Source organism: Lactuca virosa, chromosome 1, assembly GCF_052849685.1.
Source record: "Lactuca virosa cultivar CGN04683 chromosome 1, Lactuca_virosa_CGN04683_v6, whole genome shotgun sequence".
NCBI lineage: Eukaryota > Viridiplantae > Streptophyta > Magnoliopsida > Asterales > Asteraceae > Lactuca > Lactuca virosa.
The window spans coordinates 111089040-111161128 of record NC_136426.1 but is presented as its reverse complement, the minus strand read 5'-3'; the positions used below and the strand labels follow the sequence as shown (position 1 = coordinate 111161128).

At 37.0% G+C, this 72089-nt stretch overlaps 1 protein-coding gene across 1 annotated transcript; it reads left to right on the top strand.

Moving 5' to 3' along the window:
- Positions 1-20716: 20716 nt before the first annotated feature.
- Positions 20717-68299, top strand: LOC145106189 (CEN-like protein 2). Its single transcript, XM_079043209.1, has 5 exons — positions 20717-21050; positions 21557-21618; positions 47407-47447; positions 68006-68057; positions 68134-68299. The coding sequence occupies exons 1-5, from the start codon at positions 20841-20843 to the stop codon at positions 68297-68299; spliced, it is 531 nt and encodes a 176-aa protein (XP_078899335.1). The 5' UTR covers positions 20717-20840.
- Positions 68300-72089: the final 3790 nt, after the last annotated feature.

Sequence of the window (72089 nt, the reverse complement as noted above, 5' to 3'; positions counted from 1 at the left end):
ATTACCAGAAAAGTTTGAAGAAATTTTGGAGCAGTTAAAGTGAAGATCAAAAGGTCAAAATCCCAAAAGTTCAAAAGTGAAGATACCCAAAAATCAAAGAAAATCAAAAAGGAAGAATTCAAAGAAATTAAAGTTCAAATTATCAAGAAAGTGAAGAATTCCAAAAAACTCCATAGTGGTATCGAAAATTGTAATTTTTAGAATATGTATGCTTGGGTTGCTCAACCAAAAACACCTTGAGACTAGGAGGTTTTCTGCGGATGGATTCGGAGGGATGCATAAAATGAGCATTGTTCAAAAGAAGTGGGCGAGTGTTTATGAGGATTGTGAGTATTTAGGATGAGGGGGTCGTTTAGGAAAAACTTAGTCACAAATGCATGCGTTGCGGTCTTGGTATAATGGTTGGGTTTGATTGGGATTGTCTTATGTGATATTAGTGTGTTAAAATATATTTTTGCTTGGGGGCAAGCAAAAGTCAAGTGTGGGGTATTTTGATATTTGCATATTTAGCCATATATTTAGTATAGATTTTTATCAATTATTAGCTAATTATTTGCATATTATGGACAAAAGGTACTTAATATTGCTCAAATTATATTTTCAGTTCAAAAAAGAAGCTCGGAAGCTAAAGGAAGCAGGAGTCATGAACGAAAGCTCGGGAATGGAAGAAAGAAGAAAAAGGCTTAAATCTGAAGCTACCCGGCGAGTAGGGTCGTCTACTCGACGAGTAGACACGAAGATTCGCGAAGAAATACGAGAAGTCCTTGCCACATACGGATTCAACAAGGGGACTCGTCGAGTCCGTTATCTACTCGACGAGTAGCCTCTGTTTTGAGAAAATTATAAATAAACTTCACAAACCCGAATTGAGGACTCTCTGGATTTTTGGAGAACTTACTTGGCGACTAAGGAACTTGCTGGAGATCAGAAGAACGTGTGAAGAACCCTAATCCTTCATTCTTAATAGATTAAGGCACTTTAGGTTTAATTTTCCACTTACCTTTGAATAGAATTATGTTAGGTTTATTTGAATTCGTTTTTAAGCTTGCCTACACTGAAATCATGAACTAATTTCGTTAGTTTCTGTTTGGGGAAGACAAATTTGCTCCTATGGTTTAATTTACTCTTTTGATTAATTGTTAGTTGGTGATATTGTTAAATTAAGCTTGTTAAAGACCCTTATGCATTAACTACAACTATTTTTTGTTAATTGCTAAGTGATTAAGCTGCATGAACATCTCTTAATTGCTTATCTCATATAATTTATGTGAACACAATACTATATGCCTAGGAATAATGAACATGAAACTAGGATTAATTAGAGAATGGGTAAATTAATGTGTGAGCTTGTATGATACACCATCAACAAGAGGTTAATTGAATCACCAAACTTAATTAGCTAGCTACAAGTCTTATTTAACCAGAATAATCAACCTAGGAAATCTATTAGTTTAATCAACTGGCCATTGTTTGAATTGGTATGTTTTCTAAGGATTAGTAATAGCGAATGCAAATCTAATCACTAGAGTCGGCAACCAATAACAATTAATCTATTATATTATCATAAAAATTAACCATAGGAGTAAATAAGTTGAACCTAAACAGAAACCCTTTTTGATCATTGAATTTAGTTTGTTTTTACGTGTTTTCAGCTTTTAATTGAGTAGTAAATTTTTAGTTAAGTTTCTAGTCTTGCAAAACTAGAGAAACCCCTATTGTCTATTACTTGTTTTTAGTTAATTCTAGTTTTTAGTTTTAATTTTCCGTTCCCTGAGTTCGATACCCTATTTATTTAACTACACCACAATTGACAGGTCCACTGCCTTTGTGTGTCAATTTTATAATTAAAAGTAGGATTAAAACCAGTTGAATTTACACACATCATTTCCTCACTGTAATTACGGGTCGAAGGCACCAATGTCGGCCTATTGGGTTATATGTGTAACATCCCAAAATACAGTCTGAAAATTTCGTTTTAAATTAGTAGTAAAACCATATTCATCAAACGTCATATAAGAATCATAAACAATGTATCTCAAAATATCATAACAACTGTCAAATATATCATAGTATAAACATCCCAGGCTAAACAAATGGTGTGTGCACTGCAATCTTCCCGAGCTCCTCTTTTGAAAACTGAGTACCTGAAACCAAAACTGAAAACCGTAAGCACGAAGCTTAGTGAGCTCCCCCAAACTACCACATACCATACAATAACATATAAAGCAACTACTGGGCCTTGCCCACTGCATCGGACCGAAGTCCGGACTAATTGGGGCCTTGCCCCCTGCATCGGACCGAAATCCGGACTAACTGGGGCCTTGCCCCCTGCATCGGACCGAAGTCCGGACTAACTGGGGCCTTGCCCCCCTGCATCGGACCGAAGTCCGGACTAACTGGGGCCTTGCCCCCTGCATCGGACCGAAGTCCGGGCTAACTGAACATAGCATAACATGATCATGGCATATAACGTAAACACATATACTGTATACTGCATCGGACCGAGGTCCGGACTAACTAACACAAAAACATGCCTGAATCACAAAGACATCAAACATACTGAACTACTGCATCGGACCAAAGTCCGGAACTACTGCTATCTAAACGGACCGGCATTGTGGCCGTAGACCCGTTCCTACTGAAAGGAGACTCGCCTCACACTGGTGAAGTCTCGTAGACATAATCCCACACTGTTGAAGTCCCGCAGACTCAACCCTAGCTGCTGGATGACAGATTCCTGAACTGTCAACACCAAAATAACACCCAATTAATAATTGGGTTCTAACACATAACTATAAATACATACTTTGGATAATTACTACATTACCCCTAGCTTGGCTTACCCAAGCCCAAGGCCCAATCCATAGGCCCAAAGTCAACTAGGGATCAAAGCCCAACACATGGCCCAACTTTCCAAATTGGGCCCAATTCTCTACATGGACTTCCCTTAAGGCCCATATGTTCAGTCCAGTCCAACATGTCTCATTCTAAGGCCCAATATTATACAATTATCTAGGCCCAAACTAAGGCCCATCTATGGCCCAATTTTCTAAATTAGGCCCAATCCTTCATATGGGCTTTACCCTAAAGCCCAACTAATTACTCTAGTCCATTTGATTATCCTTGGATGGCCCAACACAAAGCCCAAGTTAATATTAAGGTTTTCTCACTTAGCCCATTAAGGTCTTAATCCATTAAGTCCTTTACTCTACTAGATAATTGATATGGAGAAATTGGGCTTAATACACAATCCAATCTCAATGGCCCAAAAGTGGGTTCAGATAAGTCCAAGGCCCAAATACTCATAATTAGGGTTTTTCACCCAAACATGGCCCAATAGGCCCAAAACTAACCCTTAAGCCCATTAGGGTTTTGCTAAGTTCATTAGGGTTTTGCTAGTGGGGCACCACCCACTACCACCTTGGGTAGTGGTGGTAAATGGCGGCTCACGGCGGCGGCCACCACCTTATGGTGGTGGTTACTATTATTTTTTTTATTCATTGCTAATTACAGTTACAAAACTTTAATCCAAAATCACCCACACACTAACTAACACACACACACAGCCACCCTAGTGGTGGCCGGCGGTGGCTCGTGGCGGCAGTGACTCTTCCATGAACTCCGGCTAACCAAAATACCCAAACACGCATAACTAATAAAAATACAATCACACACACCTAAAACAAAACAAACACACACAACCACCTTATGGTGGCCGGAGGCAGCAGGTGGTGGCGGTGTTCGCTCTTGATTTCCGGCTAGACCAAACGACCACACTTCACTCGAACTTGAAGCAGCAACGCACTCGCAACCTTCTAAAATACAAGCAGGGTCGTCCCTTAGGACGCTAAGCAACAACCGGAGTAACATGAGGGCTGCATAGGCGGCGAAGACAAGTCGTGGCTGGAACACGACAGCCACTAGAACGGCAGCATCAGCGACTAGCAGCGGCAGGTGACGATGAGAGTCCGCCATCGACGGTAGCGGCGCAACAGCGGTAGCAGCGAACGGCGACAGAAGAGGGTCCTTTGCTCGGCTTCTATTTATGGCAACGCAACAGTCGACGCCACCGGGAAACGATGGAGGTGGCGGCACTAAACGGCAACACCGCTGCTCCTCAGCGCCATAGCGACGGACGTGGGCTGGGGCAGCCACCCAAACGCAAATAGCAACATACCCACGAACGAGTTCCTAATCCCTTGAGTCTCTTCGTCTTGCCGGCGGTGGAACTAGGTGGCTGCTCCGGTGGTTCTTTGGTGATGGCGGCTGGGAGAAGAAGAGGAAGGGGGTGGCGGCTGTAGGTGCTCCCTTCAGTTTAGGGTTTGTGTTTTTCCAACGATGGGGAAGGGGTCACCGGGTATATCCTGTGTCCTCATGAAACTTTGATCAATTTATTCAACTTCAGCCCCTCCATCCTAATTTGTTTTCAAACTAAATCCAAAACATACCAAATAGACCCTGCCCTCAGAAATTTTTACAAACTGAATCCAAAACTTACTTTTTAAACCATGATCCCATAAATTTCTTTCATAAAAGATCCCTAAATCACCAATAAACCCTTAAACCTTCAAATCTTTTCAATTTAAGTCCTGAACGTACACTTTTAACCCTCGACTTTCAAAATTCTTCACAAACTAGTCCGGGACTTACATTTATTAATTTATTTAAATAAACGGGGCGTTACAATATGTCCTGGTTTAGAGGATGTTGCTATGTTGTATTGATCTGTTAGTACCGAGTCCTAGTATATAAGATGTTGCTATGCGATATTTATCTGTATATCTGCCCGTTAGTCTGATTGACTGGTTATATGTTTATCTGTTACTGTTATATGTTATGTGTTATGTGTATGTAGACATAGTATGGTTGGTTTGAGGCGTTACGGCTTTGTACGGAAGCCAATAAACTTGGGAGCAAGCCAGACATAAGTTGTGGGCCTAAGGGGCAAGCCAAACTTATGATGTAGGCTCGGAAGTAAGCCAGACATGAGTTGTTGGCCTGAAGTCAAGCTAGACATAAGTTGTGGGCTTAAAGTCAAGCCAGAATCATGCTGTGGACTCCAGGGTAGTCCAGTCTGTTAGTTGTGGACCCAATTTGCATGCTGTTATATGTTGTGTGGTGGTACTTTAGGGGAACTCACTAAGCTTTGGCTTACAGTTTTAGTTTTATGTTTTAGATACTTCGGATGACCGTAGGAAAGCGATGGCATGATCGTGCACATCCTCTTGGGTTTGATGATTTTGATTTGGGACACTCTGATATATGATTTCTATGTTTGAGAACAATGTTTTGTAAACGTTTGGTTGATTGGGGATTTTATTTGAAAACAATGATTTCACTTGATTTAAAAATGAAAATTTTTACCTAGATTTTTAGGATGTTACACCCACATATATCGTTTTTCGTGTTAAGGCAAAAGGAACATATTACTTTGACTATATAGTCATACAACTTACATGTCAAATCACACATGGAATAACCCTTTATAACATCTACTTACGAGATGTGTTTGAGCAAACCAATGCACAACTGATCTATAAACTATGAACTATATATCTCTACTTTAAGAATAGAAGATATTATCGTCTTAGAATTACTTGTGATTAAATCCATGAAATAATCTCTAAGAGTGGGTTTATCCAATACTTAAATCCCTATTTCCAAGTACTCATGAATATTGCATCAATCCCATGCAATGTCCAATCCATATGGACAATCTTTAAATCAATTCATGAAAGTCTTAATTCACTACTTACTTCCAAAAGTTTGAAAAACTACGGAATTTTGAATAATATTTAATTTACTCATGGAATTAAAACATGCAAAGTGAAACACAATAATAAATTAACCAACTATGAAATCATACCCATTGATTATAAATAAATCCCTATTATTTAATCATCATAAAAAATACGAATATATTCATTGTATAATTTTTCAAGTAATCAACTAACCATTTGAATAAATAACATCAGTCATGCCATGTTGTGAACATGCATACTATGCCTCTCGATGGTCCTTCCTTTGTGAACAGATTGACTGGACACTACTCCAATGATGCTCATTTCACTATTCCAAATTTTTGTCCTTAATTAAGATGTAGTGGAATTTCATCTTTACATGCATTGTCTTTCTGTGATGTCGAGGTTCTAAAGTCATAGAGACTGAGCCTTCGATATAATAGAATTTTCCACTGGAACTTGTTACTTGAAACAATTCCATGGTTATGAAGTCTCAGATTTAAGGTACATTCCTTGAACACTTCTCTTGTATTAAAGTTTCCAACTCACATGTACATTCTATAAGCATCTCCCATTATGGAAACATTTCCATATTTCCATATGATCATCAATTCTGAAAAAGAATCATCTTAATCCAGAACTTCTCACTATGGTCCTTCTCAAAATAATGTCATACTTCCAACTGTACGCAAGCAACCAATCTTTGGTAAACCTCAGAATGTTCTTGAACGTTGTTTAACAACTTTAGTCACTTAAAATTCTATTCCTTTTTCTCACAATGCTCAGAGCATTTGAAAAAGTAGAATAAGCAAATATTACAGCATATGTAATCGATCGGAGGATTCGAAAGATATGGGGCGCGAGTCATTATTACAACGATCTAATTTTTGTTCAATTCCTTGCTATAATATTTCCATATATAGAATCTACAATGTTGAAACATTTCAACATGCTATTCATATATGCCTTTGAGTAAGTTATATTAAACTATACACTCTAAACCTTTCAGATTCATAATAAAGAATGTGTGTCATCCCCTTATGTCCACTATAGCGAAACAGTTCCCAATTTTTGCAACTTGCAAACTAGATACATTGTTCCCTATGAATAGTATTGTCAACATGTAATACCAACATAACAATTACGCTCCCACTAGCTTTGACATGTGCTCAGAAATCAACTGGACTTTCATAAATCAATACCCTTTGACTTTCTCATGTAAATCTAGATTCCTATTTCGTGATGCTTCGTCAAGCCCCTAATTAGGTTTCTTAAGCCTATGCACTTTGTCCGGATAGTCTATGTGTTCAAACCTTTTCAAGACGTGATAAACATATCTTTTGAAAGTTTAAATAATTCCTTGCCATTCCTCAGAATTCAAAATATGAAGAGGGATGATGTAATCATATTGTGAATTTGAGAATGAAGTTAATACAAAAAATATTTGTATTGATCTTTATCGGATCCTTAAAATCTGCTAGCGAAAGTATTTCCTCATAATATTTTCATAAGACAATGTTTGGAATAAACCAAATTTAATTTCAGTTTCCTTCATGGACTGAACTTTTCTATTATTTTAATTTCTTGCCTTTTGGCAACTCAAGGGCCCACCAGTGCATCCATGTTTTTAGTAGATCACCCATATTGATCAGTACACTTTCACTGACCAACGTGCTTTGCTTTTGCCGTTAAATGAAAAACATAGAACTCATAAGCATTGCCAACTAAACTGGAAGTGCACATAAATATGAATATGTCAATTGAAACACAACAGGTTATCAACCTTTAGTCGTGTGCTAGTGATAACTAAAAGGATATTGTGTTGGATTGGGTGTCTACACCCATACTATAAACTTGAAATGATAGTAGCATGGTCTTTTAGGTTTCCCTCAAACCTAGAAATTAAATAAGATAGCTTTTAGAGAGAGAGAGAGAGAGAGAGAAAGAGAGAGACTGATTTATTAATTTATTATATGGTTAATAAATTAATTAGAAATCAAAATAAATAACTTGTTAATATACTATGAGAATAATAGATTAATTATAAATAGTATTATTTAATTAATAATTAATCATAAATTAATTGGAATTAATTTTGGGATTAATTGGATTAATTAAAAGTAGGAGGACTAAAGGTGACAATGTTCAATAGTTGAGCATTAAGCAATTCTAGAACCTCCCTAGGCGGGGGACGAATTCTAGAAGGCTTTCTAGGGTTTCCTTGGGTATTAAGGGTGCCTTGGATGCCTTAGGGAGGAAGTTAAGGGATTAGGGTTATCTTGGAGATACCTGCCTTATCTAATACTTTTCTATCACCTATATAAACCCCTATTGGGTTTGATTTTCGTCACGGACTTCATTCCTAAGAGGAATTCCGAAATTTCCATCTCTTATCCTCTCTCTCTCTCTCTCCCTTTAAGCTCCTTGGTTGCTAGGTGGGATTTTAGTGTGAACCATTGGAAGCACGACACTTGTGGTGCTTTCTTCCAACAGTTTTCAAGAAGGAATTCAAGATTGTTTGCAATAACAATCTTCAAGGTAAGTTTCTTGTTCTTATGAGTTAGTTTTCATAGGAAAGTTTTGTAGGTTAATAGGTCATAGTATGTTGCCTATATGTGAAAGACATGGATCCTATTAGGTTTCATGTGCCCTAATAATTTGAATTGTTTAAATGTTTTTCCGCTTAGAGAATTTTAGTTGTTACCCTAATAACCCATCAGTGGTATCAGAGCCTAGGGTTTTCTTTCATGTATTTGCATATTGGTGAATCGAAAAGATACCCGGTTTTGGTTTTGTCGTTGCTCACGACGTGAGCAATGAGGCTCACGACATAAGCTTGGTCAGATCCGAGATTTTGTGCCTTATCTGCCTAATCAGCTTTTATGTGATAATTACTTGCTATACTTATCCTCCAAATCCAATTTTGGTGTATCTATGATGATAAATTAAAAGCCTAGAAGTTAGGAGATAAATATTTGACTTGATAAATTTGTTTGTTGATGAATATAGTTCATAAATAATAAGACCCTAATTAGAAATTAGGTCAATAACCTAACCCGATATTTCAAACCCTAAATCCCGACTCCCAAGGTAAAAGGCTGCTTAGTCCTTGACTTATTGGGCCTAAGCCACCAAGGCCCAAAAGATATTCCATGCCTAAAATGGGCCCAAGTCTAAAAGGCCCATCACATAAAAGCTTCCGTCCCAACAAGGTTCCAAATTCGTAAGCCCACGGTGGCCCAAAATAAAAAGCCTAAAATGTCCCTCTGGGGAATACGCTCAACGTACCATCAGTATTCCCATCGTACTTAAGACCCTCATATCGTCGGGACCTCGGGGGCGTACGCGCGGCGTACATCTAGGTACGCCTGGCGTACGCTGCAACTGGCCAATTCCTCCTTTTAAGGTCTTAATCAGTTAAGACCTAACGTCCAATTTTAGATCTACGCTTATTTAAATGTATTAAGCCATAAATTTGAAAACTTTATGCTTTTGCATGGCTTAAAAAGATCAAATCTTGGATTTTATCATACTAACTTCATGAAACAACCTTCAACCCTTGCATGGTTCAGTTTAATCCATCAAGACACCATTTTTATGCTCAATGGACATCAGAAAGACTAAGATCTATCATTATAACCTTATGGGGTGTAACATCCTTAAAATTCAAGCCAATTTAAAACTTTATAAATTATTCAAAACAAAATAATTATTACAAATTGTTTTCAAAATAGTTTCATGTCAGAGTATCTCAGAAATCAAATCATAAAACATGAGGAGGTGCACGATCACGCCTTCGCCTTCCCGCGATCGTCTGAAGTACCTGAAACAAAATCAACAACTGTAAGCCCGAAGCTTAGTGAGTTCCCCCAAAATACCCGCACAACATATAACACATATACAATAACAGCATACTATGGGCCCAATCAACCATCGGGTTGGAATGCCCCAGGCCCTCAACCATCGGGTTGGAATGCCAACATAATATGCGTCCAATCATCCTCAGGATTGTATACCCTCGGCCCACAACCATCGGGTTGGAATGCCTACATCCTAAGAGTACAATCATCCTCGGGATGGAATACTCTCGGCCCACAACCATCAGGTTGGAATGCCCGGGTCTGTTGGATCATACTCAAGTAGATGCCTCAACCACCAATCAAACATGTGCACACATATCAAATAACCACATAACAGTCTACAGACAGTCAAGCCGATCTACAGATCACTAAGAATTAGGAACATCCAATCTACCAGGATACCGATCTAACAGATCATAATCACATAGAAACATCCTATCTACTAGGATACCGATCTAACAAATCATAACAGTAACAATACAGGATAACAATCCAAAGGGCCGGCCTTGGTGCCTTAGACCCTTGAGTATAGTGAGGAAAACTCACCTCACAAGTAGCTCTAGATGATAATGTCAACTCCCCAAATATAGCTCCAACTCACACACCTACAGTTAGCATGGAACCAAATCTATAAAGCCCAAATTACCAAAATACCCTTATAAGTCAACAGGTCAACCCTTGGTCAAAGTAAAAGTCAACGATTAAGGTCAACAGTCCATGTTGACCCAACTCGTCGAGTGTAGCCCACTGACTCGTCGAGTTCCTTCAGAACTCGAGAAATCATGAAAACCCTAGTTGACTCGCCGAGTTTCCAGACAACTCGTCGAGTCCATGTGGTGTCCAAATGTCAGGAAAAACCCTTACTAACTCGTCGAGTCATCTCACTGACTCGTCGAGTCCATGCAGAAACCAAAAACGGCCAATCTTCATCCTACTCGTCGAGTTCCTTCAGTCCATTTCTCATTCAGATGCTTTTACGTGAAACCAAAGCTCCAAACTGTAGATCTAAGCTCGTAGGGTGTTGTTATCACGTAAAGTTGCTAACTTTACATGCATGCAAGGCTCTATGAAGCTAAAACACTCATAACTAGCTTTAGAAGAAGGTTTTAGACATGAAGGAGGGCCAAAGCTTCATAAAGCTTGAGGCTTTATGTTCATAAGGGCCTAGAGGAGTCCAGATCTGAAACTATGCCCTTGTGACAAGCTCAAATCCGAGAGTGACACCATTTTTGCTCTAAAATGCCCATATTCTCACTTAAGAAGAGATCTAACAAATGGAAGGCCAAGGTAAAGGCTTTTTACCTTCAAATGCAAGCCAAGACAATTTAGACATTGGATCTACAGGCTTCTTCTCATTGCAAGCTTCTAAGACTCCAAGCTTCTTCAACAAATGCACCAAAAACACACTTTAGCTTCTCACACACTCAAGAATAGGATTTAGACCGATTAGGGTTTCTTCTGGCCGTCAAAAGGTGGTAAGGGGTTGGAGGAAAGGACTTGAGGTCCTTTAAATAGGTTGCAAACCCTAAAAATTAGGGTTTCATTTTCCAGCTTCAACTCTTCGAGTTGGATCCTCCAACTCGTCGAGTAGGTCCTTTAAGTAACGGGGCCATATCCGATTCTACACGATGATTTGGGGCATCCAACTCGTCGATTAGGCCTTTGAATATGAATATAAGCTGTAAAGATTATACCTGGGAGTCGGGGTGTTACAATTCTCCCCCACTTGAACTAGACTTCGTCCTCGAAGTCTACTGTGGTGAACTACTCAGGATAATGCTCCTGAATCTCTGTCTCCGGCTCCCAAGTCCACTCGGATCCCCTCCGATGCTCCCGTTGTACCCTTACCAAAGGTACTTCCTTGTTCCGTAGAACCTTCACTTTCCTCTCCAGAATGGCCACTGGTCTATCCACGTAATTCAGGCGCTCATCGACTTGAATATCATCTAACGACACCACTGCCTCCTCATCCAGAATGCACTTCCACAATTGTAAAACATGGAAAGTGTTATGAATCTGACTAAGCTCCTCCAGGAGATCCAACCTATACGCCACTTTGCCTACCCTAACATTGATCCTGAATGTGGCCCGATGTATCGGGGACCCAACTTCCCCCTCTTCCTGAAGCGAATCACACCATTCCAGGTGAGACCTTCAGGAGTACCATGTCACTGACCTGAAATTCCAACTCAGATCGGCGTCGGTCAGCGTAACTATTTTGTCGACTCTATGCGGTCTGCAACCGCTGTCTGATCTGCTGAATCATCTCGGTAGTCTGCAAGACTACCTCGGTCCGATCCATCACCTTGTGACCAAACTCGCCCCAACAGACTGGGGTGCGGCATTTATGTCCATACAATAGCTCATAAGGTGGAGCACCAATGTTGGAGTGATAACTGTTGTTGTAGGAAAACTCTGGAAGGGGTAGGTAGGAGTCCCAGCTCCCATCGAAGTCATTGACGCAAGCCCTCAACATATCCTCGAGGGTCTGAATGGTCCGCTCGCTCTAGCCGTTTGTCTGCAGATGGTATGCGGTACTGAAATGCAGACGCGTGCCCAGTTCCTCGTGGAACTTCTGCCAAAAACAGGAGGTAAACCGAACATCGCGGTCTGAGACAATAGATCCCGGAACCCCATGGCGAGCTACAATCTCGCGTATATATACATCGGCCAACTTCTCGGCCGATGAGCTCTCCCGAATGGGCAGAAAGTGGGCACTCTTGGTCAATCGATCCACCATGACCCATATGGCATCGAAACCCTTTGCCATTCTCGGAAATTTGGTGATGAAGTCCATCGTGATCTGCTCCCATTTCGACATAGGAGTATCTAGAGGCTGCAGCTTGCCAAGCGGCCTCTGGTGCTCGGCCTTGACCATCCTGCAGGTCAAGCACCTCTCAACGTACCAAGCGATCTCTCGCTTCATACACGGCCACCGGTAACTCAAACTCAGATCCCGGTACATCTTGGTGGCCCCGGATGAATAGAGAAGCGATACTTGTGAGCCTCCTCCAGTACAATCTGTCTGACCCCACACGACATCGGAACCCAGACCCGACCGCAACGGGTCAATAACCCCCGACTGTCCTACACAAATTAGGTGATCTCGCCTCTAATCCTCTCCAACTTCCAGTTCTCCTACCGTGCACCCTCAGTCTGAGCTTCCCTGATCAAGCTCACAAGTGGAGAATCCACTGATATCCTCATACATGTCACTGGAATAGAAGATCCAGCTGTCTTGCGGCACAGAGTGTCCGCAACCACTTTCGCTTTACCCGGATGGTAAAGGATCTTGCAGTCATAATCCTTGACTACGTCTAGCCACCTACGCTGTCTCATGTTTAGGTTCGGCTGATCCATGATGTGTCTCAGACTCTTGTGGTCTGTGTAAATGGTACAGCGGACCCCGTAGAGACAATATCTCCAAATATTGAGAGCGAATACCACCGCTCCCAACTCCAAATCGTGTGTGGGGTATCTCGTCTCATGCGGCTTCAACTGTCGCGACCCGTAGGCTATCACCCATCCTGTCTGCATGAGGACCACTCCCAGTCCCGTGATGGGTGCATCATAGAACACTACAAAATCCTCAAATCCCTCCGGGAGAGTCAAGACTAGAGCCTCGCAAAGTCGCTGTCTGAGGGTCTCTAATGCCCTCTGCTGCTCAGGGCCCCACCGGAAATCCACCCCCTTCCTCGTCAGACGAGTGAGGGTACTGCAATCTTGGACAAATCTTGTATGCATCTTCGGTAGTACCCTGCCAATCCCAATAAGCTCCTAATATCTGAGGGAGATTTCGGAACCTCCCACTGCATAACGGCCTCGATCTTGGCCAGATCGACCAAAATCCCCTCCTGGTTAACGAGATGTCCAAGGAACTGAACCTCTTGTAACCAAAACTCGAACTTCGAGAACTTGGCATAAAGCCGTTTTCGTCTCAAAACTCCCAATAGCTCCCGAAGATGCTTCTCGTGTTGCTCTCTGGTCTTGAAATACACCAAGATGTCATCTATAAACACAATGACTGAGCGATCAAGCATCGGTCTGCATACCCAATTCATCAGGTCCATAAATATAGTTGGTGCATTGGTGAGCCCAAACGGCATCACCACAAACTCATAGTGTCCATAACGTGTCTGGAACGCGGTCTTCTCCACGTCCTCCTCCCGTACCCTGACCTGATGGTACCCGGACCTCAAATCTATCTTGGAGAACAAAAATGCTCCCTCTAATTAATCGAAGAGATCATCGATCCGTGGTAGTGGATAACGGCACTTCACCATTAACTTTTTCAAATCCCGGTAGTCAATGCACATTCGGTGTGAACCATCCTTCTTCTTCACGAAGAGTATCGGTGCTACCCACAGAGAACTGCTCGGATGAATGAACTGCTTACCTAGCAGCTCCTGTAGTTGAGATGACAGCTCCAATATCTCAGGTGGTGCTAATCGGTACGACGCCTTGGCGATAGGGGCCGCACCTGTCACAAGGTCAATTCTAAACTCGACCTGCCTCTCCGGAGGAACTCCGGGTAACTCCTCTGGAAACACGTCAGCGAACTCCCTGACGACTGGAACCTCTGAAACTGAGGTGTTATCCCTGCCCCGTGTATCCACCACATACGCTAGATAACCCGCACACCCATGCTGAATATACTGTTGCGCCCTAGCGGCTGAGCAAAACCCTGATCCCACTCTGGTACCCTCACCGAAAATAACCAGTTCTCCCGCACTTGGGGTTCGAACTAGCACCCGCTGACCCTCGTAGTCGATCATGGCACCGAAGCGATTAAGCCAGTCCATACCCACTATCACACATACTTCCCCCATGGGAATCGGAACCAGATCTATCGGGAAAGATACCCTGAAGATCTCCAAAACACAGCCCCGATAAACCGAAGAAGCAGAAATCCCGTGTTCGTTAGCGATGGAGACTCGCAACGGACACTCTAGCTCTCCTACAGGGAAACCGAACTCCCTACTGAACGACGGAGAGACAAAACACCGACTCGCCCCGGAATCAAATAATACCAAAGCAGGTAAGGAGTTCACTAAGAATGTACCTAACATGGTACAACACATATAAGCATAAAACAATTATAATAAAAAAGATAAGGGATAGAAATATACTAGCAACCACATCTGGTGTTGCCCTGGCCTCCTCGGCTGTAAGCAGGAAGGCACATCCCTGAGCCCTCGGGGGCCCTGCGCTACCCTGACTCCCGCCAGTGATCCTCAGTGTAGTCGGCGCTGGAGCCTGAGCCGGCTTGGTGGCTAGTAGGGGACATTGGGCCTTCATATGGCCCACCTGCTCGCAATGGTAACAAAGTCTGACCCCAGAAGCTGGAGTCTGCTGCCTACAATCCCTAGCAATGTGGGCCTGCTTGCCACACTTGTGGCACCTACTACCAGATCGGAAAACCCCCGAATGAGCCTTCCCGCACTTCCCACAAGTGCAGCCGTGCTGACCTCCAGACATAGAATCAGCGGTCTTGGACCGCTTTGGCGTCGGTTGTGTTTGTGTTGGGGCCTGCCGCTGCTCTCTCAACTACAGCTCAATCTCAAGATCACACCGCCTAGCGGCCTCCTGTAACTCAAAGAGTGTATCACAACGCTGGGTAGCCACAAACTGTCGGATGCCAGTCTTGAGCATGCTCAGATAACATGTCATCTGAGCCTGCTCAGAAGCAAACTCCGGGCAAAACATCGCCCTCTCAGTGAACATATGGGTGATCTCCGTCACCGACTCTGCATCCTGCCTCAAAACCAAGAATTCCTGAGCCAGCCGCTCTCGCTCAACCCGTGGAATGCAGCGAACGCGGAACATATCCATGAACTGCTCCCAAGTAACTGCAACTCTCTGCTCATCAATATACGACCCTGTCATCAATCTCCACTACTCCTTTGCTCCGGACCTCAGCAGGTTCAGAGCACATCTGAGCTTCTGGTCAGCAGGACATAAGCATGTGAAGAAGCATCCCTCCACATCAGATAGCCACCTCATGGCTACAATCGGGTCCCGAGTCTCATCAAAATTCGGGGGCTTCGTGTTATCGAAGTCCCGGTACTGAAAAGCCCGACCTACCCCCGCACCTGCAGCTGTCACAGCTGCGGAGGCTGCAGCAGCCGCAGTCTCAGTAATGGTTGCGTATCTGTCATCAAAATACTCCATCATGGCGGTCTTGATAAACGCAAACATCTCCGGAATCTGACTCCGGACAATCTCGACCACCTCCTCGCGGATGATCTCCCTGACACGATCCTCTGTCAACGCTGGCCTATCCTGGCTGAGAGTCTCGGGCACTGCTAAGGCACCCTGATTGCCCTGCCCTGATCCCGATTTGGATCCAGTCACAAAACGCCTCGTAACCACCATACTGAAAATATACCAGAAAGATATCAGATACTCCATATAACAATGGGAAACCAACTCCCGATAAATCCCTCGGGGTTGTGACTTCCTTGCTACGCGTATGGGTCCTGTGCTTTCAGTAGTACGGGCCCATACTGCCTTCCACACCTACCCATATTTGTCTCAAGTATCATCACAACGCCCTGACAATATACATAAGCATGGCGAGCGCTCAATTCTCACTCCTAGAGGAAGGCTAAATATCTCATATCTGGCCAACTGACCCCGCATAACCCACCCATGAAACTTCCACCAACCATGCAGCACTCGTGTATGCTAGCCATACATAACGTTGGACCCGATAGACTTTCGAATACCTGATCCTACCCAAAGCCCTTCATCAAACAAGAACAGGAAATAAGGCCAAACCAAACATTCTCAGGCTATAAGATCTTAATTATGTACAGCCGTGATGCATACACTAAGCAAGTATAGTAATGATGCCAATTTCATATAAGGAAAAACCCTTGGCTATCAGGCATCATATAATCAGGCAATTCTATCATGCAATCCCTGAAGATCCCTACCCTAGTACTAGCATGTTGTTCTAACATATCACAAAATCAAATAATCTGTAAGGTATTTTGGGGTCTACTTACTGGCTCCGGCTGATCGTACATTTTAATCCTCCTTAAGTATTTTGAAAACCATTCGAAAATCATTTTAAAAATCTTGCCCTTAGTTTGAGATTGCATACACACGAGTGTTTCCTCCAATTCACTCAAACCAAGGCTCTGATACCAACTAGTAACATCCTTAAAATTCAAGCCAATTTAAAACTTTTTAAATTATTCAAAACCAAATAATTATTACAAATTGTTTTCAAAATAGTTTCATGTCAGATTATCCTAGAAATCAAATCATAAAAACATGAGGAGGTACACGATCACGCCTTCGCCTTCCCGCGATCGTCTGAAGTACCTGGAAAAAAATCAACAATTGTAAGCCCGAAGCTTAGTGAGTTCCCCCAAAATACCCGCACAACATATAACACATATACAATAACAACATACTATGTGCCCAATCAACCATCGGGTTGGAATGCACCAGGCCCTTAACCATCGAGTTGGAATGCCAACATACTATGGGTCCAATCATCCTTAGGATAGTATACCCTCGGCCCACAACCATCGGGTTGGAATGCCAACATACTAAGAGTAAAATCATCATCGGGATGGAATACTCTCGGCCCACAACAATCGGGTTGGAATACCCAGGTCTGTTGGCTCATACTCAAGTAGATGCCTCAACCACTAATCAAACATGTGCACACATATCAAATAACCACATAACATTCAACAGACAGTCAAGCCGATCTACAGATCACTAAGCATAGCAACATCCTATCTATCAGGATACCGATCTAACAGATCATAATCACATAGAAACATCCTATCTACTAGGATACCGATCTAACAGATCATAACAGTAACAATACAGGATAACAATCCAAAGGGCCGGCCTTGGTGCCTTAGACCCTTGAGTATAGTGAGGAAAAATCACCTCACAAGTAGCTCTGGATAATAATGTCAACTCCCCAAATATAGCTCCAAATCACACACCTACAGTTAGCATGGAACCAATTCTATAAAGCTCAAATTACCAAAATACCCTCAGAAGTCAACTGGTCAACCCTTGGTCAAAGTCAAAGTCAACGGTCAAGGTCAACAGTCCATGTTAACCCAACCCGTCGAGTGTAGCCTACTGACTCGTCGAGTTCCTTCAGAACTCGAGAAATCATGAAAATCCTAGTTGACTCGCCGAGTTTCCAGACAACTCGTTGAGTCCATGTGGTGTCCAAATGTCGGGAAAAACCCTTACTAACTCGTCGAGTCATCTCACTGACTCGCCGAGTCCATGCAGAAACCAAAAATGGCTAATCTTCATCCTACTCGTCGAGTTCCTTCAGTCCATTTCTCATTCAGATGCTTTTACGTGAAACCAAAGCTCCAAACTGTAGATCTATGCTCCTAGGGTGTTGTTATCACGTAAAGTTGCTAACTTTACGTGCATGCAAGGCTCCATGAAGCTAAAACACTCATAACTAACATTAGAAGAAGGTTTTGGACATGAAGGAGGGCCAAAGCTTCATAAAGCTTGAGGCTTTATGTTCATAAGGGCCTAGAGGAGTCCATATCTGAAACTATGCCCTTATGACAAGCTCAAATCCGAGAGTGACTTCATTTTTGCACTAAAATGCCCATATTCTCACTTAAGAAGAGATCTAACAAATGAAAGGCCAATGTAAAGACTTTTTACCTTTAAATGCAAGTTAAGACAATGTAGACACTGGATCTAAAGGCTTCTTCTCGTTCCAAGCTTCTAAGACTCCAAGCTTCTTCAACAAATGCACCAAAAAGACACTTTAGCCTCTCACACACTCAAGAATAGGGTTTAGACCAATTAGGGTTTCTTATGGACGTCAAAAGGTGATAAGGGGCTGAAGGAAAGGACTTAAGGTCCTTTAAATAGTGTGCAAACCCTAAAAATTAGAGTTTTATTTTCCAGCTTCAACTCGTCGAGTTGGGTCCTCCAACTCGTCGAGTAGGTCCTTTAAGTCACGCGGCCATATCTGATTCTAAACGACGAGTTGCGGCATCCAACTCGTCGAGTAGGCCTTTGAATATAAATATAAGTTGTAAAATTTATACATGGGAGTCGGGGTGTTACATGGGGTAGTTTATAATCTCAAGAAACACTTTAAGGACCATTATATGATGAAAATGAGCCCTAAACTAAACCTAACACATGGAATCATCAAGGTAGGAGCTTTATATCTCCAATAAGCTGGAAATGGTGAATAACCTCTGGATCTACAAGTTCCTTCTTGTCCAAAGCTTCTCCACAAGTCATCTTCTTCTTTACTAAGCACCACACACGCACAAAACACCCACATAAGCTCAATATCTTTGGAAGATGGATTAGGGTTTCGAGATATGGCTCAAAAGGCAATGGACGTCAAAATGTTTGTGTGTCCTCTTCTCCAAAAAGACATGAACCAAAGTCTGCATGCGGGAAGACATTTCTTGCAGACATCTTCTACGCAAAAAAGAAAAAGAAAATATATAACTTGAAAATTTTAGATCACACTTTTCTTTCAAAAACCCCCAACCTTAGAATAAAATTAATATACAGAAGTTTAAAACCATTCTTATGTAAATAGATAATATAAGGTCAAATTTGATTTATATACTTTTTTATAATATTTAAAATAATAAAAAAATATTATATTAGAATAAAAATGTTTCAAAAATAAGATTTAATATTAGGATGAAAAATCTACTCTAATAAATAAAGATCATTTTTGCCAAATGTCACATTCACATTCAATTTTTCAAATGTCATTTTGTGATTATTTTGAATTAATTTTTTTCACATTTCATTTCATGGGTTTTCCTATTTTATTAAATTTCACATAATATTTTAATGTAATAATTACAATAAATATAGTATTAAATGAATATCATTTTTATTAATGGACTTAGGTTCTAATTTCAAAATTCTCAAATTAAAGATCATTAATTTCTTTTATTTATTTATTTAAATTATTTGTTTAAATTTAAAAGATAAAAACATTTTAAATTCATTGTTTTTCTTATTTTCTTATAAATTCAAAGTTCTTAAATATTTAGACATTTATATTTATCTTTTTAAAAAAAAATTAACTCATATAATATATTGGTCTCACAACTAATGTCATAAATATTTTTATCTCGGTTATTCAAATTTCATATAATAATCAATAAAAGCAACCGTCAGAACTAAGATTTTAAGTTAATAAGAGATTAATCATTTGAGTGAGAAAGAGACAATTACTATAATTTTACATAAATAAAAAAACCTAAATATTTTAATTAATTTTTTATTTAAAATAATTGATTAATAATTATAAATTTTTATTATAAAATTTAATTAAAAAATCAACCGTAGTTTCCACAGGCTATAATCTAGTTGTTAATATATTATTATTAAAATTTATGTTTTATCCCTAACTTTTGAAAATTGACTTATATAAATACATTGTTTTCTTAATTACTAAAATATAATGAAATACAAAATAATTTCATCTATTACGCACCATATTAAAAATAAAAACATTTTAGTTTTTGTTTTAAAAAAATATGGAATGAATAATTAATTTTTTTTTTATTTTGGTAATATGAGTTATATTTAAGTTTTGTAAAACTATAATTATTTAAAGTTTCGGTGTTAGAAAAAGAAATTATATTTCAGTTTATTTTAATATCCTATAGATGTTAAAAAACAAACATTATTTTTTTTAGACTGCAAATGTTTTGTCAATTTCTTTATCTGCAGATATAATTCATAAACTTTAGTTCTTTTACCTTTAAAAAACAAACAACAATTAAACCATAATGACCAAACATAGTTATATTGAATCAAATATGTTTTAGCAAAGTAGGGACCAATCACGTTTTTTCTTAATACAATGTTTTTGTGATATTATATGTTGATTTTAATAAACTTTACATATATAAGCATTCCAGAAGAGTCTTTTCTATTTTAGGAACTGTTCTCTTCTTTTACCCACATGCACACTTAAGTTCTGAATAACTAAAAACAAAAGTACTTTTTAAGTTTTCTTAAATAATTTAAAGGAATACCAATCATTTCTTTGATTCTAGGACAATTAAATACTGACAAACATTAATGTGGATGGAGAGCCCTCAACCCTACCAATAGATGCCCATGGTTCATTTCTTCATCAAACTCAAGTGACCAATAAACACTTTCTGTCGCATATAATGAGCTAATGTTAAAGGCTTTCTTTAACACAAGTTTTACAGTTTGTTGAAGGTCAGAATCAATGGCGCGAAGACTAACGCCGGATCATCCACTGGTGATTGGGAGGGTGGTCGGGGATGTAGTCGACAGTTTCACTCTGAGTGTGAATATGCTAGTAATGTACAAATTATCAAACCAAGTGTACAATGGGCATGAGCTGTTTCCTTCTTCTGTTACTGGTAAACCTAAGGTTGATGTTCATGGTGGTGACTTGAGATCCTTTTTTACACTGGTACAATACTCCTTTACGTCTTTGTTATTTTTGTAAAGGTTGTGTTAGTAGTTTTCTTGTAAGTAAATCATTTAACTTCTTAATTATAGTGCAAGAGAAACACTAAAATGTGTTGGAATGAACAATTTTAGGCAGCTCTCGATGTTCGATTTATAATGAAATTACAAATACAATACTTACAACTGTTTTTCCTAACAGACTTAAGTGTTCTACTCAAGCAAATAATAGCACACTTATGATATAGTCCAAGAAACTCTTCGACTAATGAAACCCTAGAAATTTCAAACAAAAAAAGAGTTGGGATTTGACAAAAATAATGAATGATAATCTTCAAAATGCCACAAACATTATCGTGTCCACCATATACTAACGTTGTTTATTATTAGTTTTATGTACTTATTTAATATTTGATAGTTAGTTTATAATAATAAAAGACAACTATAAAAAACCTTTTTTTATCAACTAATTAATACTCTTATTTAAGAAATATATTTTATATTTTTCAGATAATGACAGACCCCGATGTTCCTAATCCTAGCGATCCATATCTCAGGGAGCATCTGCACTGGTATTATTATTATTATTATTATTATTATTATATTTATTTAACCTAGCATTTTATTGTTTTGCAACTTTTTATTATTATTTTATTCACGTTCAAATGTCCTAAAACGTAAAACCCTAATGGCATCTACACACACAGAAGGTTTTACCAGTTTGTACATCAAATTAATGTTGCAAATGCTATCATGAATTTTCTAATGTGAAATTTAGTTATCATTTATTTGGTTATAATAAACATGCATATACATCACACATAAATATGTATGAATCCATCCCATTTTATACAAATTTGCCGAATTTTCATTGTATTTTAAAAACAATCAAGTTATGCTCGTTTCTGATTAAAGCGTTTCTAAATGAAACAATATGTCGATTCTAGCTAGATAGTAAATTAGCATTACGAATGTGAATAAACTTCTCATGGCATAAATTTGTCAAAAATTTGTATTAATTATAAAAGTCATACGTGCATAAAATAATCTATATCATCATCATGAGAATACCCTTGCATCTTAATTTGTTTTGGTACTGGCATTGCTTATTTAAATATATATTTGTTTAAGTGGTATCAATAAGGGGGTTTTAAAAAATGTTTCACTTATCTTATGTTCTTCCTAAAAGCAATAAGATGATAACTTGTTTTTTTTTTTTTACTGTTTGTTGTTTGACAAATTTTGATTATACATGTTACTTATAAATTTATCAAAAAGACAAGGGTAAAAAAGTAAATTGATATGCACGTCATTGGTATGAAAATGAAAGGAAAACGATATTATGATCGCTATGATTTTTTTAAGGGTAATTAAATATTTGTAAACTAGTAAAGTGGTTTTCATAAATAGTTATCACTTTCAAATAAGTTTAACTTGAAGGAAAAAAAATTATTAATAATTATTTATTTAAATCAATAAACATATTTTATTTTATTTTTACCCTAACAATAAAAAAACACTTATTATAAGTATCATATCGTAATAAGCTATATCAGCTTTCCTAATCCATCTCAAACACTTATATTTAACTTATATATTATAAAGATTAGACTATTTTAAAATCAAGATATCATATATATTTTTTTCATAAAGTTTTAACCTATTTATTTATTTACTTATCATTATAATTATATATCAATACTGATTATACTAAGGGTGAGCATTTGGACCGGATCGAGCCGAATCGGACCGGACCGGTTTCGGAGAATATTATGGACCGTGGACCGGACCGGATGAGATTTACCGGATCCAGGTCTGGGTTTACCGATTCTTGGACCCGTTTGGACTGATACAACTTTACATTCATATAGTACAACTTGTTAAAACGCGTTTTTGGGTTTGATACAACTCGTTAAAACGAATATGTTGTTGGGTTTGATATGTTATAACCCGTTAAAATGAATATTTTTTTGGGTTTGATACGGTACAACTCGTAAAAATGAATATGTTTCCGTTTCTTGTGTCTTTGAACCGATCAAACTTTGATTGTTTATACTTTATACCATTTGTTTGAAGGATTCTAACTCATTGAATATAACAACAAAAACAAAAAAGTTATAGTCTAAACTCATCTACAAACTCCAAATTACATGTTGGAAAAAACCACATGTCAACTCGACTTAAAGCAGATAAGATATGCTTGTTTAAAGAATTTCACATAATACAAAAGTTTAAATTTCTTGTTGAAAATGTGAAATATTTCAGCTTTGATATCTCATCTTTAAAAGATTGTAACTCATCGAATATAACACCAAAAACAACAAAATTACAGTCTAAAATTATCTATAAATTCTAAATTACACAGTGAGATATATTATTGTTTAAAGAATTTCACAGAACACAATTGTTTAAATTTCTTGTTGAAAAGTTGAAATATTTAAGTTTTGATATCTCATCTTTGAATGATTGTAATTCATCGAATATAATACCAAAAACAATACAATTATATTCTAAAATCATCTACAAACTCTAAATTACACGTTGGAAAGACCGTATGTCAATCTGACTTAAAACGAATGAGATATTCTTGTTTAAAGAATTTCACAGAATACAAAAGTTTAAAATTTTGCTGAAAAACAGAAATATTTTAGTTTTGATATCTCATCTTTGAAGGATTATAACTCATCGAATATAACACCAAAAACAACAAAATTATAGTAAAAAATCATCTACAAACTCAAAATTACATTTTAGAAAAAACCACATTTAATCCGACTTAAAACGAATGAGATATGTTTGCTTAAAAAATTTCACAGAGTACAAAAGTTTAATTTCTTTGCTGAAAAACTGAAATATTTTAGCTTTGATATCTCATCTTTGAAAGATTGTAATCCATCGAATATAACACCAAAAACAACAAAATTATAGTAAAAAATCATCTACAAACTCTAAATTACACGTTGGAAAAAAACTACATGTCGATCCGACTTAAAACGAATGCAATATGTTTGTTTAAAGATTTCACAGAATACAATTTTTTTAAAAAAATAACCCGGTCCAAAACCGGTTTTACTCGGAAACGGCCGGACCGGACCCGTAAAAAAGTCGGACCGGTTTGCTAAAATCCTAGAACCGAGAACTGGTCCAGGGGTCCAAAATAACGGTCCGGTTCACTAGTCCGATCCGGTCCACAGATCCAAATGTCCACCCATAGATTATACTTCTAAATATTTTTATTGTCCCACTAGTCATTTAGTCGTTTAATCATGCTTAATGATTTTTGTTGTATTTTGAAAATTTTAGATTTTAGAACTTGCATGTAATTCGTAAAATTCTATACATATGTGATCTTCAAATTAAATTTTAATAAATTAAATTTATAATTTATCTATGTGATGCATCAAATTCATTTGAAAGTTTTACAATTTATTAACTTTTAACTGATTAATCAAAACAACTTAAACGTTTTTTAGCGTATATTTTAACCATATTAATTTGAAAAAAAAATACGCTTGAAGAAATATTTTAATACTATAACTATCCAATTTTAAACAAATTAACTAGTATAATTTAAAATTTGTTTGAAATTATTATACTTAATTTATATTTATGACATTTTTCTAATACAATATTAAATTTTTGTCATTATTTTTTTATATTAGTTGTTCAAATTTCAATATAGTATCCTTAATTCTTTACTCTAAATATGTTGATGTTGATGGATATAAAACATTACCTTTTTAATATTACAACTTTTAAATTTAGAAATATATTTTTATTGTTATTTGAAATAATAATGATGATCAAAGATAAAATGATATGACTTTAATATATGTTTATCTAATTAACCGTCGGGATAGAAACTATTGAGATTGTAGTATATATATCTTATAATATATTTAAAATATATATAATATTTGATATCAATTTAATATAAAAGTTATCTTATTATAATTAAGTTTATATATATATATATATATATATATATATATATATCGAAGTTATATCTTAATAAACTCTGCCTGCAATCTCTACCAAAATGACCATCCTCGCCTCATCTGCAACATACAAAAGATCGGCACCTCCCATCATGAAACTTCTCGCACCTGCCACACTTGGAACTCCTCCCCTTAGTTGGTCATGAACCCGAGTCAGCGGACATGACCTGTTGGCCGCCGGTTGATATCGTCATGACCCTAGATTATCCACTAGCATTCTTTCTAATAGTTCACATATCAACAAAATCAAAAACTCGGTGCATATAACAAGTATGGGTTTTTTGGGAACCACTCTCCTGTTTGGGCTCTGACTGACTGTACACACCACATCTTCTTGTAAAACCAAAGTTAATTCAAGGTCCACGTTCCCGATCCTAATCCAACAATCAAACAAGAATTTTTACAACCAAAAAGTCAACAGTCAATGTGGAATCCCATTTTCAAGGTCCATGTTCTCCTAGTTTGAGACTGTATTCACACAAGTGTTTTTACAGGAAGATGCGGTGTGTACAACCAAAATTCTCGGATCCTAGTTTGAGACTGGATTCACACAAGTGTTTTTACTCTGGTTTTCAAGGTCCACGTTCTCCTAACACCAGAACTAGGTAGAATCTTAATCAGTAGCCCAAAATCCTCAAGTTTGACCCAAAGTCAAACTTGGTCAAAAAGTCAACAGTCAACGAAAGTCAAAGTCCAAGGTCGTTGCTTATGCCCAGCGTACTCCATTTACACCCGACGTACGCGGCCTAATCCTACTCCTTCATTAAGCACTTTATCCCTTAAGGCCTTTTGTCCATAGCTCAGATCTAGCCTCAAAACATCGACTTAAGTCATAAAGTTTCCACCTTTATGACTTTCCATGGCTAGAAAGGTCGAAAAGCTAAAACCCTAACTTATTAATCCATTAAGACATCAAAACTCTTGCATAGAAGGGATAAAAAGACTGAGATCACATTTTTGTGGTTCCTAATAGCTCCATAACGGATAAAGTTTCCAACTTTATCTATTAGGATGGTCCAAAAAACCAAGATCTAGTCTTTAAGTTTCAAAGGGACCAAAAGTGCATCTTTCTCAACTTAATCCATTAAGTCAAAGTCTTCAACTTTCAGATCTGAATCAATATGATATTTAGATGGATAAAGTTTCCAACTTCATCCATAACAAGGTCACAATCTTGCAAGATCTAAACTTTGTGCACTAAAGTGACCAAAAGCTCATAACACCCCAAACTAGCTAGATCTAACAAATGTATCATCAAGATTCAAGCTTTATACCTCCAGAAGAAAGATCAAGGTGAACAAGGTTTGGATCTACAAGATCCAATGCAACCAACACTTCTCCAATGAGCTCCTTCTTCTCCAAGATGCACTAAGAACACTCTAAAGCACTCAAAAGACCTTCTTTTGCACACAAGGCTCAAACTAGGGTTAGCGTTTCAAGGGAGGACATTGGAGAGGCGGAGGCTGAGAATGAAAAGGGTTTAGGGAAGTTAAGGAGCTTAAATAGGGCTCAAAACCCCAGAATTAGGTTTTGGGTTCTGATTGCATATGCCTATCGTACTCCTGGTAAGCTCAGTGTACCAGGTTGAACTTCCACGATCAGACATGCCTAGTGCGCTGAGCGTACACCATGTACGCCTAATGTACTAGACTAACCCAAAACCTTCCTAACTTCTAACAGTCATAACTTCTTCGTTCCAACTCCATTTTTCGATGATCTTTATATCCACAGAAAGGTATTGAAGATCCCCACAATATTATCTAAATATCTTGGACTAAAAACTTCTTGAACAAAAATCCATATTTCATGCAAGAACCTTGCCTATGACTTTCCCCTTTCTACCCTTCGAACCAGTACACAGTTCAAGGGTTAAATTTTTTAACCATCATTACCTCCTTCCAAAAGGTCTAAACTTTGCCTCCTTAAGGCCCAAATCCTTTACACAATCGACTTCCGGCCGACGACCCTAAATTAAGAAACGACAGGAAACAAGATGTTACATTTTGATTAATTCTTAATTAAACAATACTATTTCTATTAATATATTATTCTCGTAACATATTAATAAATTCATTTATTGCTATTTATTAATCATATAATAAATCAATAAATCAACCTCTCTCTCTCTCTCTCTAAAAGTCATCTTATTTAATTACCAGGTTTGAGGGCAACTCAAAAGGACTTTGTTAACAATTCAAGTATATACCAATTTAGTTATTGGCTTAGACACCTAATCCAACATAAACTCCATAATTTGATCCATATAAGACTAGCTCAAAGAATCATATGTATTTTTGAAGTCAACTTTGAAAATCATTAATGGTTTTTTTGCCTTTTATACCACTCCACAAATTCATTAACCATTAGATAACCATTTAGAATTTGTATACCGTTTATAATAAATGCATATTAATTCATACTAATAATACTATCCATTAATTTAGAAAGTATATTCATCAACAACTTTGTAGTAATCTTATATTGGACACCAATGAGACTAATATGACAAAATTCATTCTCAAGGGTGGGACTTTGGACCTTGGGAATCAGAGTGGTGAAAGATGAATTGTGCCCTAAATTCACCTATATGATCAATGATTTATCTAATAAATATGAGAATATTGCAATAGTTATTTGTAATATCATCGCATTCCAAACCTTTCTCCAAGCTCACTCTGTGTTTATTCTTGAGGAATAACATTTATTCTTTACATTTCAAGGTTAACCTACTCATCTTGATCATTGTTATTCACCCACCATATTACACATTAGAAATCCACGTAGTCAAAATATAGGATCTTACTAACATAATAATTTTCTCTCCAATCAATGGAACGAACATCTAGACAACCATTATATTCCACAACCGCCGCCTATCTATTGTCAGATGCTAACACCTATAGTATTGGTTGATTGACGATTAAACGTCCCATTTCCTTTATATTGTGCCATTATCACCATACTACTTTCCATCAACACATCTATATATATATATATTGTAACATCCATAAAATTTCATAAAAATTTAAACTTTTTCAAACCAACCAAAAATCATAATTGTTTACATTGTAGTTTCGAAAATATGTTTAACATCACAGTTTTTCCCAAAATCACAAAACACAACATGAGGAGGTGAACGATCAAGCCTTTTCCTTCCTACGATCATCTGAGGTACCTGAAACATAACCCAAAATTGTAAGCCCAAATCTTAGTGAGTTCCCCCAAAATACCAACACAACAAATAACACATATACAATAACAACATACTATGGGTCCAATCAACCATCAGGTTGGAATACCCCAGGCCCCTCAACCATCGGGTTTGAATGCCAACATACTATGGGTCCAATCATCCTCGAGATGGAATACCCTAGGCCCTCAACCATCGGTGTAACGACCAAAAATTCCAACCAATTTAAAACATTTTATTTCATTCAAAAACCATTAAGTTCATACATCTTGTTTTCAAAATAGTTTAGACATCAGAGTATCCCCCAAAACCATATCACATAAATCATAAAACATGAAGAGCGGTACAATCAAGCCTTCTCCTTGCCACGATCTCCTGAAGTACCTGAAACAATAAACTGCAACTGTAAGCCCGAAAGCTTAGTGAGTTTCCCCCAAAGTACCCATACACACATAAACATACGCATACAACAAAGAACAGCATACTATGGGTCCAATCAACCTTCCGGTTGGAATACCCCTGGCCCTCAACCATCGGGTTAGAATGCCCATACACTTATACGTATAACAATAACTACTATGGGTCCAATCATCTCGCAAGATGGAATACCCCAGGCCCCTCAACCATCGGGTTGGAATGCCAACATACTATGAGCCCAATCATCCTACCGGGATGGAATACTCCTGGCCCACAACCATCGGGTTGGAATGCCCCACTTCCTATACATACAATAACTACTACTATGGGTCCAATCATCCCTCAGGATGGAATACCCCAGGGCCCTCAACCATCGGGTTGGAATGCCAACCTACTACGAGTCCAATCATCCCACCTGGATGGAATACTCTCGGCCCACAACCATCGGGTTGGAATGCCCCTACACTAGCAACATGCACACATAACAGGCAACCATATAACACTCTACAGAACCAACATACTAGGGCCCTATCATCCTACCGGGATGGAATGCCTTCTGCTACGGCTCAACATACATATCCCGCAGGTAACCTCCTACCAGCGTACATAAGGCAAGACCAACTACAGGTCTATAAATATAACCACTACCCAACTACCAGGGTGCTGATCCAACAAAACTTGCCATCACTTAACTACCTAATCCTCCAGGGTACTAAGCTAACAGAGCATAACATCATATCATTATCCTATCTACCAGGATACTAGCAAGCATATCATCACATAAGCATAACAAGCTCTAAACAACAATTCAAAGGGCCGGCCTTGGTGCCTTAGACCCTTGAGTACAGTGAGGATAACTCACCTGAAACGGAGAACCGAACCACGAAACCACACTCCTGAAGCACTGCTCCAAACCCCAACACCTATTGCCATCAATGGACCATTGACATAAATAACCAATTACCATAACACCCATGAAGGTCAAAGTCAAAGTCCAGGCCAAAGTCAAACTTCATGACTGACTCTACTTGCCAAGTCAACCCGTTGACTCGTCGAGTCCTTATACTCTGAAAACTCTTAGAACACGACTCAACTCGCCGAGTCACCCCAAGACTCGTCGAGTCCAACGATCTCCGAGTCCCATCCTGCTCGACTCACCGAGTCACCTCCGGACTCACTGCTTCAAGGTTTAACCAGAAGAGATTGGGGTTCTGCGACCAGACTCGCCGAGTCCAAGGCAATCTTCAATAGACTCGCCGAGTTGTTCTTCCAACTCGCCGAGTCCATGAACATGTTCATACAACTCGTCGAGTACACCCATGTGACTCGTCGAGTCTCTCCAGTTTTCAATCCATACAGTGGCTTTTCGAACCGTGCAGGGGCTCCAATCCATAGATCCACTCTTCTACAGTCTAACCCTCACATAAAGTGGCAAACTTTACGTGAAACCAAGGAGATATAGGCCCAAAACACTCTAGGGCTAGGGTTAAGGACTATGGGGCTTCATCAATATCTCTTAGACAGGAGCTTTATGACATTTTGGACCATCACAAGCCTAGATCTGAGGTAGCAATCTCAGATCTAAGCCTCTAACTCGAAGTAGCTCTCAATCATACCAAAAATGCCCCAAATCTCAATGATAAAAGATCTAGATGCAAAAGAGCCCAAACAACAGATTATTACCTCCAATATAAGCTCCAACTGAAGTAGATCCCGGATCTACACCACTCCTTTGCAGCAAGCCTCTTGATCTTCAAGCCCCTTTCCAAGATTTCCTCTTCCAAAGCTCTATTCTCTCTATTAATGGAGGCTCACTCGATTTTAGGGTTTCTGGATCTCAAAAGGGTAGTAAAGAAGCTAAGGGTGGGTTATAATGTTCTTTATATAGGGCACAACCCCCGGGATTAGGGTTTTCTCTCTACAGCACCAACTCGTCGAGTCCAAGCCGCCGACTCGGCGAGTTGGCCACTTAAACCGCGATAGAATTCCCGCTCCGACTCGGCGAGTAAGTAGGCCTACTCGTCGAGTCCTTTATTTTTTTTACACTTTTGGCCCTTCATTGAACTTCTGAAATTTCGGGATGTTACAACTCTCCCCCACTTAAATTAGGCTTCGTCCTCGAAGCCTACTGCAGCATACGCTTCAGAACAAACCCCTTGCACTGCAGACTCCGATTTCTCAATCAACTCAGGTTCTTACAAACCCTAATTCTGCATCTCTCTTAAGATGGCTTATTCTCGCGTGGCATCCTTGCCACTACTCCAAACTAACCATTGGCCTTTCAACTCAAAAGCACCACCTATCAATCACGAATCACCCGATAATATTAACCCTTCATATCAGGGGAACACTTTCGCGCCCTGCAAACGCTAGATTCTACAAACACCCACTAAGCTCTGCTAAGACACTAATCCATCTTCCTTCGCCCAAGATTGGCGATAACCCTGATAACTTGCAACCTGGAACGAACCTTGTTCCCTTTTCTGATTCTATCCCTTACGCGCTGACAGGATACTGCATCCTTCAGCTCCCATAACCCATCAACCAACCATATCGCGTAACCACTCGTACCTGGCCCAATTAGCCTCGGGCTGGAATACCAGGCACGCCTATAACGGGTCCAGTCATCCCCAGGATGGTATACCCACGCATCCTCATGTATGTTTGGCCCAATCAACCCTCGGGTTGGAATACCAAACACACCAGGTCCAATCAATCATAGGGTCCGGTCATCCTCATGATGGAATACCCTAGATTGGAATACCTCCACATACATGACCCAAACCTACAACCATGCTCGGGACCCAAGGACCTTGTCCTTGCGTCACCCTCGAACCCTTCGGTTCGACAAAACTAAGTGTAACCCACTCACACCTCTTTATCACGATCTCTAGGTCCTCGCCCTCCGACTGCAATATCCTTATAAATTCCTCATCACCGGTCCAGACTACTCCCGAGTCTGTCAACCTGCCATCTCACTCTCCTCTGTCCAATTCTCCAATCTGGAATTACTATCCCTCTCCTCTTCCAAGGAGGCTGAAATCATGTCTACATATCATCCAATCATTGCCACAACGACAACACCTCACTATACATCACCCCTTAGCGGCGCACACCGCTATCTCATAACATGCATACATACCCAGAGACTGATCGCATAACCAGCAATCCATACATAGCCTGCCGCATTTCCTCAGCATTTCCACCATTCGGGGACAACCCCACCAGCCGCTATCACATAGCCGCATCCTCCCTACTTGCTCCAAGATCCATGATACATGCCAAGCCCTTACTACAACTGAACCGCCTCATTGCACCACTCCAATGATCAACATTCAAACCGCGACAGGTAACACTCTACACCCAGCAACTCATCCGAGAATTTCCAATTCTACCCCACTTAGAGCACTAGCTATTATACACAGGCAGCGAGGCTGACATGCTGCTCAATCGAACCCCACCAATACACCGAACTTCAAGGAACCTAAGTTCCTGCTGAAAGTTTCCAATTCCCCGAATCATGACCTTCCTTTCTCACGAATTCCACACCGGATACTATCTCTCTAAAAACTCTCAATACTAACTCTTCTCTAACGCATACAACACTTTATATCTCATGAAAGAAGCAACAACACATAATCATAACATAAACGAGATAAAGCAGAAAAACATACCGGCTGACACCTCTGGCGCTGACCTGATCTCCTCGGTCACAAGCTGATAAGCACGCCCTGGAGCCTTCGGAGGCTCTGCTCGACCCTGACTCCCGTCAGTAAGTCTCAAAGTGGCTGGCGCTAGGGCCTGCACTGACCTGGCAGCCAGCAGAGGACACTGGGCCTTCATATGGCCCACCTGATCACAATGATAACAAAGTCGGACTCTTGCAGCTAGAGTCGACTGCCTGAAATCTCTGGCTATGTGGCCCTCCTTGCCACACTTGTGGCACCCCGAAGAAGAACGACAACTTCCCTCGTGCACCTTGCCGCACTTCCCACAAGTGCGACTCCTCTGACCTCCCTGTCGATAATCAGCGGGCCTCATCCGCTTCGGCGCAGGCTGCGACTGCACCGGGGCCTGCCTCTGCTCTCTCAACTGGAGCTCAATCTCTAACTCGCGCCGCCTAGCGGCCTCCTGCAACTCCAACAAGGTACTACACCTCTGCGTGGACACAAACTGTCGGATATCCCTCTTGAGCATGCTCAGATATCGGGACATCTGAGCCTGCTCCGAAGCAAACTCCGGGCAAAACATCGCCCTCTCAGTAAACATCCTGGTGATCTCCGTCACCGACTCTGAATCCTGCTTCAGCTCCAGGAACTCCTGAGCCAACCTCTCTCTCTCTCAACCTGTGGAACATAACGAGTACTGAACATCTCCCGGAACTGATCCCATGTAACCGCAGCCCGTTGCACATCAGAATAAGATCCCGTAGTCAACCTCTACCAATCCTTCGCCCCGAGTCTCAAAAGGTTCAGAGCACACCTCACCCTCTGATCCGCAGGGCATGAACATGTGAAGAAACAACCCTCCACGTCTGACAACCATCTCATAGCAATGATAGGATCCTGAACTCCATCAAAGGTAGGGGCTTCGTATTATCGAAGTCCCGATACTGAAAACCTCGACCGGTTCCTCCTCCTGCCGCTGTAGCTGCCACAGCATCCGTCTCTGCAAGAGCTGCATAGCGCTCATCAAAGTACTCAACCATGGCGGTCTTGATCGACCCAAACATCTCCGGCAACTTAGCCCGGAACATAGCAGCAACCTCATCATGCAGGATCTCCCGAATCCTGGCATCCAACTCATCCGTACTCATCTGACCAATGACCTCGGGTGGTACTGACCCATCCTGAACACCCTCTCCTGATCCTGATCCCGAACCAGATCCTGCCCTGAAACGTCTCGTAATCGCCATACTGCAATACACCAACAAGACCCTTAGACACATCACATATCCACCCGGGGAACTATCTCATATCCGATACCCTAGAGAGTTGTGACTTCCTTGATACGCGTATGGGTCCTGTGGTTTCAGTAGTACGGGCCCATACTACCTTCCACACCTACCCATATTTGTCTCAAGTATCACCACGACACTCTAACCATATACACACACACGGCGAGCGCTCAATCCTCACTCCTAGAGGAAAGCTGAATATCTCATATAAGGAAAACCTTAGGCTAGTAGGCATCACATAATCAGGCAATTCTATCATGCAATTCCTGAAATTCCCTAGCCTAGTACTAGCATGTTGTTCTAACATATCACATAAACAAATAACTTGTATGGTATTTTGGGGTAACTTACTGGCTCTGGCTGATCGTACCCTCTGCATCCTCCTTTACTTATTTCGAAAACCTTTTGAAAACCATTTTGAAAATCCCTCCTTGATTTGAGACTGGATTCACACGAATGTTCCTCCAATTCACTCAAACCAAGGCTCTGATACCAACTTGTAACGACCAAAAATTCCAACCAATTTAAAACATTTTATTTCATTCAAAAACCATTAAGTTCATACATCTTGTTTTCAAAATAGTTTAGACATCAGAGTATCCCCCACAACCATATCACATAAATCATAAAACATGAGGAGCGGTACGATCACGCCTTCGCCTTGCCACGATCTCTTGAAGTACCTGAAACAATAAACTGCAACTGTAAGCCCGAAAGCTTAGTGAGTTTCCCCCAAAGTACCCATACACACATAAACATACTCATACAACAAATAACAACATACTATGGGTCCAATCAACCTTCCGGTTGGAATACCCCTAGCCCTCAACCATCGGGTTGGAATGCCTACATACTATGAGCCCAATCATCCTGCCGGGATGGAATACTCTCGGCCCACAACCATCGGGTTGGAATGCCCATACACTTATACGTACAACAATAACTACTATGGGTCCAATCATCTCGCAAGATGGAATACCCCAGGCCCCTCAACCATCGAGTTGGAATGCCAACATACTATGAGCCCAATCATCCTACCGAGATGGAATACTCCTGGCCCACAACCATCGGGTTGGAATGCCCCACTTCTTATACATACAATAACTACTACTATGGGTCCAATCATCCCTCAGGATGGAATACCCCAGGCCCCTCAACCATCGGGTTGGAATGCCAACCTACTACAAGTCCAATCATCCCACCTGGATGGAATATTCTCGGCCTACAACCATCGGGTTGGAATGCCCCTACACTAGCAACATGCACACATAACAGGCAACCATATAACACTCTACAGAACCAACATACTAGGGCCCTATCATCCTACCGGGATGGAATGCCTTCTGCTACTGCTCAACATACATATCCCGCAGGTAACCTCCTACCAGTGTACATAAGGCAAGACCAACTACAGGTCTATAAATATAACCACTACCCAACTACCAGGGTGCTGATCCAACAAAACTTGCCATCACTTAACTACCTTATCCTCCAGGGTACTAAGCTAACAGAGCATAACATCATATCATTATCCTATCTACCAGGATACTAGCAAGCATATCATCACATAAGCATAACAAGCTCTAAACAACAATTCAAAGGGCCGGCCTTGGTGCCTTAGACCCTTGAGTACAGTCAGGATAACTCACCTTAAACGAAGAACCGAACCACGAAAGCACACTCCCGAAGCACTGCTCCAAACCCCAACACCTATTGCCATCAACGGACCATTGACATAAATAACCAATTACCATAACACCCATGAAGGTCAAAGTCAAAGTCCAGGCCAAAGTCAAACTTCATGACTGACTCTACTCGCCGAGTCAACCCGTTGACTCGTCGAGTCCTTATACTCTGAAAACTCTTAGAACACGACTCAACTCGCCGAGTCACCCCAAGACTTGTCGAGTCCAACGATCTCCGAGTCCCATCCTGCTCGACTCACCGAGTCACCTCCCGACTCACTGCTTCAAGGTTTAACCAGAAGAGATTGGGGTTCTGCGACCAGACTCGCCGAGTCCAAGAACAGACTCGCCGAGTCCAAGGCAATCTTCAATAGACTCGCCGACTTGTTCTTCCAACTCGCCGAGTCCATGCACATGTTCATACAACTCGTCGAGTACACCCATGTGACTCGTCGAGTCTCTCCAGTTTTCAATCCATACAGTGGCTTTTCGAACCATGCAGGGGCTCCAATCCATAGATCCACTCTTCTACAGTCTAACCCTCACATAAAGTGGAAAACTTTACGTGAAACCAAGGAGATATAGGCCCAAAACACTCTAGGGATAAGGTTAAGGACTAGGGGGCTTCACCAATATCTCTTAGACAGGAGCTTTATGACATTTTGGACCATCACAAGCCTAGATCTGAGGTAGCAACCTCAGATCTAAGCCTCTAACTCGAAATAGCTCTCAATCATACAAAAAATACCCCAAATCTCAATGATAAAAGATCTAGATGCAAAAGAGCCCAAGCAACAGATTATTACCTCCAATATAAGCTCCAACTGAAGTAGATCACAGATCTACACCACTCCTTTGCAGCAAGCCTCTTGATCTTCAAGCCCCTTTCCAAGATTTCCTCCTCCAAAGCTCTATTCTCTCTATTAATGGAGGCTCACTTGATTTTAGGGTTTCTGGATCTCAAAAGGGTAGTAAAGAGGCTAAGGGTGGGTTATAATGTTCTTTATATAGGGCACAACCCCCGGGATTAGGGTTTTCTCTCTACAGCACCAACTCGTCGAGTCCAAGCCGCCGACTCGGCGAGTTGGCCACTTAAACCGCGATAGAATTCCCGCTCCGACTCGGCGAGTAAGTAGGCCTACTCGTCGAGTCCTTTATTTTTTTACACTTTTGGCCCTTCATTGAACTTCTGAAATTTTGGGATGTTACAATCGGGTTGGAATGCCTCAGCCTGTTGGCTTACGCACAATACAGTGAAGCCTCAGCCACCAACCAAACATGTGCACATATAACAGTCTACAGCCAGTCAAACAGATCTACAGATCACTAAGCATAACAACACACTATCTACCAGGATACCGATCTAATAGATCATAATAGCATAGCAACATCCTATCTACCAGGATACCGATCTAACATATCATAACAGTATAATAGCATGCATAACAGGATATCAATCCAATGGGTCGGCATTGGTGCCTTCGACCCGCAAGTACAGTGAGGACAACTCACCTCACAAGATGAATAGAATTGATAAGGCCAGACTCCGAATCTCATCTCTCAACTCAAATGCCTACAACCACCAAGTGACCAATTCCATCAAAACCCCAAAAATACCCTCAACAGTCAAACTTCTTCAAACATGGTCAAACTCGATAAATACATTGAGTCAACCAAGCCGAGTCAACCGAACCGAGTTAACTCAAAATTGGTTGTTCCATGCGAGTACGCGGGGCGTACTCTGGAGGTACGCTCAGCGTATGCAAGCCTCGCATTGACTGATTACGGGGTATTTGACCGAGTACGTGGAGCGTACTCCCTTCTACGCGGGGCGTACCCTCGCAGATATAACTTCTTTATTAAGTGCTTAATGGCTTCAGCACTTGAGCTCATACTTCAGATCTAAGGTCCAGAGGCATACTAGAGTCATAAAGTTCCCAACTTTATGACTTTCCACGTCCAAAAAGTCCTTAATGCAAGGTCTTAATCCATTAAGACATTCTCAAGAAGCATGGAGACAAACTAGCTAAAGGGCCCTCATTTTTATGGCTTAGAACCCTTCCTAGGGTCTAGAAGGACAACTCAAAACGTCCAACACCAAACATGCATAGAAATGGGACTTTTGGGACAAGAAGAACACATAAAGCTACCAAAAATGAGATCAAAGCAAATAAAACATCAAGGTGAAGACTTTTTACCTTCTGGAGCTTCCCAAGAAGGTCATGATCCAAGATCCACAAGCTTGCTCCAACTTCTAAACTCCTAAATGCAACTCCTTCTTCCTTACGCACACAAAGGACACACTTTTAGCTCAAAATACACTCTTATGGGGTTAGGGTTTGCCAAAAATGACTCAAGGGCTTGGAGGCTGGAAAGGTGGGGGTAAATGAGCTATAAAGGTGCTTAAATACCCCACAAACCCTAAAAATTAGGGTTTCACTCGGACATGAGTACGCCCAACGTACTAGGGCATGCCCTAGTATGCTTAGCGTACTCACATGTACGCTTAGCGTACTCCTCCCACATCCAAATTACAAATTTGCCACTAGGGCTTCCTATGGCCACTTCCTTCTAATTCCAAGGACCAAAAGTGACATAATTAAAACCAAGGGATGAATTGTAGAATACCTGAAATTCGGGGTGTTACATATAGCCACCACACCATGGTTGAACAATGTTGTAAATATTCAGTTTGTTGGGGTCGTCCCCTCTAGTATGACCTCATGTCTTGTATGTTGGCCTACTTGCATCCATGTATGGGTCATCATGGTGTCGATGTGCTACATAAACTAATCTTTAGTTGTTTCATTTATTGTATTAACAAAAAGTCATGCATGCTATGTTATTCATGTTAAGTTGGAAAACATATCAGAATTCCTTTTGGTCTTTTTGAGTCTAGTTAAGTCTAGTTTTTATATTATATATTATAATATGTAGACATCCCCACTTTTAATGTTAGTATCGTATTTTTATAGACTTATCTATGTTGTTACAAATCAGACTCCTTTGAAACATTCCTTGCGTTTCTTGTATATGTAGAAACTAAATTTAGTTGTGAGACCAAGGTCTTACAATGTGATCATGTAGAATATTTTGACAATTCTTCTCTTCATGGGACCTTTGACTCTAATTGAATTCAAATCTATTTGTGTGCTTTCGGATGTAACGACAAAATGTTAAATAAAAAAATGATCTACAACATGAATAAATATGGTTTGCACTCTCGTATTACAATGAACTTAACCACCCTACGCACATACACTTTGGGTTGAAGTGCTACACGTAGCTAAAAACATATTACATATACTTCTTTCCGTCTCACTCCAAAACAACATATTGTAACACCACTAACTTATTATTATAAAATCATTCATTTAAAACTATTTGCAGTTTTAAAAATAAACTTCAGAGTTTTAACAAAATTTGTGGAATGTCAAATGGTCCCAAAAGTTATCAAAAGAACTGTCGTTTAAAAATGCGAGAGAATAATAGGTATCAGAACATAGTTCAAGCTCTCCAGTGTCTTCTGAAAGTATAATCCTTTATTTCCTCCAAAAACTTCAATCCGAACACACATCAATATAAGTTAGGCAACGAAATTGCCTAATGAGTTACTCGATGTTGATTCATTTGGAGTAAGGGCTAACATTCCAACTTACTCGAATCAAACATCCAAAAAAATGTTTAAAATGTATAAAATAATAGTTTTAATAAACCAATCAAAACAAATGGATCTTATATGCCCAAGAGTTTAGCTTCAACAGTTATATTCCCAAAAGGACACAAAGGTTCTTTGGAATGCAAAAAGGGTAAACCATGATTTTATCATAAGATTAGATGCAATGCATGCAAACACACCCACCCTTTTTCCATTTCAAAAGTATAACTTACAAAATTGGTGGTTTAATATCGCAGACTCATGGTTAGTGCCAACAAAGAACCACTACCAATTGTTATCCTGCAAACCAATCGATAGGGAATTAGGGGAGCCGCCACCCTACACCACATAATGGGTATATACCCTAGATATTCACGTGAGGATTATCTAGAAATCTAATAAAAACAATGAACATGACGAATGGTCAATATTTTTGGTACTCAAGATCTTAAACTCACATCTCATCCTAGCATGGTATGCACAAGTAGGATGCCCAAATCATTTTTCAAGAACATAGGATTTTTTGCTTGTATAATCAAACTAATTTCCAAAAATGATTTTTCATGAATACATAGATACATATAGCATAAAAGTAGAAAGAAAAATCATTTAAGGAAAACTAAAAAAAATTCAAAGTAAGGTAGGGGATGTGTGTTCCTGGTAACTCACCTCGACTTTTAGCTCCAAAAACTCTCTTTACTTTTATAAAGTCCCCTCAAACACCACCTATATAATTTAAAGTGTATTACTATAAATCACCAAAATTTCCTTGGTGTCAGAAAATTTTTGAACTCTCAAATTATTTGTTATTTATATAATTAGGAGTAATGTAATTCAAATAATGTTAAACAGATGTGACAAACTCCACGAAAAGGAAATGCTCCTTAACAAAATGTTTTATGTGTCAAGTGACAAGTCATGTTTTTCTAAGGAATGCATCATGTTTCTAGGTAACTTCCTATTTTATACGTCGTACTTACATTACGCATCACGTTTTACTATGAAACACATTGTGTTCTGTACAACAGAATACCAACTTAGTTTTTCACTCACTTCTATCCATTCTAACTTCACTTAATCAAGTGGATTCCAAAATACTCATTTGTATAGCCATTATGGACTTCTAAACATCATTAATAGTCACTAATCCATTCAAAATTCATTGACTTAATCATTTAAGTCTTCACAATAAACCATGACGTTTATTGATGGTTATAATTCTTTTCTTTGACTTAAGTGGTTAACGTGACCAACGAGTCACTAGTGTTCCTTGGAACATCCTAAGTATTGAATCTACCAATTCATCATAGTGATGCAATTCAATACTTCCCAATCTAATTAAAATTTTGAGCTAAATTTCTCAATGATATCATAATTCGTTTCCTATATTTCGTAATTTGCCCTTATGGCTAACAACCCTTAGAATGGTTAAGTGTTTCTTCATGTTTTCTATCTAATTTAACATCAATGCATCAATTCATGATTATGAATATCATTTATGTGAATAATTACCAACAAACTATGTAGAAGCTCATCAATCAACTAAATATCCCCAAATCCATTTCATAATCACTTTATTCTCCCATTACCTTGAGTTTGTGCATCCTTGAAGGATTATTGCATCAAAACTACTTTAATGATCATATAATCATCTAGGGAAAATGATAATATGATGATTATTATTGGGATCTAGGGTTTGTGGTGAGGTTATCACTCAAACACCAAATCTATCAAAGGGATGATAAATTTGAGCATAAAAACCACACCAACCATCTTATAATTTTTATAAAAGAAAACCCTAGCCCGCAATTGGCCATGGAATCCACATTTACTTTCACTCTATGCCTCAAATTCGAAATTAGTGTTAGTATATGAAGCATTCATACCTTAAACCCCAAATTGTTTCCGCTCTTTGCACTAGATGATTTATAATTGCTTGATTTAAACTCTAGAAGACATTACTTAATGCAGTTGCCATTTCTCCAAGCCCTCTAGTTCTACAATCATTTATTTGGCTGAAATGAGGAAAGAGTGTTCTTTATATAAGCTCGATTTCATTTTCCATTCTCACATCTTCATATTTTTACAAGATTGGTCCTAAACTCCAACTAGTGGGAATTATCATCTAGGAGTTAACTCTTTTAGTCCCTCTCCATCATATTTATGATTTGAATGGCTCACGATCATTTAAGTGAGTCAACACATTGGTCAAACCCTCCTTTGACATTTTTACATCTTTAGTCCCTAACTTCTAAATGTTGTAATTTTAACATTTGTTCTTCCAGTGTTTTTATTTATTTATTGCTTAATTAATTAAATGAAAAATTCTATCCCTAAATGTGGAATATTACACATATCATTTTCCAAATTGTTAAAAAGAAATCATCTCACACTCCCTTATAAGGTCTTTGGGTGGATTTGATATCCCCACATCCCACCACCATATAGAAGTACTCTTCGTGCCACGTAGTGTGTTTTTCTTGGCTATCCTATCATGTATGAGTTTTAGATAACATTACCACTCATCCCTTATCTTGCATCGACTCCTTAAAGTGACCTAACCTCCAATATCCTACCTTGACAATGTCCTGACTCCATCCTAGCTATTGGTGTAATCAAGCATGTTGTACCACCATATTAATTTATGTCCACTCCTATAAAAAGCGGCATATCTAAAATCATTTATTTCTTCTATCTCCATACTTCCAATGAACATGTATGTCATGTTCTCATGTGATATACATTAACTATCATCGTTGAGAAAAGAAAATGAAAGATAAATACAATTCCCTTATTAATATTGTAACTAGCCTAATTTTGGTGAGGAACCTTGAGGCTAATATTTACACATCTATTTGTTGTTTAAAAAAAGCTTTGTGTCGATTATACACTAGCTGTATATAAATTTTGTTTGGTTGTAAACATAAAGATGCAATGGATCGAAATTAATTGCAATTAAATCTTTAGTTAGATCATCAAATCGACAAACATTCACACATTTATTAGCCTTTTTATGTCCATATATTGGCTTATTCACTAAATTGATGTATAGCACACTTTTTCATGGTAATCTTAAATAAACGGTTTACATGTACCAACGACTCAGTCTATGCATGCCATATCCTAAGTATGTATGTTAACTTTAGAGATCTTTGTATGGATTAAACAAATTCAATTCCTTCACGCTTAGTTTCAACATTTTCCTCGTATTTTTCACCTATGTTAGTTTCTAGTCAAGAAAATCATACTCCTCCATGTATATCTCCTACTATATATTGATGATATTCTTCTTACGACCTCCACTTTCGTTATCCTTCGAATGTTTATGGCCTCTCCCAATAGTTATCATTTTGACATATTTCAGACCTTCAAGATATTTTCCCAACATCTATGATACCAAAATAAAGATGGGATTTCCTCTATTAGCGCCAATATACGAAGTACATTCTGAAGTTGACCAGTTGCTCAACTAGAGCACATGTCAAACTATGTTTGATATTTATCCAAACTTGAACTGTAGTCACATTCTCTGTCACTACTAGTTAGGGGAATATTGTATCTAATGTTCACATCCCCGACTTAAACTATGTCATCTACAAAAATATGCATGATTATGTATGATTATGAGAGCTACACCTTAATGAATGGAAACATGTTGTATGATGCGATCGAGGCACCCTCTACCTCCGAATTTAGTTATATGCCTCCACCATCATTTGTCTTAATGCCTCATATAGTACCGATTGGGGATGTACCTAAACTCATCACTTCACATACAAATACTATGTTTTTCCTTAGTAATAGTTTACTTAATATTTATCTAAATGTTAATCAAATGTATTCCACTCTAATGTCGAATTTGAATACCATGGGGTGGCTAATGTGACTGTTAAAACATGTTGTCTTTATAAACATCACTCGCCTTTCACCAAAGTTACCAAATTTATTGTGACAATGTAAGGTCCATTTAACTTTACACCAATCATACTCAGTGCAAACATACTAAGAACATCAAGATCAATATACACTTTGTTTGCAACAATGTTACTACATATCGTAAATTTTCTTTTCTTGATTTCAAATATAGTTTGAATGATCATATTCAACATCACGATCATAATATAGGGGGGCATTAACATATATTTTGTTTCTTTTTCTATATTGTCTATTTTAACCCTTATCTTGTAATTTGATAGCAGCTCATGGCCTATTGTACTGCTGTATAAATTTGTTTACAATGAGAACTCATATCGGCTAGATGATTTTATTTTTCATTTAAAATGTTATCTAAAATACATATTTATAAAATAATAATAATAAAACTTTATAGAATATAGGTCCCAAATGGTTAACTCTTTAACATATTAAAGTATGTGAAGGAATACAAGGGTGTGCAAAAGTTATAAAGAGACAATATCTTAAACTAAGCTTAGAATCATTACATTATAAATTTATAATCTATTTAAAATATCTAGAAGTTAGGCGTGTCTTCGGTTCTTACCGAATCTTTCAAACCGAGTAGATATCAAAATAAAAGTGTTAGGCTTAGAAAGATCGGTGAGTGTCCCAGGGTCAACTCTTAAAGAATATTAGATAAGGGAAATAATCTAAACTCAAAGTCAAACCCCCAAAAATAATTTCAAATCATCTCAAGATTTTGGTAGTTTCAATAGACCAATAGCTTACTCATTCAGTAGACCAAAAGTTCAATAGTTTATTTGTTGAAAAGTTCAAGGGTTTAATAGACCAATAATTTAATAATTTAAATGTTCAATAAACCAATAGTTCAAAGTTCAATAGTTAGGGTATAGAGAGCTTCAAATGAAAAATAAATACAATATCAACAATTTCCATGGTCTACTTAGTAATTTCAAATAATTAATGGATATGATTTTATTCCCAATTCCAATTCAATATCAAAGTCCAATATCACAGTGATGATTATGTTTAGGTCTTAGGGATCATGCACAATGTCTCATTCTATACGATACACTTTCAATGCTCGTTCTAAGGTTATGGATCATGTGCAGTTATCATAAAGCACCCTATACACATTGTATACTTCTTCTAGTCTAAACTAGGTGTCTTCTGAACAATCAAACAAGCACCGCTCAAGGGGTTCTAAATTGCTTACGAACGTGGGGCTTACTAGAAAGACACACCTTAAATCATAAGATCCAAAATAGGTCCCAATAAATGCCACACAAAATCTCATCCCATCTTAAGTGGACACACAAATAAATGTATCTTAAGTGGACACACAAATAAATGATCAAAATCATTTCACATCAAACAAAAAGTTTTCCCCATTTACAATAAATCTCTTTCAAAAATAAATTTCGTTAATGCATAAAATACATATTGTATTCATTTAGAACATGTGATGTTTAGCATATAAAAACAACTCTTCAAAATCATCAAAATAAGTTTAATGACATGTATAATTGGTATAACTCACCTTAGGTTATTGTAGGTATCTAACTTCAAATCTAGTAGTGATTGGTAGTCCAATGTTCACTTATACATCAAGGTTATACTCATCGCTTAACCATTAAATTAATCTCTTAAGGTAACAAATATTTAGAATCTTATTTTATACCTTATAAATGTTCCTTAGGTCACTGGAAGTGTAATGGAAGTGATTTAAGGTCAATCAAATTAGTAGAGAAAAAGTTATGACTTTTAAATATATGGTCGTGTCAAATATGCCTAGTAAATTATACGACCATGCAATTCATTAGGTACCTCAATTCATACCAAAATTTGTATTTTACTTTGTGCTCTTGACCCAATATTTCATTAATCATTATAATTGACCTCTAAGGATGGAATAAGATTTTGAAATTTGTTTTATGTTATTATTAACATCTTAATTCATCCATGACTTAATTATTTATAAGCTATTATTATAGATTTAATTAGTTTATATTCCATGTCCATCAAAAGAGCTTATAGGTTCCTTTTCCATGTGTTCAGTCACCCAAAATGTATTTAAATCTCCATACAATGGCTATATTTAATGAGTTCAAACTAGTTTTAGTTACATAGATTAATATTCTAACATTAATCCAGTCTATTTATTTGTCATTATTAAATTCAAAGCACAAAATGAAAACATGATTCCTACTTTTAGCTTGAAATCCATTCAATGACAATTTAAAGCTACAATAATTCACCAATCTAGGCCTTATAACTTCCCCAAGTTCACTTTTAATATGGAAATCAAGCAACATGGCAGAAAGTTGATGATAGAAAGACAAACTATTGATGAAACATAAACTAAAGAACCAAATCAAATCCAATTTACTATAGGATTTTGGATTTGTGAAGATCCAAAATTCCATGTTGCTAAAATGAAGAAAGATAACTAGAAATTATACTTTCTAGAGCTCCTAGTTAATTATTCTAGTGGAATTCCTTCAAAGACACTTCATAATGTCTTCAAATCTTCCTTCGAGCTCTCAAATGTCCTTTCTAAACTCTCCTAATTTCCAAAATCATGACAAAAGATCAAAATGAGAGGTTTGGGGGTTTAGTTAAAAGTTTTCCAATTTAGTAACATAAACCCCTCAAGTTTCCATTCTCATATTGGACTCTATATTGTCTCAAACTTATCATCTAACCTTGAAGAATTTTACATATATAACCGTTAAAGTTACTATCATGACACTAAAATTCCAAAAACCTAATTCACTTAGTTAAGTCCAAGTTATACTTAAGTTTTTCGGATTTGAGATTTAACATGTTTATTTCTTGAACTTTAAATCTTCTTTTTAAGCCTAATTTAACCTTTTAATAACCTTGAAACTTTCAATTTCACTCATATTTATTTATATCATTTATTTCTATAATTTATTTCATTTATTTGTATTTAATTTAATTACTTTTTTATTTAATTTTTCAAAAATTTAATTTTGCTAAAATTGTCAAAAGCTTTAGTCCCGAAATACATATATTACGGTATAAATTATAGAAAAGTTAACTGTTCTTTAATATAAAGGGCATGGAGAAGCCAAGATAGGAGCATCTCGAACAATTAGGATTTTAACTTTATATTCTTAAATTTGAAATTATTTTTAATTTATAATTACAATATTATAATACTTTGGGTTGAACAAGGCTTCTTTCAATATTTCCTGTTTTTACGATCTTGTTATGAGAACTTGGATCCTCTTCTTATTGGTCTTCAAAGGAAATATTTAGATGTTATTGTTCTCACGATATTTTGGATGCTACGGAGGTTTCGAAACACCACTCTTTTCAACCAAGCAAAACAAAGAAGACACGTTAATTACTTTAAAGAAAACATAGTTATTTAGGGCTGTAAACGAACAAACCAACACGAACGGGGCTTGTTCATGTTCGTTCGTTTAAGTTAACCGAACAAATGAACGAACACGAACGGTTAAATGAACGAGTTTTCTTGTTCATGTTCGTTCATTTAACATATTACATTGTTCATGTTCGTTCGTTTATGTTCGTGAACATGCTAAACGAACAGAAACAAACGAACATAAACGAACAAAGATAAACAAACATATATAAACATAAATGAACATATAATATAATAATGTAATCAAACACAATTAAACATATATGAAGATAAAACGAACTTATATGAATGAACATAAACAAACGTAAACGAACAACATAAATGAACGTTCACGAACATAATTGAACGAACGAGACCATTGTTCATGTTCGTTCGTTTAACTAAACGAACAAGAATTTGCGTTCATGTTCGTTCATTTATTAAATAAACGAACATAAACGAACTTCCCGCCGAACGGTTCAAGAACAATTCGTTGATCGTTCAGTTCGTTTACAGCTCTATAGTTATTCAATCGTACTTTCGAATTTAATTACAAGAAGTAGAACATTTAAACTTAATTGGATTAGTTAGCTTCAAAATCCAACCCTTGTTTTAACTTCTTTGTAATGTTCCTTGTCTACTATCTTACAAACATTTATAAAATCCTCCCTTTTAAAAAAAAAGTGTGTAAACTTTGTACCGTACTAAAATTTACCAAGTTTATAGATGTTTTGATTGCTTTTATAATATGTTTATTAGCTTATTGCCATTATCACTAAAAGATAACTTGAGCGTTTAGATTGCACAAACTAGCTTGTGTATATCGACTTAAATAAAAACTTTATAAATTATTTTATTTTAACTTATTAGTTTCTTATAAACTAATTTAAGTGGTTGGTACCAGAAAGATCAATATAAACATATATTTTTGGTATTACATAAAGAAATAGAACATAGATAACTAGTCAAAGTTATCATTATCATATTCATATAAATAAAACATTTTACATTCTTTTTGTGAACCCGAAGACTATTGACTATTGAGAAAGGAAGATGCCACTTGTAGAAAAAAGAAACAAGCAAATGCGATAGAGATTTAACATTGAAGTGACAATTGCCACTCTTTTCTTGTTTCTTTTTCAGGATGGTTACAGATATTCCAGGCACCACTGACTCCTCTTTTGGTATGTTCTTTTCCTTCATTCAATCATCCCTACCCATTCATATTTCATCATATTCTATTATTCTTAATATTATATTTTATTTTACTCTTTTATAAATTATTTACAATGTCATTAATTTTATATCTTGCTAACTTGGCTAACAAAAAGTGTTTTTAATAAAGATGTTATGGGTTCAAACTCAAACATTGTAAATATACAATCTCGTAGTTCTAAAAAAATTAATTTCATATTTTTTATTAAATGTATACGTATTTTTGGTTGGCTCATTAACGAGGGTAAATTATGTATTCTAGTACTCCCTTTGACAACGAAGTCCACTTTGCATGAACAATAGAGTCATGTCCCATAAAAGGAAAGTGCACTGCGTTTTTCCCTACCTAAAAATATTAACATAAAGATTCAAACTAGCCGGCCGACAAATATCACAGCTCTATAAAAGGAAAGTGCACCAAGTTTAGAATATTGTCTTGAGCAGCTACGGCCTATAAAGTTGTAGAGAGTGACTCGGAAGGGAGCTCGGCACATCCTATGTGGCTTTGGTGCACACCACCTCACAACCTCGATAAAGGTGATTTGGCAACCATACTCGACAGTCGACATATATCTACCGAGTTCAAATCCTAACAAATCTCACTCACCAACCAATCAAACTACTGTTTTTTTTGTTTTTTTATTTTCTATTTTTTTAGTTCTCAAACTCTATAAATTAAATTGCTTCAAACCACCCCTCCAAAACGACAAAAATTTTATGTACAATAACAAAGATGATGTGACGTCCAAATGGTTAACAAAAAGGGTGTGACAACCTAAGAATCAAGATGTGCACTTCTCACATTTTTTCGCTTGCCAAGTGTCACATTAATTTATTTATTTTATTCTCCCCACACCTTATAAATGGTCACAATTCACTTTTACTCATCTATTATTTTATTTTGTTTTAAATAAATAAATAAATAAGATATTTTAATAAAAAAGAAATACTTCGCTACTTTAAAATAAATCAAAAACATTACATTTAAAAAAAAAATACTACTCCAAAAACATATCAATTATAACATCCTAATTTTTATAATAAAATTTTCATTTTTAAATAAGATAAATACTCATTTTCATAAACCTTAATCAAGATAAAATTCATTTGTTCATAAAATCAAAATCCTAAAATCAAGATCATAGTGTAAACATCGCGTAAGTCTCAATCATAAAAGTTGATGAGTATATACGGTTACACTTTTGTCTTTCCCTTTGTCAGAAGAAGCACCTAAAAGACATTTAATCTACAAACGTAACTTAAAGTTTAATAAGTTTCCAAAAAATACTACATACCACAATACACATACAATGCATACAAACAATAACCTTCAATTTATAGTTGGTATGTTGCTTGACCTTCAGCTTAAAGTTGGTCCGCCCCCTTAGCCTTCAGATTATAGTTGGTCTGCCCATTGGCCTTCAACTTAACGTTGGTCAGCCACCAAGTATCTTGGCCTTCAGTTGATAATAGGTCCGCCCTCAACCCCCAAATGTTATTTATCGATATATAACAAACAAGCAAACAAACAATCAAACAACAAAGGGAAAACGACTATGCTAGTATACCTTCCTAACAACATACAACAACATACATACATCTTAACATACATAGTATATATACTGTAACATATAGTATAGTGAGAAAACTCACTTGAATCAAAATCTGAATCCCAACTGCTCAAAGTCTTGTAGAATCAACTACATGAACCACTTAAAATCAAACATAGACTAAACCTTAGTATACAGCTCAATTCCTCCAATTTGGCCGAAAGCCAAACTAGTCAAAATGTCAACAATCAACGGTCAATGGTACCTGCGCCGCGACCAGCTTCTTGGTCGCATCGTGATCACTAAACGCCGAGACAATCATGATTGCTCACTGCGACTCGCATCACGACACGCACATGTACCGTGTCACGACGCAAATCCAATCAACTTAATCCATTAAGCTCTTAATCCTTAACGTCCAGAGCTTAAAAGCTCATATTTGAGTCTTTCGGAGCTTTGCATGGATAAAGTTTCAAGCTTTATCCATCTCCTAAGTCCAAACTTCTAAGATCTAAAGCCCTAGATCTATAAATGACCACAAAGATCCAATGAGTCATGCATAGCTAGAAATGAGTGCCAAAATCATCACTTAAAGACCAAAAGGTCCAAAAATCAACTAGATCTAAGGCAATGGTTTTGGAATCAAACTCCAAGAACCTTCCATTATAATCCAAAATAATGATTCAAATCATGAAATAACAACTAAGAACCCATAAATGTGTGATCTTTATACCATCACAAGGTCCAGGAGGTGCGAAAGATGTAAGATCTGATGCAGAAACCACTCTTCAAACAACAAGCTCACCGAATTCTTCCACCAAAAGCACTCAAAGGCTTCAAACACCAAGAACACGTACACACAAAGGCACACTAGGGGTTAGGTTTTTGATCTTGGGGATGGAGGATGAGAGAGTCAACAAACCCTAAAAGTTAGTGCACTTATATAGGGCCCAAAACCCGAGATTTAGGGTTTTGTGCCTAGCTGCCACCGCATCAAGAAACACCTCTAGACCGCATTGCAATTTTAAATGACGTGGCCGCTTCATGACATCTAAAAGTCGTGTTGTGCTAGCCAGATGTTACAACTCTCCCCCACTTGGAGTAGATTCCGTCTTCGAAATCCGGTGCGGTAAATAATTCAGGGTAGTGTTCGCACACATCTCTTCCTCAAGTTCCCATGTCCACTCGGGACCCTTCTAGTGCTACCATTGCACCTTTACCACTCCCACTACCTTGTCCGCAAGTTCTTCGTCTTTTTATCCAAGACCGTGATCGGTCTCTTCACATAGTTCAGATGGTTGTTCACCTGAATATCATCTAACGGTACCACCGCAGAATCAAGAAATATGAAAAGTGTTGTGGATCTGGTTGAGCTCCTCAGTCAGATCCAGCAGGTAGGCAACCTTGCCTACCTGAGCAATCACTCTAAAAGGTTTAATATATCTGGAGCCCAACATGCCCTACTTCTATAAACGAATGACACCCTTCCAAGGTGAAATATTTATAAGTACGAAGTCCCCAACTTGAAACTTAAGATCGGACCAACGTCGATTTGCGTAACTCTTCTATCGACTCTGTGCGGTCTGTAGTTTACCGTGTACTTGTTGTATCATCTTAGTAGTCTTGAGCAAAACCTCAGTGCTCCCCATAACTCTCTGACCAACCTCACACATCAAATCGAGGTCCGAAATTTCCTCCCATAAAACAACTCAAAGGTAGGCATACCAATACTATAGTGGAAGTTGTTAGTGTATGAGAAATCTGTTAACCGTAAATATGAATCCCAACTTCCATGGAAACAAAGAAGGCATGCCCTCAACATATCCATCAAGGTTTGAATAGTCCTCTCGCTCTTCCAAAAACTAGAAGTAAAGCGAACATATCCGTCGGAAACTATAAAGGTCGGCACCCCATGGAAAGAAATCACCTCTCGAATGTAGATATCGGCCAAATTCTCAGTTGAGGAATTGTCCTGGATGGCAATAAAATGAGCACTCTTAGTCAATCTGTCCATGATGACCCAAATAGAATCGAACCCTCGTGCAACCTTTGAGAACTTAGTGATGAAATCCATGGTGATATGCTCCCATTTCCATAATAGGATATCCAACGGTTGCAACTTGCCATGAGGCCTCTGAGGTTCTGCATTGACTTTCCGACAATTGAAGCACTTCTCGACGTACCAAGTAATGTCCATTTTCATGCAGGGCCAACAATAGTGTAACACCCATAAAATTTGAGCCAATTTAAAATATTTTAAATCATTCAAAAACCATTACGTTCATACAATTCGTTTTCAAAATAGTTTAAACATCAGAGTATCCCCCAGAACCATATCACATAAATCATAAAACATGAGGAGCGGTACGATCACGCCTTTGCCTTGCCACGATCCCCTGAAGTACCTGAAACAATACACTGAAACTGTAAGCCCGAAAGCTTAGTGAGTTACCCTCAAAATACCAACCACACATATCATACTCATAACCTATCACAAATAGAATAGCCATGCACATCGGGTCTACTGTGTGACAGGTCTGTCCGCACCGGGCCTTCAGTCCACCTGGTCCACCCTCCGAGTCTAGCCATGTACATCGAGTCTACAGTGTGATTGGTCCGCCCGCACCGGGTCTTCAATCCACCTGGTCCACTCTCTGAGTCTACAGTATGACTGGTCCGCCTGCACCGGGCCTTCAGTCTGCCTGGTCCACTCTCCGAGCCTCGGCACGTCTGGTCCGCCCTCTTGGGGCCTTCAGCCTATCCGGACCGCTCGTTGGGCCTACGGAATATCCGGTCCGCCCTGGGTATGTTGGCCTACAGCACAAAGCAGGACCCGCCTCAACCCAACCCCCGTCAAACAACCATGTGCACATAAAACAATCAATCACATAAAAAATCCTTAACCAGACTATCAGTCTAACAGATCACATAGCATATCAACATCCTAACCAGGATTCCGACCTAACCGGTCACTAGCATAACATTACCCTATATACCGGGTACCGACCTTAACCAGGTCACTAACATAACACCATCCTAAATACCAGGATACAGATCTAGCAAAGCAATAACATAACAAACAATACCCGGATTTCCATCCGATAAAGGGCCGGCCTTGGTGCCGTAGACCCTGTCGATATAGTGAGGATAACTCACCTGCAATTGCAGACTGAAGAGGTAAAACCAAGCTGCTCCGACCACCGACACGAACTTCACCACAAAACACTACCAAAGAACCAATTCCATAAATACTAAAATTACCAAAATACCCTTGGAAGTCAAACTGGTCAACTCTTGGTCAAAATCAAAGTCCTCAGTCAAAGTCAACCCTCCTGGTTGACTCTACTCGCCGAGTCAATCCGTCGACTCGTCGAGTCCTTATACTCAGAAAACTCCATAACACGACTCAACTCGCCGAGTCGCCTCAAGACTCGTCGAGTCCAACGATCCCCGAGTCCCATCCTGACCAACTCACTGAGTCACCCCTCGACTCACTGATCTGCGTCTTAAACAGAAGAGGTTAGGGGTTCTGCGACCTGACTCGTCGAGTCCAAGAACAGACTCGCCGAGTCCAAGGCAATCTTCAACAGACTCACCGAGTTGTTCTTCCAACTCGTCGAGTTCATGCCTATCTTCATGTGACTCGCCGAGTCCACCCATGTGACCCGCCGAGTCCCTTCAGTACTTCATCCATACAGAGGCTTTTTGAGCCATGCAGGGGCTCCAAACTATAGATCCACTCTTCTAGGGCATAACTCCCTCGTAAAGTTACAAACTTTACGTGAAACCAAGGGGTTAAAGGTCCAAAATCACTTTAGGGATAGGGTTTAAGACAAAGGGGCTTCACCAACAACTCATTGACTGATGCTTTATGACATTCTAGACCAACACAAGTCTAGATCTGGAGTAGCAACTTCAGATCTAAACTCCAAACCCGAAATAGATCTTAAACACACCAAAATGGCCCCAAATCTCCTACATGAATAGATCTAGATGCAAAAGAGTGAAGGTAACAGCTTATTACCTCCAAGATGTGCCCAAACTTCAGTAGATTCTGGATCTACACCACTCTCTTGATGCAAGCCCTTTTGATCTTCAAGTTTCTTCCACTAGAAACAACTTCCAAGCTTCAATCTCCCTCCAAAGGCCTCACACACACGAGCTTAGGGTTTTCTGGTTCTCAAGGGCAATAAGGAGGCTGAGAGAAGGACATAAAGTCCTTTAAATAAGGTGCAACCCCCGAGATTAGGGTTTTCTCATTCCAGCACCAACTCGTCGAGTCCAAGCCGCCAACTCGGCGAGTTGGCCACTTAAACCGCAACCCAAACCCGCTCCGACTCGGCGAGTAAGCGTACCTACTCGTCGAGTCCCTTCTTCGAGATTACACTTTGCACCCTTCAACTTCTTGCTTCCGAACTTGGGATGTTACAAATAGTCATGTTTCAAATCCATGTACATCTTTGTGGCACCCGAATAAATTGAAACTATGATTTATGGGCCTCCTCCATCAATGTTTTTTGGCCCCCACCCGAATAAGGAACCCAAACTCTACCATGCAGAGTCAATAAACCCCGACCATCAATATCAAATGTTGAACCCTAACCAACTACCCTATCGCTTTTTCGGTTCTCCTCCTTGACCGCCTCAGCCTGCGCTCCCTTATTTATTTTCAGTAATGGAATCAAAACGGTCACCCTCAAGCATAGATCTTGAATATGTGAACATAGTCGTCTTACGACTCAACGCATTGGCCACCACATTGGACTTAACTGGATGATAAAGAATCTCTAATCATAATCATTCACTACATCAAGCCTTCTATGTTACCTTATATTCATATTTGGTTGGTGCATCAAATATCTTAAACTCTTATGGTTTGTGTAAATGGTACACCGAACTGCATACAAATAGTGAGGCCAGATCCTGAGGGCAAAACTATTGTCCCAAACTCAAAATCTTGAGTCGGAAAGTTATCCTCTTGAGGCTTCAACTGCCTAGAAGCATAAGCGATCACCCGACCTCGTTGCATGAGTACAACCTCGATCCAGTGATCGAAGCATCACAATAAACCACAAAGTCATCAACACCCTCGAGAAGGGTCAACATCAGCGCCTCACACAACTTGTACCTTAAGGTCTTTATGATGCCTGATGCTTAGTCCCCTAGTGAAAAGTAACACTCTTTTTGGCCAAACGGGTCAGGGGAACTGCAATCTTGAAGAAATCCTATATGAATTTTCTACAATATCTAGCCAACCCAAGGAAACTATGAATACCAGATGGAGTCTTTGGAACCTCCCACTGCTTCACTACCTCAATCATTACCGAGTTAACCAAGATACCATTCTGGTTGACAAGATGTCCTAAAAACTGCACATCGCATAACCAAAACTCACACTTAGAGAAGTTTGCATACAACCTCTCACTCCTCAAAACCTCAAGAACCTCCCGTAAAGGCTATGCATGCTGCTCCTTGATCTTAGAATGGATCATGATATCATCAGTAAATATGATCACAAACTGGTCAAGTATGGCCTACACACCCAGTTTATCAGATCTATGAATGTTGTCGGTGTATTGGTGAACCCAAATAACATCACCATGAAATCATAGTGACCATAACGAGTCTGGAAGGTTGTCTACTGAATATCCTGATCTATGACTCTCATCTAATGGTAGCCTGACCTCTAATAGATCTTGGAAAACCAAGATGCACCTTGAAGTTGATCAAATAAATCATCGATCATGGGAAGTGGTTAACGATTCATCACTGTGAGCTTATTCAGCTCCTTGTAGTGAATACACGTCTTGTGAGAACCATTTTTATTCTTGACAAACAAAATCGATGCACACCATGGTAAACTACTCGGTCCGATAAACTCCTTGTCCAACAGTTTCTGAAGTTGAGAGGATAATTCTTATATCTCAGGTGCTTCAAGACAATATGGAGTCTTGGAAATCGGGGCTTCACCAGGGATCAGAAAAGGGAACGAGATCAATTGGAAACCTCACTCCAAAAATCTCCAATCCATAATCGCGATAAACTCTCGAAGTTGAAACCATACGATCGTCAGTGATAGCGACCTCCAATGGAAAATCCAGTGCTTCGGGAGAAACATAAAAATCCTATTGAATGAGAGTGATACAAAGGACCGACTTGCACCGGATTCAAACAATACTAATGCAGTCAGGGAGTTAAATAGGAACGTACTTAATCAAAAACATAAACATAAGCATACAATAGGGTATAATCAACATAAAAGATAAATAGATACATACAAATAACAACGTCAGGCGTTGCCCTGGCCTCCTCATCCTTAAGTTGATAGGCCCGACCCCTGGCCTTCAGGGGACTCATCTCTCTTATGGTGTCCGTTAGTAATACCCAGTGTCGCAAGAGTTGTAGCCTGCACTGATATGGCTACAAGTAATGGGCAATCTGCCCAAAGATGACCTAGATGATTGCAGTTGAAGCAAACTTGCATGCCCTGCGGGAAATCTTTAGCATAATGCCCCTCATTGCCATATTTATGGCACCCAGCTCCTCATCGACGAGGATCCTCATGAAACTTCCCACACTTGTTGCAAGTGTAGCTCCTATGTCGCATAGACCTCGAATCAACGGGCTTGAACTGCTTAGCTACTAGGTATGGTTGAACTGGAGTATGTATCTTCTCTCTCTTCTGGGTCTCCAACTCTAACTTTCTCCACCTAGCATGTGATTGCAACCCCGAAAGGGTCTAATACTTGGAGTTCTCCATTAACTTCCTAATCTCGGTCTTTAGCATACTCACATATTGAGACATCTTTATCTCCTCATTGGTTGCATACTCTTGGTAAAACAATGCCCTTTCAATGAACTTTTTGGTGATCTCAGTCACCGACTCAGTCGTTTGCTTCAGGGACGTGTACTCATGATTCATGCACTCCTTCTTAACTTGTAGAACATACTCTTCTCTAAACATGTAAGTAAACTGCTCCCAGGTCAACGTAGTACGCTTAGTAGGAGAAAAGTGTTGGGAAACCAAACCCCACCAATCCTTCGCCCCAAGGCGAAGAAGGTTCAGCGTGTACTTGACCTTCATCTCTTCAAGGCAACCATACATGCTAAAAGCACCGTCCATATTGGTGATCTATCTCATGCTGACAATTAGATCTTTTCCACCTTTAAACTTGGGAGGATGGTTAATATGAAAGTCATGATAGGTCGCAATCTAGGTCATCTGCTCTCCAGTAGCAGTAGTAGCGACAACAACATCAATAACAAAAACATATCTCTCATCAAACATCGTTATCGGTTCGGTCTTGATAGACCCGAAGATCTATGAAATCATTTATCTCATGGTCTCAGATACCTCAGCGACAATCCAATCACGAATCTCAGCATCAATCAGGCTCGATCTCTCCAGATCACTCATGCCCGCACCGGAACCACCACTCAGTCATGTCATCACCATACTGAAAGATATAAAGGAAATATGTCAAAACCAGTTCATGGTGCTAAATCACACCATTTACTCATCTACTAGTTTATATGTAACTCTGTGACTTTTCCTTATCCCCGTACGGATCTTGTGTTTCCAATAGTACGAACCCATACTACTTTCCATACCTATATGTACTTATCCTAAGAATTATCCCAAAGTTTCCAAGTCACTACACTCGACTACTGCTAGATGTCATAACACACACCTATGTACTCAAAGAGCGACATGCTAATCTTTCTAGACTATCTAGTATTTCTTCCATCCTCGCTCTCGTACCACTAAAAGTCTCTCCTAACATTGATGGTGTGTATGCAAGTCGTACGTAACCCAAGATTAGATAGACGTTCGAATAAATCATTTTGCCATAAGTCCACAACCAAACAAGGAATAAGAAGTAAGACTAAATCAGACATTATAAGGCTATAAAATCCTATTTATGTACAACTCTAAAGCATACACTTAACAACTAACATCATCATATACTTTAAGTAGCACATAACAAGCAATTCCTAGGCTACAAGGCATCACAAATATTACACAATTCTGACATGCAATCACTAAGAAGATCCTTAGCCTACTTATTAAAATGCATTTATAACAGTTCACATCTCAATAGATATATCTTAGAATGGATATTTTGGAATTCACTTTTCTTTTCGGGCTCCGACTGACTGTACACATCGCATCTCGTTTCTTATTTATTAAATTCTTTTTCGAAAACGTTTGTAAAAATTCTCAAATCCTAGTTTGAGTTTGGAATCCCACAAGTATTCATCCAAATCCCTCAAACTAGGGCTCTAATACCAACTTGTAATGCCCATATTTTTACAATAAAATTTTCATTTTTAAATAAGATAAATACCCATTTTCATAAAACCATACAAAAGATAAAATCCTTTTTTTTTCCATAAAATCACAATCCCAAAATCCAAAATTTGTAAATAAAATCATCGTGGAAGTCTTAATCGTAAAAATAGCTTAAGTTTTATTGTTGTTTCATCTACGTTATTCAAACCTTTTAAGAAAAGTTAAGCAATCAAGTTCTAAATTTGTATAATTTCATGATATCGTGATTTTTCTATTGAAAATTTTGTTTTTGTAACTTTTTGAAAATATCATTTTATTTAATGAATTAGATATTTTTAGGCTTGTGAAATTGCTAATTAATATTTAAAACCCGTAATATAATCATGGTATAATTTTCCCAATTTATTAGACACATAACTTTGAAGATAATATGATTGATTTAAGGTAATAATCATTTTAATTGTGTTAGAAATAACATGTCTGCTCAAAGAAGCTTGACATAAACGCAAATGCTTCTTATTCGTATATGGAATCAAATTATTAGAAACTAAAAGTTTGAAAAACATGTTTAATTGGGTGACCTAGACGCTGATTCCAAAAAGATGATATGAGATAGATAGGAGTTAGAATGACCTCGACGTTGATGACAATGAGATAGATAAGAGTTATAAGAATCAATGTTTTTTTTTTGTTGAACAGCTGAATGAACATATAATAAAAATAAAAAAACAAAGGGATTACAATGAAATTGACATGAGCGGATTTTTTAACCGCTCTTCTCACTTAACGGTCATTTTTTTTAATCATATTCACATACCACACAAATGAATAATAACAATCATATCTATTAAGGAATCTCTTCTAACAGAAGCCTGACGAAAAACAAAATTGTTATTGAACTTCCAAATCGACCACCACATCGTCATAACAATGGCTTTCAAAACTGTGTGTCAAGCTTGTGAGGAAATAGAGATTATGTTGGTGATTTTAGTGTCACCATGTCATTTTATGTAACCGGAATTAGCATGTGAGCTAAGGGGCTTCTTAATTTGTTTTCTATGTGTACGGGTTGGTGCGGAGTGCACGCATGTATAAGATCAAATTAGTAACTGGTTCGACGACTAGTCGGGGATTAATTTTTCATGATAGTGGTTAAACCAAAAAAATATTTAATGAATACATATTTTATAGTTTACATCTATAAATTAACATTTTATATTTACATTGATCGATAGTCACTAAAAAATATTTTCATAACTCATTATTTAACTAGTGGAAAAACCCGGGCTTCGCCCCGGGCCGTTTTTTGTGTTTTCTATGATAAAATGTAAAAGTTTTGACTGTAAGGACCAAAAGTGTCAAAATGACTAAAGAATTAAAGGGGTTGGAATTAACAAGTTTTTTTTGAAAAGGGACCAAAGTTGTCAATTCCTTGTTTTGTGGTGAAACTTTGAATATTAAAAGGTTCCTAAAAAAAGGGACCAAAGTTGTCAATTGCTTAAAGTTTTGTGGCCAAACTTTGAATATTAACAGGTTTTTAAAAAGTGTAAATTTTTTTTGTATTTTTTATGAAAAAAATATAAAAGTTTTGACTGTAACGACCAAAAGTGTCAAAATGGCTAAAAAATTAAAGGGGTTGAAATTAGCAAGTTTTTAGAAAATGGACCAAAGTTGTCAATTTCTTAAAGTTTTGTAGCCAAACTTTGAATATTAAAATGTTCCTAAAAAATGTAAAAATTTTGATTGCAATGGCCAAAAGTGTCAAAATGGCTAAAAAATGAGGGGCAAAATTGACAAAAAAACATACAACTTTACTATTCATAAGGGAACAATCTTTTAATAATAACTAGAGGGTAACCCCCGCTCCGCGGGGGGCAAAATTTCAATCTCATCTAGCTAAAAATAAATTAGAATCGGTGCGACACTAAACAGAGAAAAATGCTTGATTGGTTATTTCCTCAAATGTCCTTGTCTCCACCTGTTCAATAAAAAAAATTGGCTTTGAAATTAAAAGGGAAAGAAACAAAGAAACTCACTGAAATTGAAATTGAAATTACCTCAACTCCCATTTGAAGATTGTTGTTGGTCAACAAATTTAAGGGAATTTGAGACACCTTCGGATATGGAGATATGATTGTCTTTTATCATCACCATATCAAATAAACCCATTATGTGATTCTTCCCTCGACCTATCAATACGTGTTGGCGTGTTAGTAAAAAGATCATATAAAAAATTAGGGTTTATGTAAATAAGATCAAAGGGTAAAAAAGTAAAAGAACACCGCCCAATTATCCTCCAAACATAATGCTAGTACAGTTTTTGTTGTTTCCAATATGCACGCAGGGTTTGCAGCTTCTACCATCGCCTATAACAGTTAAAAAAAACTAATATTTTTTTTAATGGTTATAGATTATTATGTAGTATTATTAATTTTTATAAAGTTATGGAGATGTTATTGTTACCTTTGTGAGTGTGGCAATGCAACTCATTCTTTGCATAAGATTTAGCACAACTCTCCCGGCTAACACAATACAATATGCTCTTCCTAAAAATGATTAAAAATTAAAAATCAGTATATCATCTTGCTAACAGCAAGAAATAGCAACCAACGTGTCTTCTTACCTGCGTCGTTTACTGGCGGACCCCGGTTTATGTACAGTCATTATCAAGACGCGCTTTTAATATGCAGGGTCTATGGCAATCCACAGTACTGTTTACCTGCGTCGTTTACTGGCGGACCCCGGTTTATGAAAATGCACTTAACAGAAGACACATCGGCTATCAAGTCTAGCAAGATCGAACACATTTCAAGAGATTAAAAATAAAAAGTCAAAAAAAAAAATAAAAAATTGGGCCTTAAATATCCTAACCAAAACAAATAAACGTCAAGAAAAATGGGGATTAGTATTTGCTAAATTGTTATATTATGAATCTAATAATTACAGTGAATTATTTGTCTATTTGGAGATTTTTGTGTATCTGTTAAAAAAATGTAGTTTTTCAGTCATTGGTTTGCTCACTACTCATGTAATTACTATTATGAGTGATTACGTATTTAAAAATATATTTACATTATGATAAACATATATGTAGACAACATTTCTTGAGTACCTCTTCCCTCTTCCTGAAATTGGCTTCCCTAGCTTGCAGCTTCTCTGTTTGTTCTTGAAATCCTTCAAAAATAACCATAAAAAACCAACAATTATTATTAAAAAGAAGCCACAATACTTCAGAAATAAACATATAAAGAGAACCTATAACCAAAATTATAGGTGGGTAGTGATTAAGCGGAGGGAATAATGATCTAAGATAGTGCTATTTTTTTCAACGACTAAAATCAAAATACAATCTTTGATGTTTGCCTGCTCTAAAAGAAAGAAAGTACACTGGTAAAGTTGGTTATTAAAACGTTATATTTAGGCTTATTTTCAAAAAAAAAGTAAATAAAGAAAATAAAAGATGAAAATAAAATGTTATGTATAATTTTTTTATAAAATTCAGACCTTATCAGAATAATGTTTTAGTGTTGTTTTCCGGTATGCCATCTAGACTTCTGATGCATCAGCAGTGGAGTCAAGCTCCCTGGTGTTTTTTCATGGGTGGTCCATATAAGAGGTAAAGATTTAAAGGGTTCCCGCAAAAGGCTGCAATAACTAAATTTATTAAGTTTATAACAAACTGTAGGTATGATAAAACAAATATCCTTTTTATGCCACATTCTCAAAGGGGTGAATTCATACAAAATTAGACCCTATGACAGCCGCTTTCAAGCAGGTATTTGATGTGCCTTTTGAAAGTAATCATCTCCATTCTTACCTGCGTCATTTACTGGCGGACCCCGGTTTGATTGAAATTTTGGATCTTTCCTAATTTACCCCTGTGTTTTGTATTATACTGTTTCCTATACAGAAAAATAACATCCACTTAATATGCTAATTTTTTTTTCCTTTCCTAATTTACCCATGTGTTTTGTATCCTACTGCTTCCATTTGATTCACCACGTCATAATTTATTCCTTTTTTTATATTGAATTTTACTGTTGTAGTTCTCTATGAAAAAGTTTACTATTTGAAGGATTGGCCATCCTCTTATTGCTATTTCAACTGTCCTACTGATTTCTTTTTTCGTAATTTTTTTTATCATTTCCTACAGATTAAACTTTCCACATATACCCCTCTCATAAAATAAGTTGCTGGATACTCTCATGCGATTGATTTATGCTTTTTAAACATTTCCTACTTTGCTGTTGTCACTAATAAGAAATTATTTAAACAGAACCACTAATATTCTCCAAATGATTAAATAGGTAGTATACAAAATCATACCTTTAATGGACTGCAAGTGTCCTCAGAACAAAGAACAAAAGGCCAAGACAGAAGGTTGGGCGTAGCTTGAAGAATCAGTCCAATCAGTAGAATCCATTACAGGCGAATAAGGCAACCATTTATACCGTAAGCGGTGGTAAACAATTTGTTGATGCAATAAGGCAACCAAACAACATCAGTCCTGATATAAATGAAAAACCTGTCAAATAGAGTTGCATCAATGTTTTTGGTGTTTACAGGCATTTTATCGAACAGTTGGTGTACATTATGAAAGTTAATTTCATATCTCATAATCATGTGGGTAAGTATAACTGAATTGTATTGTTGGGATACAAAGTGTAAACATGTATTTGGCAAAAAAAAAACCGTAAGCTTTCATGTGAGGTTTGGACCGATTGGTACCTTTCACCTGGCGAAGGTTGCAGATCAATGGGAAAAGTTGCTGCTTCCTTGTTCTTCGATGTCGTCAGGTGGCTGTGATAACTAAAACTCCCTGGCCCCTGCGCCTATGTCGCCACTGGTCGACACTGTTACAAACGATCGCTAAAGCTAGAACCCTTCGATTCTCCACTAAACAAATAACAGAGGAGAGAGGGTGAGATAAAAAACGAAGAACAAAAGGAGGTAAAAAGAAGTAGAGTAGGAAAGGAAAGATGATGGAATCGGCTCTAGAAACACAGTTGAAGACAACAAAAGAAAGCAGGTGGGTATTACTAAGGGAATTTCTAATTCGCCTAGTTCGACGTCGAAGTTGGAGACCATCTCGGCTTTGCAAATCGACCGATGCGCCTTCACTTTTCCCTCTCTTTCGTTCGTCTGCTTGCAGGCGTTCTTCCGACTAAACGTGAATTGTGGATAGTAATAGAGAGTTCTGGAAGGACGGAAGATATTTCAAAGAGGAGCGAAAGAAAATCGGGAACATTGTAGAAGATACCGGATGAGAGAGACACTGGGGGAAGATAATGACGCCTTAGATTGCTAACACGTATACATAAAGAATATACATAATGTCAAAAAATACCCTAAAGAATATACTTAACGTAAAAAAAGCCAGAAAACGACCCAGGGACCATTTCTGCCAAAAAAATGGCCAGTTTACTATTACTTTTCTTCACAACTTTAATATATATATAATAATTATTAACCACTATAAATTTATAATTGTTTATATATTTCATTAAAAAGCAACAACTAATTAGTCAAATGTCAATTAACCTTCGGTCATTTCTTTCATTTTTATATACGACTAAAGTTATATTAACTTTTATCTAAAACTTGTGTGACTACATCGATACTTCAAGACTATATATTATGAAAGACTGAATATAATATGTTATGTATTAGTGTTTTTTTTTTTCATTTGGTAAAAGTTTAGTAAGTTTTTTCTCTTTTAGTTTAATATTTATTGTTATGCAAAATTTTATTTAGTTTAACCGATAAACCGAACCGATTAAAATGAACTTTATTTGGTTTGATTATGATTGGTTTTAAGATGTAATAAAAATCGATAAAACCTAAATGTATACACCGAAAAACTAAAAACCCAAACGAATAACACCCCTAACCATATGGGTTACGGTGTGGAATGTTGGTGTGACATGTTTTATTTTTAAAAAATTTATATCTATTAAGGTGGAGGGAGTGGTAGCATTCTTAGCATGATGACATATCATATTTTTTGAAGCCACATAGGATAGATAGAATTATAGCATCCAAGTTGTAAAAGAATAAGAAGTGGTAGCATCCAAATGGTGTATTATTTTTAATTGGTTTTATTTTGGAAGAAAATAAAAAAGAAAAAAGAATCAGCCAATCACAGCACTTTGATCCCACATACTCTCTCATCTCTCCTCTAGCTACACCAGTAGGCAGTGGCGATGCATGGTTGGCGAGCATTTTGACGCAAGCCACAAGCGGTGTTTGGCGAGGGTGGCACATGTTGGTGACCCCCTTGGCGCTTGCCACTCCATGAAGTCTTACTGAAATTTTAACTCATATAATCTGATTAGGGTGGAAAATTAGTTTAAATCAGTTACCGACTAAATTAGATAAAATACAACCCTCTAGCATTTAAACCATGGTTGCAGAAATCGGGATTAATCGGCGATTAATTGTGCATTAATCGCTTGGCGTTCTCCAACCGTCGAGGATTAGGGTATTAATCGGAAATTTAGGATTAATCGGGTTTGGCGGGATTAATCGGTCTTGGCGGGATTAATCGGTCAACAAAAGTCAACAAATTCGAAAAAAGTCAAAAAATGTCAAAAAAAAATTAAAAAATTAAAAAAAAAGTTCAAAAAATCAACTATTGTTTTTACTTCAAAATTTTCAAATATTCAAAATTTCAAATATTATACCAAACTGTTCATATTTTCGTATTTTTAAATTTTCAAATTATAAATTTTTTTATTTTCTAAATTTGAAGTACTTGTTTTTCTTAAGATATATTAATATTTGATTAATTTTAATATTTTACTAATAATCTATGCTCCTTGATTAATCCCCGCCAAGACCGATTAATCTCTTAACACCAATCGACCGTCGAGCTACCGTCGAGCGATTTTTACAATCTTGATTTAAACTAACTCTCATCCCTAATATCTTCAACACACATCGTACACGTTAACAAATTCATATTCAACCCTCTAGAATTTTCATTAGACCATCTAGACTATAATCTTTTTCAAAAGCTTATTATCTTTTGAATATATCATTTAAGGAATTATGACCTCCTAGCAAAAAACCTTTTAAGCAAAAGCTTTTTATTCTATAAGTCATTCTCAAGAGATTTTAATATATATATATATATATATATATATATATATATATATATATATATATATATATATATATAGAGGCTTAAGTTATTCTATTCAAAGTAATTATTGTGTTATTGTATGCATAAATGTGGGTCAATCAATTTTGTTTATTTTAAGAAAGTGATTAATATATATTATTTAATTAAATATAATTGAAAATATCGTCTAATTTAATTACAAGGGTATTTTAGTCAACTAATATAGATTTAATAAAGGAAAATTGCATATTTTAAGGGATCATGGATTCTATTAATTTTAAAAATCCGATTTTACGAATTATAATTTTTTTTATTCGGACATTTTGACAGAATATGTTTATGAGTATATTCAAAAAATAAAAATATTCCTGAACCATAAATAATAAAAATATTTTTGAACCTATTTCTTGATCATGACTTTAGAAACTTCTTGTAGAATAACAAATTCTTGAACAATCAATTGAAGAATAAAAACAAAATATACATTATTTCTTATAGAATACGGGTAACAATTGTTAAGAATTACATTTATTGTTAAAGAATAAAACTAAAAAAACTTTCAAAACGGAAAAAAAAAACATCAAAATCTAACAATGACACTAATACATTCTAAAAGAATAATGTTGCTTAGTGGTCCGTTGTTCAAGCATCAACTTCTGTGAAACAACACCAAATTGTAGTTTAGATTCCAACAGAATTAGAATTCATGACTCCATTCCAACAGAATTAGATTTCATGATTCCATTCCAACAGAAAACTTGCAGTCCCTGCTTATCTAATATACGAAAACTTGCAGTCCCTGCTTTTGCTTTTCTCCTTTACCAGTTCCAACCTCCAGATCCTTTTCTGATAATAAAAAAGAAATATCAAACTAATAATCCAACTTAAAATTAAAATTGATATAAGTGGCATCACAAAAGGTCCATCAATTCGTTGCTTTTTGCGTCCTTTTGTGAGGTTCCCATGTCATAAAATGGTAATAAATTTTGGTTACTATCGGATTTAATGAAAATTAACACAAGAAGATAGTGTATATATGAATCTTGGACCTTGAAGTTAAGATACAATATCCTAAAAGATTTTAGCCAATAAATTATCATGATACAATATACAGATGAAGATCCAAGTAAATATAAGTTCATATCTATCAGAATTAGTATTTATGCAACCTATGATCTAAAAAACAGATTGGTTTCAAGAAAATAGTTTGATACCCTTCAGTGAAAGATAACCCTTGTCATTTTCTTCTTTTAGAAGTCAATGAGCTAACAACCAAAATTGCATATGGAATGATGAATAGACTTGAAGTGGTCCAACTGGAGTTAGTTAAAACATACGTGTTATGAATATTTTTTGTCTGGTTCTTCATCTTCTTTGGCAACAAGGAGTATCACCTTGAATCATCTACCAGTAGCACCGATGCAACATAAAAAAATACATTTTGAAAGGATTCTCTCTCCTCTTTCGCGCTCTGAATTTTCCCCATCTACCGATGGTATTTTGTTCACGAATTGTTCAACAATTTCTGAAATTCAAAATCGGAATTTTGATTACGAAAACGAATTGATTTGAATTTTGTAAACGGATAAAGTATCAATCGATTGAAAGAGAGAGAAGGGAGATTACCTCTCGAAGCTCGGAGAAGCTGACGACATAGAAAGTAACGGCAGCTGCTGCTACTATTCCGAGCACCGGGAGCCCTAATGGATTTCTGCCTCCTTCGATTTCTGCCTCCTGGCTCCACTGGATTTCTTTTTCTTCGAAAGTGCACAACGAGAGAGAGAGGAAGTTCCATTGGTGGTTGGTCAGTAGTAAGAGGGAGGGGGAGCTGCTAATCCCGGCGTGCCCTTCGTGGGTTTTTCTCCTTCGTCACTAACATCTGCAAGGTTGAAGCAAGCAGGAACAACAGTAGTGTTCGACCGAGAAACGATTGGGGGAAATCGAATGTAGATTGGGGTGGTTCGTGGTTTTTCTCAATGAAGATAAAGGGAAGAAATCAAAGGCAGAAATCGAAGGAGGAGATTGGGTATCAACAACGATCAGTAGCCGGTGATTGGATGATCGGCATGAAGGGGTCTTCAACCGGAGACGACCACCTCGCAAATGGATGACGGTTGTATATAAGAAAAGAAATTAGGTTAAAATTGAATGCTAGCATGATTATAGGACTATTTGTGGAAGCTATTTATCAAATTACTAAAATACCCTTGTTTATTTATTTAATTATTTAAATTTTTATCTAATTATGATTGGCCCACATTTATGAATACAATAACACAATAATTACTTTAAATACCTGAACCTAGCTATATATATATATATATATATATATATATATATATATATATATATATATATATATATATATATATATATATAGGGGATAGGGAATATACATTACAGCCCCACTTAAGCTTAGGTACTAAACCTCTAAAATATGTTGTTTTAAGTAGCTAAATATATCCGGTTTGGTTTCACTTGGTAAATATATCATCCTCCATAACATTTCTTTCTTTCATTATCGTTTTAGCATCTCTGTTTTCTTTCCTCAATTATCATTTATTACTTCACCCAAGTGAATATTACTAAACCCTAAACCTAAACCCTAAACCCTAAATTTAAACCCTAAACTCTAAACCTAAACCCTAACATAAATCCTAAACCCTAAACCGTAAACCCTTAATCTAAACCCTAAACCCTAAAACCTAAACCTAAACCCTAAACCGTAAACCGTAAACCCTAAACCCTAAACCCTAAACCCTATTGTGTCGATCTTGAATTTACATCTTGAAGTATTAATCGTGAATCCATTAACCGTAATCTTTATATAGTAAAACAATGTATTGTCAAGAGGTTTAGTACCTAAGCTTAGGTGGGGCTGTAATGTACATTCCCTTTTCCCATATATATATATATATATATATATATATATATATATATATATATATATATATATATATACACACACGCACGCATTTGCGTAAAAGCTTGTTTATCAATTTGTTAATTGGAAATCAGTTAGGCAAATACAATAAATCTTTGTAAAGACTTATGCATCGGATATGCTTTTAGTTTTGTCCCAAAAACTTCACACAACCATTCCGATAGTGTGGTTTACCACTTTTTTATATGTGGATCTCACGGTAAAGAAACCAGAATTCAAAAGATTTTTAACAATAAAAAATCTTAAATTTAGCAAGTCTATAATGTTTGCTATATTAATATAAACATTTGCGTTTAGGTAGATGTTTATTTACAGTCTCTCAATTACCAAAAAGTTCCACCAAACTTTCCCATATATATACGTTAATGTGTACATGAACTAGCTTATAAATTTGAAAGAACATGTACAACCTAAAACAACAATAAACAGTTGCATTTACATGCATTTCTTAATAATAAAGGACCATCGTTACGCCATCTTAATAATAGCTAAAATTATATGGATTATATCTTGTTTCAACCACTTGAAAAACTGCATCAGTGCTAGCTAGAATATCACGAAAGACCAAAGACACATCTTTGGTTGAATTGTCTATGTATTTTTTTCTTTTTTTTCAGGAAAAGAGTTGGTAAGCTACGAGATGCCTAAACCAAACATTGGTATCCATAGGTATATTCACATTTTTTATATTATTGTAAATCATATATTTGATTTAACTATATAATGAGGTGTTGTTTATATATAGGTATGTGTTCTTGCTTTTTAAGCAGAACGGAAGACAGACAGTGAGTTGTCCGTCTTCTAGAGACAGATTCAACACGAGAAGGTTTGCTCAAGAAAATGAACTCGGTTTGCCTGTTGGTGCCATCTTCTTTAACTGTCAAAGAGAAACCGCTGCCAGAAGACGTTAATTATCGTTGGTTAAGTAGACGTTAATTATCGTTGGTTAAATAGTTGAATAAAAAGAGAGAGATAAAAAAGAATGTTGTTCTTTCTTCTCTCGTTGCTTAAGTCATCATGAATCAAGAACATTATCTTTGTGTTTGTGTGTGTTAATGTAATTTCTGATAACATTTGTTTCATCCAATAAGCAAACGGATAGTCGGTTCTTATTTTTTAAATATTTTCAAGTGACCAAGTTTTCTAATCATGATAATCATATAGAAAAATATTTAATTATTATAAGGTCTCCAAATAATTGTAGCGAAAACATAATTCATTGTTTATATCACTTGTTGGGTAATGGCAATGTGAGACTTATTTTTCCAATTGTAGTTTCTCTTCTTTGGTGGAGTTTTTTATTAACCAATTAGTTTTTTCAATTATAGCAGGTTGGTGAGCACTTAACTTACCTTTTACAAAATATGCTTAGGTTATTAGGTGTAGGCCGGTTAAGTTTGTCGACATTCAATTTTTTGGATATTTTGGGAGTTGTTAGTTAATAAAAGAGTTATAATTGAAAAGTTTCTAGTTTATAATTGAAAAGTTTCTAGTCTAGTGATATCAGATGTTTTTTTTTTTGGTTCAAGTCTTGTTTAGAACATAAAATGGAACTAGAGTTTAGGGTATATTAAATTTAATGATTAAAAAAATAAGGAGTTGTATTTGATCATTTGTTTCATTTTATGTTTTGAAATATATAACTATTAAATTGATATGGAATTATGCTAATATGATATAACTAGGCGAATCCCCGCGCGTTGCGTGAGATTAAAAAAAATATTTTATATTAAAAATAACTAAATCATTGTTATTAACAATTAAATAATAATTTCATAAAAAATATAAAAAATGATTTTTAGTATTGTTATTATGTTGAACTATATTATAAGAGATAAGGTTGGAACTTGAAGTTGTTTTGCATATACAAAGTTATATGATTAAAATAAAATAAAAATTTTAATAAATAAATCGTTATTGTTATCTATTAAATAATAATTTCATATTAAATTAAAACGTTTATATTAAATATTATCATTATGTAGAAAATACGATAATAGAGACATCTTTTTATCTATCTTAAATTTTATCATTCTGTACAACATATGATAATAGAGACAACTTTTTATCTTAAATAGTAAAAAAAATGTTTTGTATCATAAATATTACCATAATTATGTAGAACATATGATAATAGTGACGTCTTTTATAAGGTTTAAACTTTAAATTGTATTACATATAGGGTTGTAAAATTTGGTTAACACAACCAAATACTCGGCATGTTACTTAAACTCGGCCTCCAATGGAAGCGAGTTTGCCTAACTCAGCCAGAAGACACTCAGATCCTTATTAAACTCGATCCAAATCTAAAAAATACGGTCCAAAATCATTTTCGAAATTCTGAAATTTAATTGGTCACTTGTCGACAAAGACAATCTCACCAAAGAATACACTCAACGTCCTACAAAGTTAGATGCAATGAAGATCTCATGGCTTAGTCCCTTTGAAATATTTCACAACCTTTCCTATTTATAGAGGAGAATACATTCTCTTGTTTACTCTTACGATCAATGTGGGATGAAGACATTTTAATTAAACTCATTTCTTTATTTGTCAATAATTTCATTTTGTTAAATAAAATATTAAATAATAAAAATAAAACGTTATCCAGAAAATTTATTGTTCAATAGTTCCATTTTTCAGTAATCTCGTAAGTTGCTATAAAAAATTAAGTTTTTATTGAATAACTTTTTGTTAAATCCTAAAATCATAAATTCAGTTAGGTACTTAATATAGAAAGTTTGTTTATATGTATTTTCATGATTCAAAATGTCATTATAAAATGAATTCATTTATAAAATATAATCGAGTATATATTTCGTGCTTTTGAATCAAAGTGATTTTTCAAACAATTATAATTTTATGTTTAGGTAGATTTTTTTATATTTATATAACATTATGTAACTTATAATATTATTATAAATAATTTGAATAATCATGTGAGTTTCAAATGTATGTGGTGAAAGGAAAATGTTTCATTTATCGGTCCAAATTGATCAAACTCGGACCGATTCAACTTAATATACCAAACTACATAACGTTTTTTCTATTGAAACCCGGTTTCTATATATTTTGTGTTTTTTAATCAAATTTATTTTTCAAACAATTATAATTTCATGTTTAGATAACTTATTTATAATATTATTAGAAACAATTTGAAAAATCATGGGAGTTTCAAATGTATGTGCTGAAAGGAAAATGCTTCCTTTATCGGTCCAAATTGATCAAACTCAGACCGATTCAACTCAATATATCAAACTACATAACGGTTTTTCAACTGAAACTCTGTTTGAACCTAAAAAAATCTTGTTTAAAACCATTTTCGGGATTCTAAAACTTAAATGGACAGTTGCCAATAAAGACAATCTCACCAAAGAATACCCTCAACATCCTAAAAAGGTAGGCATAAGAAAGTTCTCATGGTTTGGTCCCTTTGAAACATTTCACAACCTTTCCTATTTATAGAAGAGGAAACCTTCTCTTGTTTACTCTCACCATCGATGTGGGATGAAGACATTGTAATAAAACATGCTTTTTTGTTTATAAAACATTATTCAACTTATTTAGTAAAACGCCCTTTCTCTTGTTTACCCTTTCTTTATTGTTCAATAGTTCCATTTTTCTATAATCTCGTAAGTTGCTATCCAAAAAAGTAAGTTTTTATTGAATAACTTTTTGTTCAATTCTAAAATCATAAATTCAGTTAGGTACTCAATATAGAAAGTTTGTTTATATGTATTTTCAAGATTCAAAAGTTCATTATAAAAAGAATTCATTTATAAAATATAATATGCGTATATATTTCGTGCTTTTGATCAAATCGAATTTTCAAACAATTATAATTTTATGTTTAGGTAGATTTTTTTTTATATTTATATAACATTATGTAACTTTTTTAAAATATCATTGGAAACAATTTGAAAAATCATGGGAGTTTCAAATGTATTTAGTGAAAGGGAAATGCTTCTTTTATAGTCCAAATAGATCAAACTCGGACCAATTCAACTAAATATACCAAACTACATATTTTTTTTTTCTAGTGAAACCCGGTTTGTATATATTTCGTGCTTTTGAATCAAAGTGATTTTCCAACCAGTTATAATTTTAGGTTTAGGTAGATGTTTTTTTATATTTATATAAAATTATGTAACTTATTTATAATATTATTATAAATAATTTGAAAAATCATGGGAGTTTCAAATGTTTGTTGTGAAAGGAAAATGATTCCTTTATCGGTCCAAATTGATCCAGCTTCGTTCAACTCAATATACCCAACTACATAATTTTTTTTCTAACTAAAACACGGTTTAAACCTGAAAAAATTCGGTTCAAAACCATTTTTGGAATTTTAAAAGTTAACTGGACACTTGCCAATATAGACAATCTCACCAAATAATACCTTCAAAATCGTACAAAGGTAGGCATGAGGAAGTTCTCATTGTTTGGTACATTTGAAACATTTCACAACCTTTCCTATTTATAGAAGAGGAAACATTCTCTTGTTTACTCTCACCATCGATGTGGGATGAAGACATTGTAATAAAACACCATTTCTTGTTTATAGAACATTATTTAACTTATTTATAATATTATTGTAAAGAAATTGAAAAGTCATGGGAGTTTCAAATGAATGTGGTGAAAGGAAGTTAAAAAATGGGGTTTCAAATGCATGAGATTCAAGAAAAAATGTTAGCTTTATAA

What these genes read in the sequence shown, in the direction of transcription:
- LOC145106189 (XM_079043209.1), top strand. Translation starts at nt 20,841, where the DNA reads ATGGCGCGAAGACTAACGCCGGATCATCCACTGGTGATTGGGAGGGTG. An exon ending in TGAGATCCTTTTTTACACTG is followed by an intron (nt 21,051 to 21,556) that starts GTACAATACTCC and finishes TATATTTTTCAG; the next exon opens with ATAATGACAGACCCCGATGT. An exon ending in CACCACTGACTCCTCTTTTG is followed by an intron (nt 47,448 to 68,005) that starts GTATGTTCTTTT and finishes CTTTTTTTTCAG; the next exon opens with GAAAAGAGTTGGTAAGCTAC.